The sequence below is a fragment of the Triticum dicoccoides genome, chromosome 1A (assembly GCF_002162155.2).
Source record: "Triticum dicoccoides isolate Atlit2015 ecotype Zavitan chromosome 1A, WEW_v2.0, whole genome shotgun sequence".
Taxonomy (NCBI): domain Eukaryota; kingdom Viridiplantae; phylum Streptophyta; class Magnoliopsida; order Poales; family Poaceae; genus Triticum; species Triticum dicoccoides.
Window position 1 is genome coordinate 515,760,508 of NC_041380.1, and position 72,089 is coordinate 515,832,596.

Consider the following 72,089-nt stretch of genomic DNA (forward strand, 5'->3'; position numbering starts at 1 on the left):
TACCATGTCACATTCACATCAAGAAGGATGAAGAGGGAAATCTCATATATCTTAAGCATACCACTCGGCAGTGCCGAGTCCTTATACAACAGTTTAGGGAAAAGCAACCAAGTGAGAAGGAAAAAGAGTTTGATAAAGATGAGGACAAAGAAGAGGATGATGATGGTTTCCCAATTTTAATTCCACTTTGGTGATTTTTGCTGATGTTGAAAGCAAAATTAGAATGAAAGTCATCAATAGAGAAGTGAACATGGTTGCTCCGGCAACACCGACGCATCTGAAGTGGTCAAAGACCCCCATTACATTCGACCAGTTAGATCACCTGCCGCACATTGCCACCCCTGGGAGGCAAGCGTTGGTGGTCGACCCGGTCATTGGAGGCACCCGATTGACCAAAGTTTTGATGGGTGATGGCAGCGGATTGAACATCTTGTATGCTGAGACCCTCCGTGGAATGGGCATTGCGATGTCCAAGCTTAGTGAGAGCAATATGTGGTTTCATGGAGTTATACCAGGAAAGAAGGCAGATTCACTCGGCCAGATCACCCTTGATGCATCTTTTGGTGATTCAAAGAATTACCAGAAGGAAAGGTTGACGTTTGAAGTCATGGATTTTCACAGTGCCTATCATGCTATCTTGGGTAGGACTTCGTATGCCCGTTTCATGGCTCGACCATGTTATGTGTATCTCAAGCTCAAGATGCCTGGCCCTAGAGGCGTGATTACAGTCGCTAGTAATCGGCAGCGAGCAGAAGAGTGCTTCCAGAAGGGCTCAAAGATTGCCGATGAACAGATGGCAGCAAGTGAAATGGAGGAATACAAGAAGAAAGCAGATCCGAGTGATTTGTTGAGAGCTAAGAAGCTTGCTTCCGAGTTTGCATTTAAGTTGACTGGTGAAACAAAGTCAGTTCATATTCACCCGACTGACCCCAATGCTGCTCCGACTCATATATCAATAACACTCGACCGCAAATAGGAAGAAGCGCTCATCTAGTTCCTCCGTGAGAACTGGGACATCTTTGCATGGAAACCTTCTAACATGCCAGGTGTACCCAGGGATCTGGCTGAGCACCGTTTGCGAGTCAACCCAAAAGTTAAACCTGTGAAAGAGTATCTCCGAGGGTCCGCCGTGGAAAAGCGAAAGGCGATTGGTGATAACCCACAAGTATAGGGGATCACAACAGTTTTCGAGGGTAGAGTATTCAACCCAAATTTATTGATTCGACACAAGGGGAGCTAAAGAATATTCTCAAGTATTAGCAGTCGAGTTGTCAATTCAACTACACCTGGAAACTTAGTATCTGCAGCAAAGTGTTTAGTAGCAAAGTAATATGATAGTAGTGGTAATGATAGCAAAAGTAACGGTAGCAAAAGTAATATTTTTGGGTTTTGTAGTGATTGTAACAGTAGCAAAGGAAAAGTAAATAAGAGAAGAACAATATATGGAAAGCTCGTAGGCATTGGATCAGTAATGGAGAATTATGCCGGATGCGATCGATCATGTAACAGTCATAACATAGGGTGACACAGAACTAGCTCCAGTTCATCAATGTAATGTAGGCATGTATTCCGAATATAGTCATACGTGCATAGGGTTAATGGATCATAACACAGAATAGGTGACTATAGACTTGCAAGATAGGATCAAGAACTCTCATATATTGATGAAAACATAATAGGTTTAGATCTGAAATCATGGCACTCGGGCCCTAGTGACAAGCATTAAGCATAGCAAAGTCATAGCAACATCAATCTTGGAACATAGTGGATACTAGGGATCAAACCCTAACAAAACTAACTCGATTACATGATAAATCTCATCCAACCCATCACTGTCCAGCAAGCCTACGATGAAATTACTCACGCACGGCGGTGAGCATCATGAAATTGGTGATGGAGGAAGGTTGATGATGACGATGGCGACGGGTTCCCCTCTCCGGAGCCCTGAACGGACTCCAGATCAGCCCTCCCGAGAGAGTGTAGGGCTTGGCGGCAGCTCCGTATCGTAAAATGCGATGAATCCTTCTCCCTGATTTTTTCTCCCCGAAAGTGAATATATGGAGTCAAGGTTGAGGTCGATGGAGCGTCAGGGGGCCCACGAGGCAGGGGGACGTGCCCCGGGGGGTAGGGTGCGCCCCCACCCTCGTGGATAGGGTGTGGTCCCCCCGACGTGGATCTTTTCGCAAATATTTTTTTATATATTCCAGAAATAATCTCCGTTAATTTTCAGGTCATTCTGAGAACTTTTATTTCTGCACAAAAATAACACCCTGGCAATTCTGCTGAAAACAGCGTCAGTCCGGGTTAGTTCCATTCAAATCATGCAAGTTAGAGTCCAAAACAAGGGCAAAAGTGTTTGGAAAAGTAGATACGACGGAGACGTATCAACTCCCCCAAGCTTAAACCTTTGCTTGTCCTCAAGCAATTCAGTTGATAAACTGAAAGTGATAAAGAAGAACTTTTACAAACTCTGCTTGCTCTTGTTGTTGTAAATATGTAAAGCCAACATTCAAGTTTTCAGCAAAGATTATGAACTGACCATATTCACAATAACATTTAGGTGTCATGTTTACTCATATCAATGGCATAATCAACTAGCGAGCAATAATAACAAATCTCAGATGACAACACTTTCTCAAAACAATCATGATATGATATGACAAGATGGTATCTCGCTAGCCCTTTCTGAGACCGCAAAACATAAATGCAGAGCACCTTTAAAGATCAAGGACTGACTAGACATTGTAATTCATGGTAAAAGAGATCCAGTCACAGTCATACTCAATGTAAACTAACAGTAATGGATGCAAATGACAGAGGTGCTCTCCAATTAGTGCTTTTTAATAAGATATGATGACTCAACATAAAAGTAAATAGATAGGCCCTTCACAGAGGGAAGCAGGGATTTGTAGAGGTGCCAGAGCTCAGTTTTGAAATAGATATGAATAATATTTTGAGCGGTTTACTTTCATTGTCAACATAACAACCGAGAGATCTCGATATCTTCCATGCTACACACATTATAGGCGGTTCCGAAATAGAATGGTAAAGTTTATACTCCCCCTCCACCAACAAGCATCAATCCATGGCTTGCTCGAAACAACGAGTGCCTCCAACTAAGAAGAGTCCCGGGGGAGTTTTGTTTGCAGTTATTTTGATTTGATTTGCATAAAGCATGGGACTGGCATCCTAGTGACCAACCATTTTCTCGTGAGTGAGGAGCGGAGTCCACTCCTCTTGAGAATGACCCGCCTAGCATGGAAGATACAGACAGCCCTAGTTGATACATGAGCTATTCGAGCATACAAAACAGAATGTTTATTTGAAGGTTTAGAGTTTGGCACATACAAATTTACTTGGAACGGCAGGTAGATACCGTATATAGGTAGGTATGGTGGACTCATATGGAATAACTTTGGGGTTTATGGAATTGGATGCACAAACAGTATTCCCACTTAGTACAAGTGAAGGCTAGAAAAAGACTGGGAAGCGACCAGCTAGAGAGCGACAATAGTCATGAACATGCATTAAAATTAATCAACACCGAATGCAAGCATGAGTAGGATATAATGCACCATGAACATAAATATCATAGAGGCTATGTTGATTTTGTTTCAACTACATGCGTGAACATGTGCCAAGTCAAGCCACTCGAATCGTTCAAAGGAGGACACCACCCTATCATACCACATCACAACCATTTTAATAGCATGTTGGCACGCAAGGTAAACCATTATAAGCTCCTAGCTAATTAAGCATGGCATAAGCAACTACAACCTCTAATTGTCATTGCAAATATGTTTCTTTCATAAAAGGCTGAATCAGGAATGATGAACTAATCATATTTACAAAAACAAGAGAGGTCGAGTTCATACCAGCTTTCCTCATCTCAATAAGTTCATCATATAATCATCATTACTGCCTTTCACTTGCATGACCGATAGATGTGGATAATAATAATAGTGCACGTGCATTGGACTAAGCTGGAATCTGCAAGCATTCAATTCAAGAGAGAAGACAAGGTAATATGGGCTCTTTGTTAGATCAACAATAATGCATATCAGAGCCACTCAACAATTTAATCATGGTCTTCTCCTCTCGACCCCCAAAGGAAAGAAAAGAAACAAAACTATTTACACGGGAAAGCTCCTAACAAGCAAAAGAAGAACGAGAAATATTTTTGGGTTTTCTTTTTAATTACTACTACTACAGGCATAGAAAGTAAACTAACTAAAAGCTACAACTATTTTTTTGGGTTTTTCTTAAGGTTTATCAAACACACAAGAAGAAAGCATAAAAGGGAAATAAACTAGCATGGATATTACAATGAAAAAGTATGAGCACAGACAACTAGCATAAGTGTGTGAACATGAATGTAATGTCGGTGAGAAATACGTACTCCCCCAAGCTTAGGATTTTCGCCTAAGTTGGTCTATGGCCACGGCTGGGCTGGCGGATATCCAAAGTAATAGTTGGGTCGTACTGAGATGTAGCGGCAATTGCCTGATGAGCTGCAGCTTGGAGGCGAGCTGTCTCCGCCCTTATTTCGTACTCGGTCGCTGAGGGAGTCCTGGATTAGGGAGTCTCCGGACAGCCGGACTATATCCTTTGGTCGGACTGTTGGACTATGAAGATACAAGATTGAAGACTTCGTCCCGTGTCCGGATGGGACTCTCCTTGGCATGGAAGGAAAGCTTGGTAATATAGATATGTAGATCTCCTCCCTTGTAACCGACTTTGTGTAACCCTAGCCCCCTCCAGTGTCTATATAAACCGGAGGGTTTAGTCCATAGGACAACAGACAATCATACCATAGGCTAGCTTCTAGGGTTTAGCCTTTATGATCTCGTGGTAGATCAACTCTTGTAATACTCATATCATCAAGATCAATCAAGCAGGACGTAGGGTATTACCTCCATCAAGAGGGCCCGAACCTGGGTAAACATCATGTCCCCTACCTCCTGTTACCATCCGCCTTAGACGCACAGTTCAGGACCCCCTACTCGAGATCTGCCGGTTTTGACACCGACATTGGTGCTTTCATTGAGAGTTCCTCTGTGCCGTCACCATAAGGCTGGATGGCTCCTTCGATCATCGGTAATGATGCGGTCCAGGGTGAGGCTTTCCTCCCTAAAAAGATCTTTGTATTTTGTGACTTCGCACTGCGGGCTAACTTGCTTGGCCATCTGGAGCAGATCAAGAGCTACGCCCATGGCCATCAGGTCAGGTTCGGAAACTTAAACTACACTGCCGATATCTGCGGAGACTTGATCTTCGACGTATTCGAGCCCATGTCAGGTGCGCCGCACGATCACGACGAGCATGATTTAGCTCTACTGCCGGACAGTGTTCGAGAGATCGCATCTGCAACTACTCCGGCCCTTAATCCGAAGCAAATTGCACCATCCGAGGATGGGTGGATAGACCCCACCATGGAGGCCGCACTCTCAGTGGCGATAGAGCCGGATTCTGACTTCACCCCTTGCGAGAGCCGTGTTGCCAAACCACTGGATTCGTCCCCGGCCACGGGCTCCGAACCGCCTGCATCTGTGCCCATCGAATCCAATTGGGCACCGATCATGGAGTTTACCTCCGCGGATATCTTTCACCACTCGCCTTTTGACGACGTGCTAAATTCATTAAGGTCCCTCTCTCTGTCAGGAGAACCTTGGCCGAACTATGTCCGGCTAGGATGGGATGCGAACGACGAAGAAATTCGCTCCCCACCCACCACCCACTTAGTAGCCACTGTCGACGATTTAACCGACATGCACTACAAAAAAATACACTTCCGTGATGATACGTGTTTGTCACAGTAGGTCGCATTTTTTGTCATGCATGTACATCCATGACGATTTTATGACAGAATCAAGATAGTCATACCTGTGCTGTCGTAGAAGTGTTCCATGACATTACCAAAATTATCATCACGGAAGTGTCCACTTCCATGACGATAAATTGCGTGTCACAGAAGTGCTTTCGTCAAGGGTGACCGACATGTGGCATCCACCGTAACGGAACGCCGTTAAGCTATCGGTTCGGATTTTGGATCCGATAACCCGTTAACAGCCCTGACCAATGGGAAATTTCCACGTGTAAAATTCTGATTGGCCGAAGGGAACACCTGTCAGCTCGTCAGTGGGCCAGATGTCGCCCGTCCATTGGAGGGGACATGCCTACGATACGTCGACGCGTGGTTGGGCCCAACAGAGGCCCATATAGGTTAAAAAGGCCGACCCAGTCAAAGGCTCGTAGAACTTAATCAGGTACTAGTGGGCCAGCCCAATAACGGCCTGCTTAATAAAGGCCCATTTACGGCCCGAAGCCAGATCTGGCCCGTTAATTGTTTGCCCAATATTTGGGCCCATTTACGGCCCGAAGCCAGATCTGGCCCATTAATTGTTCGCCCAATATTTGGGCCCATTTGCGGCCCGAAACCAGATCTGGCCCGTTAATTGTTCGCCGAATATTTGGGCCCAACTACAGCCCAGTGACTTTCGGCCTGTTAGAGGCCTGATGTAGACATGGGCCCATTTCAGCCCGGTGTGACTTTCGGCCTGGGAATGGCCCGTGCTGCCCATGGGCCATATATGGTCCGACAGGACATCGGGGCCACTAACGGCCCATGCTAAAGGTGGCAACAGTTAAGCCCAACGTGACTTTGGGCCTGTTAAAGGCATGTCGCATAATTCGGCCCGTTGATGCCTGTGCTAAGCTTTCGGCCTCTTAAAGGCCCATGATATCAGTGGGCCAACTAAGGCCCGAGATATGTTTGGGCCTGGAATGGCTCGTGAGCTAACTGGGCCCAAAACGGCCCGGTCTACATTTCGGCCTGCTGAAGGCCCGTCGACGACTAGTGAAAATTAATTGAGGCCCAACATGCATTTTGGCCTGCTAAAGGCCCGTGGTTTCATCTTGGTCGTAATAGGCCAGTACAATATTCAGCCTGTTAATGGCCCAACGCTACCTGGGCCAAACTAAGCGCTGGGTCAACAAAAGGCCCAACTAAAATATAGGCCGGTGTAAGTTTGAGCCTGGTGCAATGTGTGAAGGCCCCAATCATTCGGGCCCAAGAAAGATGCATGCCGGCCCAATTGTGGCCCGCTAAAAACCTGGCCCGTTAGAATGTTTTGGTCTGGTCAACTACATCTGAATTTTTTCAAATAGCGAATGATGGCAGTAACTAGTAGGAATTAAGAACAAACCTACTCTATACAATAAAGAAATTACGTCATAGTAACTAAGAATAAACCTACACTATACAATAAAGGATTTAAGGTATATTACATCCACTGGGCATCGAAGTTCGCCACCAGTGATCATAAAGTGCAACGAAGAAGCAGATTACAAAAAGTGGGCACCATTGCAGCGTAACAAAATAATACTGAACCGAGACCACTTCCAAGACAGTTCAAGAAAGGTTAGCCTTGCGGGGGAACTGCTGCGCAAGCTGCTGAGCAAGGCTGTGAGACTGGCCTAGCATGTCGGTCATAGCTTCCAGGTGTAGCTGTTTAGCGATGAGGTTCTCATTGGTGTTCTCTGCAATCTTTCTTAGAGATAGGACTTCAAGTCGAAGTTGAGTTGCAGAATGCCTTTCTGCTAGAACTTGGGACTGAAGAAGTCGAACTGATTCAGACAACGAATTCTGTGAGCTTGTCTGACTGTTAGTCTCAAGTAACCTGAACACTGCATCAAGACAAGACTTTGGGGTTGTCTCGCTATCTTCAAGATGTTTTGCCTTCTTTGCTGCAATATATGTTGGGTTTGTCTCACAGCCTTCAGCAGACTTGTGCATGCCATCAGGCATATCACCCTGAAACAAAGCAGAGAGATGACATGTTTTGCATGTGTATAAACAAAGATGATAACTGTTCTGTCAATTCTATCCAATTTCAAATTAGAACATAAAGAGTAAGTTCAAAATATCAATAGCATAATTTGGCATTGTTCATAATGCGGGGAGCTTCACCACACTACTAGATTACCATGTCAACATAACAAGCATAGATGAAGGGCAAAGAAAATCATTGTATCTATTTTGGATAATGTGCATGGCATGTTGTTCATATCATCAGCCACATCAGTAAGATAAAACAGGAGATGACAAGGTGCAAACGTGGGCTGCTTCACCACACACTGGATTATAGATCCACAAAAACAAGCATACATATAGGGAGTACTAAGTAATGTGCATGGTATGAATAAGGAATTTGGTTTTAGAAGTAAAACCTAGAACTTACAGTTCTTACGAACATGCATTTTGGTAGAAACAACAAACTAAACAGCAGTAAACGATAGGGAGTATGAGCAAATTAAACAGCAGTTGAGGATAAAGGCTTTAGAAGGACTGACTTACATTAACAATTAACACCGGCTTTATAATGCCCTTCTCCATGTCAAGGGAAGGATAACTCAAGAATTTCAGCACAGAATCTTCTTCATAAGCATTGCCTGTACTCTACATTTTGTAGAGAGTAATTATAGATATGATAATACTGGAAGGGATAGAGGATAATGAAGATAAGATGCAGATTGATGCTACATAATCAACTACCAATCCCTGGAAGTACAAGCGTTACAGGACAAAATGTACTGACAAGAGCAATGGGCTACACTTGTGCACTGGCATTGTCTGTGTATTCTACTTGTTGGTAAGATTAAATATAGATCTGATCTTTTTTAGTAAATGGTGGGCGAGGGAGATAAGATGCAGAATGCTACAAAATCAACCAATCCCTCTTCCCATAATACAAGAGTGTTTTGAACACTGGTGTACTGTACAAAACGTTATTATATTATGGGACGGAGGGAGTAGCTGTTAATGTAAGTACAGTGATAGACCACGTTCAGTCCTTACAAGAGGACTGCAGAGCTAAACCTCTTCAAAAGCATTGGGTTGATTCTAAATTTATGTAAGAGTCCATACGGATCTTATAATGTCCACCAAATGGACGATTACGAGGCTAACATGTGCAGTGATGCTACATAATCAAACAACTAAGAAAGTAAGTATGGTCATACAGGGCAAGAGGTACTCACAAGAGCAATGCAGTGTGCAGTATAGTAGCGAGATTCTATGGTCCCTTGAGAACGAATGTTCTTCTACTAACAGTTTTCGTACAAGTGAGACATTAAGGCAAATGCAGAAATGTAGTTCAAGTTGTGATGTGATATCATAGACAGTACCTTACGCTGCAGCCGAGACCAATGTGTAACAAGATTATTCCAGTCACCGTCGGATAAATGTAGCACCGGAGACTTTACAGAAATTTCATTCAGAGGCTTGCCATCGAAGTGCGCTTGCCTCAGGTAGGAACGATACTTCATCAACGAGTGCTTGAAAAGCGCAACCAACCCTTGCTCGTCATCACAATCTAGTTTGCTCCTCGCCTATTTAAAACAATGAAATCTTGTGTCTTCTGTCAGCAGAAACATATGCAGTAATGACCATGAATAACATTAGTACATTACTTATGCATAAGTTGCGGAGGAAGACTAGAAATTGTTCTGTGTCTGCGGTATAATCTTTCCATGAAGGAAAGATGCGCAGAAAGTTCCTGACAACAACATAAGCTTCATCTTCTAAACTGGGAAGAAATGGAACAGGGGTCCTATTTGCTGCAATTGGGGCTCTCTCTGGTTCGAAAAGGGATTTGGCAACTGGATTTGGTGTACTCTTTGCTGGAATGGGGGTTTTGCGTCGTACAGCTGGTGCTATGTCATCTGGCATAATCATACTGTTTGCTGCAGTTGGGGTCTGCTGAGTTGGGGCATCCGAAATGACCAATGTAGTAGGGCTAGAGTCTGCTAGAGTTGGGGTATTTTGTGGGTCAGGTGATATTGAAACTACACCTAATGGGCTATTTTATTTATCAGGTTCCACTACCTTTTCCAAATACTTTGCTTGTGCTCCTCCATGATCAGCAATCGCCCTCTTCCTTTTGAATGTCTGATACACAAGAACATCATTTGAATGGATAAATATGGTATGATGAAAGATGGAATATGTACTAAAAATGGATAGGCAGGGCGTATTCACATACACGATGTGTAAACTAAGCTAATGGCAGTTCAACAAAGTAGAAGCAATGCAAAGCATCAGTTGCAAGATATGTGCGAGCAATGTAACCTTGGAAAGTTAGAGGAAGTACCTTGATGGGTGAATAAGATAGGGCATCTTCCTCTGACTCCTCCACTAGGGAGCTACATTGACTTAGGTCTCCCTCTAGCTCAGAATCACTGTTAGGATCATATTCTGAGCATGAATCTGTAAGTGGAGAGCGTTTGCATTGCATTGCATCCATACTTGATTTTAGTCCCTTAATGCCAAGTTTGAAAGCCATGGCATTGTTCTGCTTTATTCTTTTCATGCACGCAAGCTCATAATCATTATGATGCTATTCAGAATCTGAGATTCATGAAAACATAAAAAGTAGTCAGATTATCTATGGAATGCATTGCGGATTCAACTTGGAGAGTGTCTCCCTATAAACCCCTGCATATGCAAAGTTCACCTCCCCAACCATGCTGACCAGACCACACACAGAAATACAAACCCCTTATGTCTCTATAACAGGCAGGCACACATTTCAAAACTGAAGTAGGAACATTAGAATCATATGAAATTCGTATTTGAACAAATAAACTAAGCAATTATGAGTGGCGTAATGTTTAGCTTCAAGGGTGGAGTGTTGGTAGTGCGACACAAAGCAAGTAGGCAGATTGTATTCCATGTAAAAGATCGAAACCTATGTAAAAGCTGGAAATGACACTTTCTTTCTATACAATGCAGTGTTCGTTACCCACACATGATGGAAGAGATCACATAGAGAAATACTATTCACTCATGTCTACGGTTCCAGTATTTTGAAACAGGGTGGTGCACCCAAAAAGAATATTGAGAACAAATATGACAAGGCAAGCATAGATGTAGTGAACCAATCATTTACTTGTGAGCTTAGTAGGACAAGTATGCAGAATTGTAGCTGCAGTAAGAGACCGTCCAAAATCTTAATGAAGAAGTTTGTCTAGCACTTATTGTTTGCAACTAATCGACGTGAATAATTGGATATTATATTGAATGAGTAAGAAAGACAAGTAAAATTGTCAACAAACCTGGCTTGCAATAGTAATCTGGGTCAATGTCACTATGATCAAACAATCCAAAATGACTAGTTTTTGTTCCGAGGGCCGGAATTTTGAAAACCCTGTGAACTTTAGAGGTACTAAAGATTACCGAAATACATCTGAACCATTAAGTGTAGGTAGCATTGAGCACACAACAAACCCTAATGACAGTCCTGCCTAATGAGTAATGAATCAATTAGAAAATGGGTGATGAGGAGTGGCCGCTGAGTGTTGAGGACGTATCTCAGGATAAATCGAGTTGGCCTGGTGGGTGTTGCACGCCTGAGCCCTGAACGGACTGGGAAGGTAGGCACGACGGCACTCCCGAGCAGCGGTTACGCTGTTGGGCGAGCGGCTCCTGGCCTCCTGTTAGTCTGGCGTCTCCTCCTAGAGTCATGACGTCCGGGGACGGCAAATCGCCGATGAGGCAGGTGGCAGGGGGCGAGTAGAGATCAGAAGCGCGCAACAGAACAGAGGGGAATCGGGGCCTGGGACGACCCAAAATCCCAGGGTGGGCCGGCCCACCGTGGGCACCCTGTAGAGATACACACCCGAGCGGCGAACATGCATTTTCGAAATTAATTTAGGAACATTTATCTGACCAATTAAACAACTCTGTTTTAATAATATCATATTTGTATTTGAACAACTAAGCTTGTTTAGCTTGATGGGTGGAGCAGTGTTATTATGACACGAAGCACGTATTCTGATCGTATAGTGATCATAAAAGGTGGAAACTCTAAGCATATTTTTTTTAGCAAAAGAGGGTTTCCCCTCCGATTTCTATTAAAGAAACCACCACGGAACCAACATGATCAATTAAACCCTAAGCATGATCAATTAAACCGTATTATGGCTGTGCCATGGCAGATTTGAAGCCGCAAACCGGAGAAATGATATTTAGCATCCATTGTTTGCTTCGAACTAAGAACTAAATTCTAAGAGCTGAAAAGAAAGTAGAGTAACCAAGTTAAGATCTATTTTCTGGTTGAGATCAAAAAGTTGAGGAGATATGAAGTACCACCTCTCTTGCGGCGCCGTGTAGGCATCGGGGGTGCGATGGCTATCGGTGGTGTTGAAGCAGATCTGCGACGGTAGACGGGTGCATCGGGGGATAAGTCCCGTTGCGGTGGAAGAGAAGGTCGTGTGAGCGGCCCCGACAAAGAGGACGACGACACCGATGAAGCGAGAGGACGCGATGCAAGGCTATTGGTCCGTCGCCGTGGATGAGAAACGTCCATCTCTAGCAATGGATGACATGGTCTTGGTAGGCGCTCCGTCATGGTGGAGGATGGTGGTGATGGATGTGGTGGAGGACGGCGATGATGGATGGGGTGGCAGACAGAGGCTGGTGTGGGGATGGGGTGTTCTAGCACGGATGGTGTATGAATGGGAAAATGGAGGGAGAGGTATGGGGAACCATGTTTTTAGGACGGGCCTGTCTGAAATATGGGAAAGTTACAAACTTATCCCCCATTTAAAATTTGGATGTCCCGTCGGTTGGGGATAGGATGGTAATCTCGCATCTCACCAATATTTGCCCAGAGTGATTTCGGGCGAGGAGAGGGTGGTTGGCGCCCATGGTTGGCGCCCACGGTGTATAAACGGGGCTGACAGGTAGGGCGGTTGTGTCACGTTTGAGTGAAGTTACGAACCTGCCCCTATTGAAAATATTTTCCTACATCGATTTCGGCCGAGTCGAGTTTGTTTTGCCGCCCATCGTGTATGAATGGGGAATGGAGGGAGAAACAGAGGTCTTTCAAACGAGCTTGAATCAAATGAGTTTTGCCGCCCATGTTTGACGCCCACCGTGTTGGAATGGGCTCAGAGGCGGTTGTGTCACGTCTAATTGAAGTTACTAACCTACCCCTATTTAGAGCAGTGGAAATCGGGCTGATGGATTGTCCGTGTAATGGGTAGATAGTAATTTCCATCTCCCAAACACTTGGCTTCGGGCAGCCAATGTGGGAGTGGACATTTTGCTGCTTCTTTCGAATTTTGGGACAATAAGCATCCACGTTTACCCTGGCAACTAAATTCGAATCCATTTTGAATTCCTATATGAATCTTTATAAATCATCCTATGTGTTTTTATATATCTTCAAAAGGACGACAAAGATGTATTGCACTGTCATATATGAATATGGTTTACAAATGCCGATACTCAAATTCAGAAACTAGAATCCAGTTTAAGGTGAATTCGAGTGTTCATGTCCAACTCAAATGTCACACGCAGCATAATGTGTACTCCCATTTAGATATGTACACAAGCGATGTATCAAGATTCAAATACTGAGTCAATCAACCAAGAATGTATAGAACTAACAGACATATAAACACTTATAGAGTATATGGATCAATAATATCAACTAACATACATAAGCCAGGCCGCTGTACTTTTTTTTGGCTACAACATCATCCTTTTTTTGGCCATCATCTTGGCCCTTTCCGATGCGTGCCACTTATGGTCCATCTATACTACTACTATTGCTGAATGCACATTCAACCAGATTGGCATATTTGTAGGTCTGGCACAGCAATCCAAATGAAATGTCACCAAGTCTTATCAATTAATACAGACTTGTGCTCAAATAAAATTACAAACCAAAAAACAAAAAACAATTATTACATGATCTCTAAAACAAATGGTTTGATTGATTACATGAACAAACAACACAAAGGTTATTCAACTATGGAAAGAACATTTCACCTATGATTTACCAAGTAGGAATTTAATTTCCTTTTTTTCCTTCAGGACCTTAACAATCTGGTCAGTCTGAGCTTGCTTCGTTTTGAAATCCACCAAATATTTAATGGTTGTCTTGAGTACTGCTTGTGATTGTGCTGTTTGCTTCCTCAACATGTCAACTTCATCTCTAAGTGCAGAAGCAGAATCTCTTTCTACCACTAGTTTAGCCTCTAGAGCATCAGCAGTTGGCAATTCATAATGCACGATTGGGCCGGTGCCACTGCTGTGGGATGATGCAATGTCCATGGGGACCTCGCTCTTTGATCTTGGGCTAACCTGTTTTGCCATTAAAGTTCCGATTGGATTCAGAAAAGTTGAAGTTAGCAAAATATCTCAACTAGGAGTTATAACAGCAAACCAGTTAAACAAACAAGGAATTAAAGAGTTTCAATTGGATGCTGAAAAGTAGTTATTAACATCATTGTAACCCGCTGTTGCAGCAGCAAAGCGGTTAAACAAACAAGTAGATATTTGAGTTAAGGCAAATAGGTAATTCTTAACAGTAAGTATCAAACACATAGATAGGCGCAGTCTACAATATGATTAACATGTTGTGCCATTATGTAATCAGTAGCAAATTAAATTAAGCCAAGCAACATAATTGAACAATATTGCAATAAGTGGCTAACTAAAATTCCGAGAAGCAGGTAACTGAACTTACGCTAGTTCTTTGTACAGGCACACTACAACTTCTTTTTCGCTTACAAGGTTGTACGAAGGTGTCCATGGCATCAATTGCTTGGATACGCAGTCCCAATACTTCTTTCTTCCCACACTGCATGGGTAAGTCGAATGGTTAATCTGGTAAGATGGTGCGTCCTTGATATGTTATATGAGGACGTGTAGTCAGACTAGTTGTAGCCAAACACATCACACTGGCTTTTACTGTATATTTCATGCGATTATTTTTGGCATATCAACATCTAAGCAATCTACAATAGGATGAAAAGACTAGCATCCTTCACATTATTGCCGAACTCAGTTCATAGAAACAAGCAATTCAACCATTCTGTGGGTAAATCAAAAGCGCCACTGGAATATTTTTCACTATCCAATCATACACGCAAAAAGGGGTGACGCCACCATAGGGGCTGGCATGGGCGTCCGCCTCAGGTGGCTGGAAAGCGTGCACCTAGTTTGAGTCGTCCAGGTTGGCCCATGCTAGATTTGTTCGTCCCAACGCACGAGCAGGCAATGTAAAAAATGAAGAAAAATGTTTCAATTTGGATGGGCCAATAACATAAGTGCAAGGCAGGCCCTATAGCAGGCTCACGGCCCAAACAAGCGCCTCCCATATCGATCGACAGTAGGAAAAATCCCAATTCATTCGCTCCAGCCTCCAGTCTGGTTCGCTCCTAACCTAGCCGCCGCTGGACAGACCGACACAGCACTTCCTCGTGCCCTCCTTGGAGGGCGGTCGCCAGGCTTCAAGCGAACGGAAGGACAAGAAGATGAAGATCCAACCCTAGGTGTAGCCTGCGTGGGAGGCAGCGGCGGCAGCACGGGCATGGCATCGAGCTTGCACAAATGGACAGTCGCAGCTTGCAAGAGAAGCATGCGCAACGAGCAGGTACATCACATCCCTGATTATATATAATTCAACTCTTCAATTTCTGGCCAATAGTTAAACCTGACGGTGTTGTAAAACTGCTTGTATGTGGGGAATCTATGAGAAAATGAAACCAATTTCTACTTATTTTATAACTCCCCCAATCAATACTGGACTGACTGAATCTGATGTATTAATCAAGTTTCCGGTGCAAACATACAAGCTCATGTTGTTCTTGAGCCTGAAGTGTCTAATGAACAGACTGCTAATGAAGGATTTGATGCAAACATTTTACATGCTCCTGGTGATGAACATATAGTGTCTAATGAGGGATCTAATGCAAGCATTTTGCAAGCTCATTGAAGGATTTAGTGTCTAATGATGATTTACTATGTTGAGAGAGACAGAGATTTGCAGGCATTGATGACAAGCAAATTATAGTGCATTTTCATAGCTTGAGGAAACGTCGAGGCCATCTACCAGAAAGTCCCCGTATCATGACAACATAGCATAAATACTTTTCTAATCTGTTGTTTGAAACTATTGGCATACTTGTGCAGGATAGATATATTGATATGCAGTTTGCGCACTGGTTATACGTGCAATTACACTTTGATATTTTCAGCCAGAGAGTGAATAATTCAAGCAGGTACAGACCATGTTTGTAGTCCTTATACACCATGTTGCATTTTGTGTTTTTTGGTGCTTGCATCATTTAGTGTTTATAATCTGAACTACTTTGGATCATTAGCTGGTTTTCAAAGTGCATGTAGCTTCACATTTCTCAAGTTATGTTGATTTCCGGAGTGCAAGTGCCTTCATATTTTTTAAGTTAAATGTTCGGCCCTGGTAACTTGAATTCGTGGATCAGCCACTGCACACAAATCATACACGAATGCTAGTACCAATTAAATGAAATGCATGGACTTACGCTAGCTCGTTGTATAGGCTCACTGCAGCTCTGCTTGCGCTTGGGATGTTCCATGTACAAGTCCATGTTACCACTTTCTTGGATGTGCAGGCCTTGTGCTCCTTGCATCCCCCTCTGCTTTTTTGACACGGAGAATGGTTGATCAAACAAGAGGAATCGACCTTGAGTAGCGCCGTCATGCTTCGCAAAAAAATGGATTTGCTTGTTTCAAATGATATCTCCAGAAGAAATAAGAGTTAAAGTCAGAGTTGCATAGGCGTGTAAGCTAAGAGAGTAGTGAAAGGATATCCAAACATCGTCGGAACAGTGCACAAGGGATTGATGTATGGATACCTAGTTCGGGCCGGCGTTTGGGCATGCTCGCCTAGCTAGAGTGCGGGGTAACTTCAGAGCCGTTGAGGGTGATGCGCTGGCGTTGGCTGGCCGTGCACAGATGCAGATCTTGAGTGGCAGCGGAGCGCTACGATGCAGTGGACGAGACCGTTGGTGAAGCCCCAACGGCCTCGGGGGGCGGAGGTGCGATGATGTGCTTGGTGAAGTAGCCCCGGTGAGATGGGAGATGGCGTCGGTGAAGCTCACCTGATGCGGTGGAACTCGGTGTCTGTGAGGCACGTCGGTTGTGGCGGCCGACGTTGTCGGTGGACCACCCGGTGTAGTGGATGAGGGCGTAGATGAGGTAGCTCCGGTGCGGTGGTGAAGCGTGACTGTCATCTTCATCGTCATTGTCCGGCACAGAGGTGGGGAACGGTGGGGAAAGAGACGAGACGAGGGGCGATTTGAGGGTTGGGGCGAATTAGGGATTTGAGCAAAATCTGGGCGCGGAAGGGGACGGTGGAGAAGAGAGATTTTGCAGGGCTGGAATTGGGGCCGCCAGATATTTCAATCCGAAACGTGGAAGCGCGAACTTATATTGTCATCGTCCTTTTTTGGGGGGAGGGGGTGGCTGGGTGGCTGGGTGCTACGCGTCCGTCCGACACGCGCGACCACTCCGACATGACTATGCTTCGGTGCCTTAAGGCACCTACCTTTGTGTCCATGACATGTGGGCCCAACAGGTGGCTGGCCCACATGTCAGTGACCCAAAGGCAGTTGCCTTTAAGGCACCGAAGCAACGTCCACCCCGACACGACCCTGGTCTGCCTGGTGCGTCTACATTTGAGAATGCAAATGAATCTTCTTTCATTTGCAAACGAATCTCTATGTATTACCATGCCCATGTTTTCCTTGCAATAATTAGTCATTCGAAAAGAGATACTCCATCCGTTCACTTCTGTAAGTCGTTTCAGACAACTTAAAATGAACTGTTTTGCACATTGTCTGAAATGTCTTCAATGTCTTATAAAAGTGAACAGAGGGATTACTATAAATTAATTAATGAGTTATTTGAAAAAAATCGAAATGGTACCCATGCTAACGTGGATTAGAGTGTGTGTCACATAATTAGTTATTTGAATTAGAGTGTGTGTCACATAGTTAGTTATTTGAATTAGAGTGTGTGTCACATAGCGATCTCCAATTCTAACGTGGATTTCGCATTTGACTGTATCCACGCTACTTTTTTAATACAAATTCATATGTATATGATGAACACCATGGTAGTGAGAAAGCTTTTGGATGGATTCAAACATATGACCTACAAAATAGCACAACAAACTAAGTCAATGTCAACTTTTTGAAACTTAGTATGGCACGAAATCGAAATAATTACCCGTATGCCTGGTCCTCGGTTCAAATCTTACAATGTACACCGAATTGAAACATCGATATTAAGTCTCGTACTATGTACATTCAAATGTTGTTTTTATCCCCCCCCCCCGCACAAACGCTACATACTTCCTATATCGGTCAATCTTCCTGTCCTAACCACCTTAGGAAGCTATCGGTTTCCAACACATGTTCATTCTTTCTCTCCATGTTTCGATCTCTAAGTCTCTCAACTACAGAACCCCCTTTTCCACTTTGTTACCAAATGTATTTACCTCACACACCCGCCATTGCACCCCATGCCGAGCTCTCTCTCTCTCGCCCCCTCTCCCTCTCACCCTCTCGCGCTAAATACATGCATTGCCTATCTAGCCCCCCAACCTCTCGTGCGCACGCACGCACGTTGTATATCTAGGTCACTCCCTCGAGACTGTCTCACTCTTTCTTCCGCACGGCGGGCCACACTCGCTCAATCTCGCTCTCTTTATCTGAGTCTCGTTTAACCTCGTTTTCTTTCACACACAAATGATATATCTCCCTGTTCGGGCCTCGATCAACACACTCTATACTCTCTCATGCAGATTGTCTATCTAGGTCAGTCCATCCGAGCCACCACCACTCTTTCGACCTCATGGTGGGCCACACTCACTCAATCTCTCTCTCTCTCTCTCTCTCTTTCTCTCCGTATCTCCCGATTGACCTCGCTCTTTCTCGGACAAAAACGATATATCACCATGTTTGAGCCCAATTCGACCTATTCACATTGTATACTCTCTCACGCACATCATCTATCTAGGTCACTCTCTCCAACCCGTCTCACTCTTTTGATCGCACGGCGACCCTATGTGATCGGTTGACCTTGCTTCCTCCCACGCACAAAATATATCTACATGTCTGTGACTGTATCATCTCTCAAGCTCTATCTTACAGCCCTCACCCTTACCAAAAAGCTCAATCGGACAATATCTCTCCATCGCATATATATATATATATGTTCAATGAATGTCGGACCACACTCACTTTGTCTCTCTATCTATATGTCTCTCGATTGACCTCGCTTTCTCACACCGTATCTTCCACGTGTTGAAGCCACTACCTCTCCATCCCTCGCAAAGCCGGAGCTATTTACATTGCGAGGGGCACTCCAACCTTGGATTAATTTGTGTAGGCATTTATTCTGGTCGGTTTAGATTATATTTTCGTAGCATTCGGCCCACAACTACTCCAAACACCGTTGCAACCCATGCAACTCCCCTAGTTGATTTCCCTCTGGCTCGGTCATTGATCTCTCGCAGGTCCTTTCTCGCCTTCAATGTCGCACCATGGTATTATTGGAAAAACATGTTGTTCTCTTTAATTATTATAAATAAGCTACAAAACTACACACCGATAGTCCACTTGGAATGGAACAAATTTCGACCCACAAATTAAAGTGCTACAAACTACACACCGAGGGGCCCACATGTCATGAAACAAATTTGGACCCATATACAAATTAAAAAAATAAAGGACGAGGGTCGAACATGCGACCGGGCCTTCAAGCCGCACGTCCATAGGCAACATACGTAGAATAGCAATGTTTGTTGTACCCCCTTTGTTCACATAATGTTTTTATATTACCACAGCCTAATTAATGGATAACATGTAATATTATTTTTAGTACTATTCGCCTTCACTTACAAGTGGGTTCCATGTGTGCTCTCTCTCTCCTCCCCTTCTACGTTTAGACGCACGGGCAAACAGGAAGAACTCGCGGCCGATGTTGCCGTTGACCATATCTGGACGCGTTCACAAGTCACGGCACCAGTTTCACGTACTAGCAGCACTAGTCAGTGTGCATGTGCAATGCATGTTAATTTGTAAGTATATTAAGTGCATGCGGATATTAACTACTAGGATATTATTTGTGTGTTGTCATGTGATTAGCACTATTTTTGGCATGAAATTAACTGCATGCTAAATGTGTTGACCGCTCGACATTGAAGCATTCTAGGTCGTTGGATGACAAGGAATACATGTGGCTTGATGACGTTTTATATTTAATTTGATACGGCTCTAGTAGAACATTCAATCGATCAAACCATACATTTCGTTCAGTCTGACTCCGACTTTAAATTATACGACGATTGATATAAAATAAATGGAAATGATAAACGTTTGGATTTTAAGCATGGCAATTCGAATATTTTTCATGGAAAATTTAGATTACGCGGCGGCGGCGGCGGCGTCTCGCGGTGGGAAGCGGTTCCTCTACCGTGCTCTGTGTGTCGTCGGACCACTGACCGACGGCGACGGCGGCGTCTTGTGCCGTTGTTGGCATACTCCTGGACGTTGGCCTAGCTTCAAGGAAGGCCAAAATGTTCTGGACTTCGGAGCGAGTCAACTGGCGGGAGGAGGCGACTGGCGTTGTTGCAAGGAAGCGGTCGACAGCGGCCATCCATGCCGCTGAGGGGGGCACTGGCACCCGCGCGGGGACAGGCACTATCAACGGCGCGGCGGAGACATTCATGTGCACGGGCACTAGCACAGGCGCGCACGTCAGTGCATGCGCAGGCGCATGCGCTGGCAGGTGCACGGGCACCGGCATGGGCGTGCGCGTCAGTGCACGCGCAAGCGCATGCGCTGGCAGGTGCACGGGCGTGTGAAAGTCAGCGGGGACCTCGTGGAACCCCGTGGGATCAAGCTCGGCGACAATGTGCGGCTCCCAGCCCATCAATGCCACGGGGATGGGCGCTGGCGCAGTCGGGGCGACGGGAGCCAGAACGGGAGCGGGGACAGGCGTGGCATCTTCCCGCAAGGCCAGTTCAAGCTCGTCCCAAAGCGCCTTATGTTCTTGAGACTCCGGCATGGTGTCTTCCTCAGGAAACTGGAACACTAAGGGCAGACCATCGTGATGCGTCATGGCGTATGTTTAGGTCAGGCTAGTTGGAGGTAGATGATAGGAGAATCGGAGAGGAAGAGAGAGGATTGTAGCGATACCGGGTAGTGCGGGGTTGATTTTAAACTGTGGCGCCGACAACATTAACAGTGGGAGCAGTTGGGACAACGGTGGGCGGCGGAGCCTGGTCAAAGGGCTCGCCTCCCGGTGAGCCTGCACAGCGGTCTGCTCGCACGCCTCCCTGACAGCCGGCGCAGCGGTCTGCCCGCACGCCTCCTGTCGACTCACATGCTTTCTCGGACGGCACCTGCCGATGAGAAGCGGGGACTCGTGGCGGCACGTAAACACACATGGTTTCAATAGTGAAAGCGTTCACCTTAACGTGACATGTCTTTGTTCCAAAATACCTTGGCTCTTCATTTGTGCAACTTGTGATAAGCAGCTTGTCTCAAATTGAAGAAAAAACTTACGAAGTAATATTTGTGACATATCATGTGACCATGCTTAGTTTGAAGAATTTATGCTCACTTTTGGATTTTTTGAAACTTAAGATCCAGGATTCGAAACAATATCATAACCTGCATCATGCAATAAATTTTCAAGCCGTCCATCTGTCCTGTTGTATTTCTTAAGAAAGGATTTGGTCAAACATTTTTCTTAGTTAAACTTCAGACAAGTTATATATGCATAGTAAAAGGATAATCCCTCCATACTAGTGCATTGCCTGATATATTAACTCAAGTACTAGGCATGAACAAACGGGCTCAATTATGTGCTCATCCTGGTGTAGTAGTAGTAGTAGTAGTAGTAGTACTAGGCAATGCAGTTGACGGGTGACCTTGACGAGTGGCGACCGAGGGAATTGAACCATGCTCGGCACGGTAGGTAACATTGTCTAGTTACTAAAGCATCCCTCCGCTGTTCATCGGTAGTCATTATGGACCGGGGACATGAGGGGAATTTCCTAGGGCTGGAATTCTGGCCGCCAGATATTTTGACTTGAAACGCTGAGGCTCGACTAGTTGGGGTTGCCTAATGCGCGTACCACACACGCCACCGAAGGACACGAGCCCGGTTTTTTAGGATCAACACGAGCCAAGGTCTGGCTGGTACGCGTTGGGTCCTACCATTCAATAATACAAAAGGAACCTTTTAAATTGCCGAACGAATCTATGTGTATTACAATACCCGTATTTTCCTTGCAAATACTAATCTCAACGTGGTAATTGATTTATGACGATGTTGAATTAGAGTGAGTTTGTGATATAGTGATCTCAACGTGGATTTCACATTTCATGGTATCCCTAGTAAGTTTTCCATTGCAAATTCAAATTTAAAAGATGAACAATATGGAGGTGAGAAAACTTTGTATGTATCAAGCATATGACCACACACACACACAGAGACACACACGCACGAACACAACAACAATCCAATAAGTATAGTGCATCTATTTTTCCAAACCATGCATGTATGACACGAATTCAAAAATACTCCTTCTATTCCTAAATATTAGTCTTTTAGAGAGTTCAACAAGTGACTACATACGGAGCAAAATGAGTGAATCTGGACTCTAAAATATGTCTATATACATCCGTATGTGCCAGTCCATTTGAAGCCTCTAAAAAGACTAATATTTAGGAACGAAGGGAGTAAAATGTAAGACATCCATGGTCCTCAGTTCAATATTTAAAATGAACATGAAACTGAAACATGAATATTAAGTCTAGTACTACAGTACATGCAAATGTTGTGTTTAGGCGGAGCTATGATTGTCAGGGGTCAACCCCTCGACCTTAGATAAAATTGTGGAGCTCTGTTTAGGGTTATTTAGATTATATTTGTCCCCACCCTCCCAACCACCGGTTGGTTGTGCACCCCACCCCTCCTCCCCGGGAGAATATCATGTGCCCCCATACCTTAGATGCTATATGCCGATACGAGTTGCTTGGAGCTTGTAGATCTGAGATATAGCAGCTCACATGATGTGTCTTAATATTTTTGCAGGAAACCTTGATGAGTTTGAGAATTGCACACAATTTGTACAAAAACTACTTAGATGCCCTTTGATCCCATATCCAACGACCTCGAAGCTCGTATCACCGTAGCATCTAAGATGAAGGAGGACATCATATTCTCCTATATGTAAGAATATCATGTGCTACCACACCTTAGATGCTTTGGTGATACAAGCTCTTCAGAGGCGTTGGATTTGTGACCCAACACCTCCTCGGTGGTTCGAATGGTTTTTTGCAGAAAAGCCCCAAAAGAGTTCGCCCACTGCTTACAAGCACAAAGACTGCTCAGATGCCATTGGATCTCAGATCAAACGACCTCCAAGCTCGGATCACCGTAGCATCCAAGCTGCGATAGCACCTTATGTTTTCTCGCATGGGAGAGTATGAGGTGCTCCCGCACCGTAGATTCTATGGTGATACGAGTTCACTGAGATCTAATAGCCAACAGTAGGAGGTTTGAATGTTTTTGCAATATATGGCTGATAGAGTTTGGGAAATGCACAGAAAGTAAAAGTACTACGCATGTGCCATCTGATCATTGATCATACGACCTAGATGCTCATATCACCGTAGCGGGTAATTAAGCTATGGGGAGCACCTAATACGAGCACCGGGAGCCATTGGATTGAAGATGCAGCGGCACACACGAGGCCTGAATGTTTTATTTGCAAAAAAAACCTTTGGAGAGTTTGGAAATTGCGCATAATTACAAAGACTACTCCCAAGCCATTGGATCTCACTTCCAACGGTGTAAAAACTCGTATCACCACAGTATCTAAGCTGCGGGGTGGATGTGATATTCTATGCCGCTGTCATTTTTGTTCGTAAACTTGCAAAAAACGTGTAACTCGTGCCGTTACTTGTCTAACCGCGCAAAGTGTTTGTTCAAAAAAACCATCCTACACTGAAATATCGGAACAACACACGGGGGTCCCACTTGTCATTAATCAAATTTGGACCTAAAACTAACAAATCTGAAAGACGAGATTCGAACTGGCAACCTGGACTACAAAGCGTAAGTCGATAGCCTGAAAAAACGAATGGTTGTTGGCTTTGTCCCATCACTTGATTTTATACAGTACTTGCGTTGAGTAGAGTAGAGGGAGTGCCTCGTCAACACGTGCATGACAATTGTCTCACTTACTGGTGGGTCCCAGGTCCGCGATCTCAATCTCTCTTCTCTCCATCGTCTAACCTTTGCACGGGCACACATGAAGAGCGGTGCTAGCTTGCCGTGGTGTTATTACAACTAAAAAAAGCTTGGAAAATAGAAGAATCGCCTAGAACAAGAGACGTTGTGGCTGGTTGAGATGGAGCTAACCACATCTATCCTTCGTGCCATGTTTGCATGATAAAGCTGTGTAGCTAGTGGGGTGTTTTCGACCGACTGGCTGGGTCCCGAGGTCGAACCATAGGTACTACGTCTGATACAGTATATTTTTACACGCACATTTTTCCTCCGTGCCGAGACGTGGCACACCCTACCGCGCGGTTTCGGGGTCCTCCCAGGTGGTGCACGCATATATTCTTCCTGACATGGGACGCCCTACCGCCGTTTTCTGGGTCCTCCTCGGTCGTAGCACCGAAGCAAGTAAATGAGTCGTCAAATCACGAAAGACCACCTTTCCCGCCGAGTACATCAGTGAAGCACGGTGGCTAGCTAGTTGGGCTAGTTCGACCGATTAGCTAGGCCGCTGCCACATTCGTTTTTTCACCCCTTTTTTATCTACTTGCCGGCATGTAAATTTAAATATCCACCGCGGCGTTGCTCTGGTGTTTGGGTGCGGCAAGATTTTTAATTTTTTGATTGACGGTAGCAGGCAGGGCAGGATTTTTAATTTTTTGATTGATGGGAGCAGGATCGGCAGCAATTAGTCATGATGACTCCGCCTGTAAAAACCCACTGCTCCCTGATGTGAGAAGTCGTCGGCTGGTGTTTTACCGTGGTGAAAACCAAAAGATTCCCCGCTCCCTCTGCCTTCCCGTAGATTGCATTGCCTTTCAGCCATTTCGCCCCCTTTGCTTCCTCTCCCCATTGCTTCTACCTGGTGCCATGGCGGTGCAACAGATCACGGAGTTCGAGGTGAGGCGCCTGACACTGGCTCCTGTCGACCGGGAGCAGGCTCTGCGGGCGGTTGCACCCTGCATCACCAACGTCATGCGCCCTGAGAAGCAGAGGGACTTCGGTGGTGTTTAGGCGCCCTCTAGATGGGCATGTCCATGTCTCGCCGCAACATGACCGTTGGATCAAACTCAGACGGTGCAGACCAGTCACTGTAGCACAAAGCGTGTGGGTGTGTTTGGTTGCATTCTCATCTCAATATAGTTGTTTCCTCTTCGTGTATTTTTTTCAACCTACTAGTGTGGACTCATGCACCCTTCATGCACTCTGCCAAACACCCAAAAGTGGGCCGAGAAGGGAACTTTTGCTCCCATCATGTGCACCCTTCATACACCCTGCCTAACACTATTCGTGCTTCATATGGTTCATGTTTCATGGAGTACTGTAGCACTGTACTCTCCATGCGCTGTCGACCTAGTTCTGTTAACATTGATCTCACTGTTCATTCTCGACCGGACAATTGAAAAAGCGGTACTATGTTACATATAGGAGTAGTTGACATGCGCACAACATCATTTGTTATCGTCATATCTTACTACACTAACAACAAGATTGTGTAGTACTGACGTATGAACCACTACACATGCCTAGTAGTAGGAGCACTGTGTATGTTCAAGTGGCTGCCGTGTTTCACACTCCGCCATCGTAAGAGTGGAAACGCTTGCTTTAATCATTTTTTTCTTCAGAAAAACAGTGGACACGCTCTACCGTGCGGATCCTCCTCCAGCCATGCACTAAATTACTCACTTTCACCGACATGTGGGACAACCAACACCTGGGTCCACCAGCCATGCACTAAATTACTCCGTAGTAGAGTGAAGGTAGACTACTCTGATCGAACTTCCGCAGTAATGCCCAATGACCCGTGAAATCACAAAACCCCCTCCTTTCTAGCAGTAAGTTGGACGGACGAAGCAACCATCATTTCACTCTTCTCTCTCAGCTTCCTCTCTTGAAGAAAACCCCTACTCGCTTCACTTCTCCCTCATCTTGTTCCTCCTTTCACTCTTCTCTCTTAGCTTCCTCTCTTGGATGCACACCGGAGCACCGGCCGACGTGATGTATATGGCCCTGGCCAAAACCGTCGAGGCTCATGGTACAAGAAGCGCAAGCACCCCGCCGAGACTATCGCAGACAAGCTAAAAGCCATCACCCTGTCCAAGCCCCCCTCTCCGGGATCCCTCATTAAGCAAGTCCAGGTAATGTCTCTTGTTGACGATCTTTTTCTCGATCTTGATCGTGTTTTTTCATCTAACATACAGTACTAGTACTAGTAGTACAACTTTCTGGGTGATCTTGCATGTGATTTTAGTGTGCCAAATGACGGTTCTAAATTCCTCTTTTGACCAAAACATGCGAGAGGTTGACACTGATTTCTTATAGATTACTTTCAACTACTCCCTCTGTCCCAAATTTCTTGTCTTAGATTTGTCTAGATACGAATGTATCTAATAATAAAATGTGACTTGATACAGCCGTATCTAGACAAATCTAAGACAAGAATTTTGGGACGGAGGGAGTACTTTATGAACATCAATGCTACCTTTTAAGAGGGTATATTTGCCTCAGTAACTTGTGTTATGGATATTGCATGTAATCCCTCTGCTCCCATGCCTTTGAAGACATGTTCTAGTGTCTTTGTTCACTCATTTCTGTGCATATATGTAGTCATATATGGAGTATAATATCGAAAATCATATTATATTTCTGAATACAGGTAGTAATAAAATATGGTTTCTGTTTGAATTAGAACCAGGTCCGCGGTGGAGATGAAGTTCTCAAAGTCATGTCGTGTGAACTGGAAGACCTGATGATGAGTTCTACTGCTGAACTATCCAGCTGCTGTGTCCTTGTCGCCACGTGTCCTGAACTAGTGTTTTCCTGTAGCATTGTTGTCAGGCGTGTTCTCGAGGCTGTACTTGACCACAACAATTTCCTGGCTATGCCTTCGATTACGAAGGGTGGGGTTTTTGTAAAGCTTCCCAACAAATCTGATGCGACCTGTCTTCATCATCATGTTTATGAGTGGAAAGACCACTCTGTTAGGTTCTCCAAGGTTGACAAGATGGTGTTGGTGCATGTAGACATCTCACACGAAGTCCATGGCCTAGTCAGTAATACAGGGTTCATCCCGTAGGTCGGTGGCAAGAAATAGTCTGCAGAGTTTAGTTAGTGCAACTTTGCTTGTCTGTAGTAAGTACTATTGTTAGTACTTGATTTGTGTTTGTGAACCCTGTATTGTTTATTAGTACTGCCGCTTTTGGTGTGTGGTCAGTCCTGAGAACGGTCTATGTTAATGTTTGTCCACTCAATTCAGTCTGTATATTTTGAAGTACCCAGATCATATTTTTTTGTGAGCACAGTTTATCAATTATGTTTACACTCCAATATCTGTATGCATTGCAGGGTTTATCGCACCCACCAGGATTTCCAGTCCCGTCGATGTTTGGTCCACACGATTTGTCCCGACCTTTGGACTGTCCTGCTTGTGGGAGTAGGCAGGGCCCCTACATGCCACACGTAGTTGGACGATCAATCTTATGTTTAGTACTTCAACATAGTGATTTCCTGGTAAGGATTCACTCATGTCACATCAAGTAAATCTTATTGATTTACTATCTAAATCTTATTGATTTAATGTCATGTTTTCTTTATTTTCCTGCAATTTTACGATGCAGGTTTTGCCATGTGACATTCATCACAGAATACACCGTTTGGTTTGCTCTATGATGGCTATTTTTGCAGGTTTCACTTCTTATGTCATGTCAGTAACGAAGGCACTGTCCATCACTTATATTACTGGAAAAATTGGATCAGTCTATTGTCTGAGTACAAGCTGACTCCCTACGATGAACTGCAGTTTGGTTTAACAAAAACGCCACAATTAGTCCTTCTCGCGTTTAAAAGAAATGAAGAAAAAAACTGGATCACGGTCACAGATCCTAGTCAAGTTAGAAAGCTGATCATAGCAGACCAGACACGATCGCCGCTATCTCGCACAGATCGAGCACCGGCAGTTGCTCTAGCACTGACAGCGGCAGCAGCTCAGTCTGATCCAACTGAGGGATTGGGCACTAACCGCATCAGTGGATCAGTCTAATCTACCGGAGGATCGGGCATCGACACCGGCACCTGCTCCGACACCGACACCAGCTCTACAAGGAGCACCATCTCCGGCAGCAGCAGCGGCTTCAGCACCTGCACCAACACTTGCACTTGCATCTGCTCCGGCCCATGCAGTTGCATCGGCAACAGACTGGGCTGCAGTTCACACTTCATATACCAAAGTCCTTACAAAAATTGACATGTCCACCTTCTTGGTAAGCATTGGCCGCCCAAGTGCTTCGTTATTTTTTCTTTCCATGTTGTTTCACATGATTCACTGTGTTGATCTAACTGTTTGGGTATGTCTTCTTGTTTGCAAACATAGAATTCCTAGAGCAACGAGGGAGTCGTTCAACAATCCGGGCGACCGCGGCCAAGTTTCTCTTACCATGCGCAGCCTTGGTGTGAATGAACCTGCTCAATATACTGTAAGTACAAATATGGTCGCATGATGATTGATGCTAAAGGATGGTCAAGGTTCAAATCTAAATCATATCTTGCGGTAGGGGATGATGTCAAAATCGAACTTTCTCGGCAAGGAGAGCTGGTCCAAATCAATTTTGAAATTCTTCAGTAGCAGCACGCAACTGCCGAACTGATATATCCTTCGAGAGATTTTGATGTAATAATCTGGCATGGTGAAACAAGTGTCCTGTGTGTATAAGTAGTACGACAATATTATTTATCACATGGTATATCGTTGATAGAATTGCAACTCTGATTGCTGGTTAGGAACTATCGTTCGATTTCATTCCAACAGTTGTCGTGCTTTATTCAATTTTGTGTATTCGCCTTGCGACAACATCTAAAACCAGCGCCGTACCGATCGCTTGCAATATGAAAAGCGCTGAGGTAGAACACATGGGCCCCCAAACATGCAGGGTCGGCCTACGGCCCAAAGTCCAGAACCGTGAGCCTATCTGAGTATTATATTCTCAGCTGAACCCCCATAAAAAAAGCTGAACCCCCATAATGCCCGTGCGTTGCAGATGGAGTATATTTCTTGGCAAGGTGAGCCTGTGATATAAAAGATTTGTATATTTCTTTACAGAGGGAGTATCTCTCTGTCAAAAAATATATTTATGTTTAACTAGTTACTCCTGTCTTTCTACTTCCTTTCGCTGATATGTGGGGCAACCGGCAACGGGGTCCATGTGCCATATGCACAAATTAGAGCGCACAACTTCATGGTAGACACACCCCGGTCGTAGCACCGCAGTAATGCCCAATGAGTCGTCAAATCACAACCCCCCTTTCCAGCTTTAGCAGTAAGCTGGACAGACAAAGCGGCAATATTTCACTAGGCCTGAATCCCCTTCTCCCTCATCTAGTTGTTCAGAGAAAACCCCCTCTTGGCGATTGCATAGGGTTTTCTCATGGAGAACCAGGTATGAATTCTTCATCCATCCCCGATAAATCCAAGTCCCTTGGTCGCAGGTAATGCTAGGATGGCAGCCGCCGCCATTGATGCATTTTTCTTCCTACTAAATCTAGTGTGTTTCATTTGCAGTGCCCAAAGTGCGAGTACCCTACAGGTTTCTGCGCCCTCGGCGAGACGCCACACTTGTTCCTTCTCATCCTAACACAACATTTTGAAACACGCACAGTATGTTCCTAGAATCCTCTTTTCTATCCGGGCGGGTGGGGTTTTTTTGAACATGCTGTGTTCTCATATTATTTTTCCTGCAGTGTATTATTTGCTCTGCCAGAACACATGTACTCAAGATGCTCGGCCTTGCCATAACTGAATACACTAGTTTAATGGTCACTGTGAAGACAAACCATGGACATAAGTTCCGAGTTGGGTTCATGAACCAAGAAGATCGCTGCTTTTTTTATGGCCGGACTTGGATAAACTTTCTCAAGTGTTACGGACTGAACGTTGGCGCACGAATGTTGATGGAAATAGCAGAACCTGGTCTCATCTTCACTGCGATCTTCCACCCCGACGTCGTTCCAATTGTTCATCCATGTTAGTTTTGTATCTGGCTCTTGCTTGTTGCCTCGATTACTTCTTAATCCCCCTATTCTGTCTAACTAATCACAATTTAACTTTAGAAGTAGCAACGAATCTCCCGCGAAGATGCTACTTCTAACTAATATTTTCTTATAATTGGTGGCACGTGTAGGTTTTTTTAGAGTTAAGCAGTCTGCTCGTTTGTTACTCTGTAATAACTCGGATGTTACTAATGGCACTGAAGTTGACTGGATTGACATCCACAAGTTCCTACACTTTATTGATCGTCTTGAGGTCCTTGTGGGGCGTTTCAATGGTGGAAGGCCACGTGGGATATGTGTGCCACTGCTGCACTCATTGAACAGGTCCAACTGTGTCGAGAAACTTATTACGAGCTGTTTTCTGTTATATATGTTGTTCATAAACTATTGCTTATACACAGTTTTACAGCTGTGATCTTCTTGAAACAGGAGCTGCCGAGTTCTATTGTTCCTATACAGATGCCTGGCCATGGTCGGGTCAGACTTGCGCTTGGTCACAACATGACATTTATGTCGACCTACTCAATTCCCCTTGGAGGTGAAAAGATACTTATTCATGGGTGGTCTCAAATAATGAAGGCCCGTCCATCTTGGAGAATAGGACAGAAGATTATGTTCATGCTTTTCCATGGATCTAAAGCGAATATCTAGTTTATTGACCATGTTGCGAGATGAAGCCGCTTTCAGAAGGTTGTGGATGCGCGGGGTGGCGCCTGGGCCTTGTCCTGGGGCTTGGCGGCCTCACCCTTGGTTAACTGTAGGCAAAGTAGCACTGTTCGAGGCGTGCTTTGTACGGTTGAACCTATATAAGTACTCATACTGGTTTTAGCTTTGGTTGTTAAGTGCCCCTGCTGGTTTCAGTTAAGGTTGTTAAGTACTCCTGCTGCTTTTACAGTCTGTCGTGTTTCTTCAGTCCTGTCTTCCTCCAGCCGCCAAAACCAAACCAGCGCCGGCGGGGCAGCCCGCTTCTGCCTCCCACGGCTGGCTGCGCCTCGACGCACGCATCGCCGCCCCACCGTCTCCTAAATCATTAACACCGACGTCCTCCGTGCGCTTTTGGTGTGCTCACCGCGGCGCCAATCTCTCGCGTTGTCAACATGGTCAACAAACAACAGGAATCGGCAGAAGTACGTGGAGAGGATGACAGTAGGGCCCACCACGTCAGTGTATGGAAAAATAAAATGCTTCCTCCTAGTGTTTTCCTGACATCTGGGACCCACGACATTGTGAGCATACATAGTCAATAGACAAGACAACAACACTAGATCGGCTGACACCTGGGACGTAGCTACTCGAGCAGTATTTTTTGTTTGGTATTGTTGAGACGAAGCAGGGTTTGAACTGGGCTGTGGCCCATCTAGCCTAGGCTTATATTTTATGTTCACCATGTGACCAGCCCAGCTTTTTTTTTCTTTGTGAAAATGAGCCCAGTTTATTTTTTCTAAAGAATACCCAATCCAGGCCTACTTATTTTTCTATGCCCTGATGGGCTGCAACTCTTTCAAGACGCTTGCAAATCTTGAAAGTAATATGAAATGGGTTGTAAATATAAAAACAGATGACAAATTGGCAATTACTTTATAATTTCTGATTTTTTTCACATTTTCAGATTCCTATTTCACTGGGCATTAACCTAATTTAAATATATCTTCAAAGTACTTAAAATCTGGCTTGACATTTCGGTATTAAAAATAGTTTGGAACCCACAGAAATATGCAAAATTGGCCCCGGACAACCAAAAAAAGACTGCAATAAATTGCATAAGAAGTTGCCATGAGCTATATATAAATTATTAAATAAAGAGGGAGTGGTCTGACTTGTGGGCCTGTTTAGTTGATGCATATGCAAGATTTTTTTAGTTATTATATACGTCAACAAACGATTCTAGCAGACGTAACCGTTGGATGTCAATCCAACGGCCGTCGTGTTTCTACAATCTCTGATCTTCTTGCTCCAGCCGCCAAAGCAGCACCGGCGGGACCGCCTACTCCCGCCTCCCGTGGCCGGCTGTGCTGCCGCGCAGGCCTCAACGCCCCCTACTACTCCCACCGCTGGCCAGGGCATCCCTCTACTCACCCACACCCCCTGTTATTCTGCGGCAACGTCAGCCTCACACCGCAGCCGAACCGGTGAACCCTCGTACTCCTCTCCACGTGGGCTTCCACTGCCGCGTCTTCCCCGGCTCCGCGTCGTCCCCTTCCTAGGCCTCGCCGTCGTCCACTGCCATGGTGATCTCGGCGTGGCGTGGTCAATGTGGTCAACGACCGACTTCCATCGGAAGAGTACTGTACGTGGAGAGGCTGACAGCTGGGTCCACGGCAGCAGCAAGGAAGTGCCTCCTTATTACGCGGAAAATAATTATTCCTCCACCTGAGAGCAGGGACCCATCGGACGGGCCACCAATATTTCGCAAAAAAAATGTTTCCCCCTGACTGCTGGGACCCACAGGATGGGCCACCGTATTTCGCGAAAAAACATTCCCCCCGCTGTCAGCTCGGACCCACCGGAAGTGCCTCCTTATTACGCACAAAAAATGAATACCCCCTGCTAGCTGGGACCCACCTTGGTGGGAGGCTGACTTGTGGGCCTACTAAGTTGACTGGGACGGAGGCCTTTGTCAACTTTAGTTAATATATGAACGATTCTAGCTCCAGTGACCATACGATGTCCATCCAACGGCCGTAGTGCTTCTTCAACCTCTGGTCTTCTTGCTCTAGCCGCCCAAAGCAGCGCCGGTCGTGCCGCCTGCTCCTGCCGCCCGTGGCCGGCTGTGATGCCGCGGAGGCCTCACCGCCCCCTACAACTCCCACCGCTGGCCAGGCCATCCCTCTACGCACCCACACCCCCTGTTATTCTGCGTCGACGACAGCCTCACACCACAGCCGAACGAGTGAACCCTCATACTTCTCTACGCGTGGGCATCCACTACCGCGTCGTCCCCTTCCTAGGCCTCGCCGTCGTCCACCGCCTTGGTGCTCTCGGCGCGGCGTGGTCAACGTGGTTAAGGAATGGCTTCCATCGGACATGGACTGTATGTGGAGAGGCTGATAGCTGGGTCCATGGCCGCAGCAAGGAAGTGCCTCCTTATTACGCGCAAAATAATTATTGCTCCACCTGACAGCGGGGACCCACCGGACGGGCCACCGTATTTCGCAAAAAAACATTTCCCCCTGACTGCTGGGACCCACCAGCTACATCTTCACACGCAAGGAAGTGCGTCCAAAAAAAACGATTCGCCCCCTGACTGCCGGGACCCACTAGCTACATCTTCGCACGCAAGGAAGTGCGTCTGAAAAAAACGATTCACCCCCCTGACTGCTTGGACCCACCAGCTACATCTTCGCATGCAAGGAAGTGCGTCTGGGTGAAAAAAACGATTCCCCCTGACTGCTGGGACCCAGCAGCTACACCTTCGCACGCAAGGAAGTGCGTCCGGGCAAAAAAAACAATTTGCCCCCCTGACTGCTGGGACCCACGAGCTACATCTTCGCAGGCAAGGAAGTGCCTGACAGTCGGGACCCACCTGGTCGAAGCGTATGTAGCGTTGTCATTCTGGTCGCGAACGTGTACGTACATATATACTGGTCGATGTAGAGGCGCGTACGTGTTGTAGTAGAGGCACGCACGTAACATGTACATGTACGTACAGCGGCCAGGGTACAAGAAAGAAAATACGGTCATGTACGTACATACGGGCAGGGTCTCGAACGCCTACTCCCGCATACATACGGCCAGGGCTCGTGTACATGGCTGGGTCAGAAGGAGAAACATCATCGTCGTCGTGTTCATGGGGAGGCAACAGAATGCATCGTGTTCATGGGGAGGCAATGGAATGCGTCATGTTCATGGGGAGGCAACTGAATGCATCGTGTTCATCGGGAGGCAACGGAACACGTGGGAGCCAACTGGCTGGGTCAGAACGGAATGCGTGGTCGTGTTCATCGGGAGGACCTGGATGGAACAGGCGATGGAAACGATGCCTGGCGTACCGCAAAACGGAGGAAACAGCCTTGTGTTCGACCGGCCACGTTCGAAATGGGATCCTGTTCATCGGGAGGGGTCTGGTGTACCGCAAAACGAAGGAAACGGACCTCCTACGGTCGAAACGGGAGTCCTGTTGATCGAGAGGGGTGTGGCGTACCGTAAAATGGAGGAAACAGACTTGTGTTGGAGCGCTACGGTCAAAACGGGGGTCCTGTTGATCGGGAGGGGTGTGGCGTACCGCAAAACGGGACTCCACGGGATACTGTTCATCTCCACCGTCGACCTCCTCCAGCCTCCACGGGCTCCTGTTCATCCAGCCTCCACCGCGCGCTACTCCACCGGCTACTGTTCAACCACCCCTCCACGGGCACCCCTCCACCGTCTACTGTTCATCCCGCCCTCCACACCACGGGGTCCTGTTCATCCAGAGGCAACGCCACCGCTCACTGTTCATCCAACCCCCCCGCAACACTCACTGTTCATCCCAGAGGCAGCATCGATCGGCTTCAGTTAGCAGCAGTAGCGAAGGAATCGCTCGATCGGGTTCAGTTAACAGCCATCGATCGATCGGGTTCAGTAACGCGTAGCCTGCAGTGCAATCGCTCGGGTTCAGTTAGAGCCCAACGCCTCGCTCGGGTTCAGTTAGAGCCAACACCTCACACACATGCGCGTACGTGTACGAGAGAAACGCGCATCGCTCGGCCCCTGACCTCCCACCGTAACCGGGAACTCCCCGAAATTTTCCTCCCCCTCGCTTCTACCACGGTTTTTTCCGTCATGGACGGCCCAAAGAATGTCATGCAGCTGCTTCTCCGGCCCGCCCAGGATGAAAAACCCATTTTCTGTCATGATTTTTTGGCATAGAAGTAGGAGCCCACCACATCTATGATGATACCGGGTTTTCTCACAATTATCGTCATAGAAGTGTCATATGTATGACAGAATTTTTTTTGTTCGGCCCAAAATGTCATGGATGTGTATTTTTTTGTAGTGATGCTCGACTTCGACTCCGAAGATATCGACGGTATGGACGATGATGCAGGAGACGAACAGGAACCACCGCCCACAGGGCGCTGGACTGCCACCTCATCATATGATATATACATGGTGGATACCCCCAAAGAAAACAATGGTGACGAGACAACGGGGGATGACTCTTCCAAGAAGAAACCCAAGCACCAATGTCAGCGGCGCCGCTCTAAGTCCCGCCATTGAAAAAGTAGTAATACCGACACAAGAGATAATAACACTCCAGATAGTGCCGAAGACGACAACAATCCCCTCCAGCTCGATTTAGAGCGGGAGAGCGAACAAGCTAGCCCTCCAGAGCAGGTAGCAGATGGAGAAACGGAGGAGGACAATTACATGCCTCTCTCCGAAGACGAGGTGAGCCTCGGCGACGACGAATTTATCGTGCCTGAGGATCCCGTCGAGCAGAAGCGCTTCAAGCGCCGACTTATGGCCACAACACATAGCTTGAAGAAAAAGCAATAACAGCTTCAAGCTGATCAAGACTTGCTATCAGACAGATGGACCGAAGTCCTTGCGGCCGAGGAATACGAACTCGAGCGCCCCTCCAAGAGTTACCCAAAGCATAGGTTTCTACCTCACCTCGAGGAGGAAGTATTGAAACCTACATCACCAGTGTACGATGCGGTTGACCGACCACCTCGTGGCCGAGCCAGAGAGGCGTTTCAGCCTGAAGTTTAGCCTGCACCCCGCCGCCACTCAAACAAAAATACCAAGGCCCCGGGCAATACACGGGACCTGCGAGACGTATTGGATAGCAGGGCAAAACATGCAAGGTCGATATACGGGTCACGGGGGCTTGCGCCAACGCGGGACGATGACCGTCACGCCGGATACACTAAAAGTAAATCCGGCCGGGCCGAATACAGCAGACAAGACTCATATGAAATGTGTCGTGATATAGCCCGGCATAGAGGTGCCGCACATCCCCTATGCTTCACTGATGAAGTTATGGACCACGAATTCCCGGAGGGTTTTAAACCCGTAAATATCGAATCATATGATGGTACCACAGATCCCGCTGTATGGATTGAGGATTTTCTCCTCCACATCCACATGGCCCGCGGTGATGATCTGCATGCCATCAAGTACCTCCCACTAAAACTCAAAGGACCAGCTCGGCATTGGCTGAATAGCTTGCCAGCAGACTCCGTCGGCAGTTGGGAGGATCTGGAAGACGCATTCCTTGACAACTTCTATGGCACTTACGTGCGACCACCCGATGCTGATGACTTGAGCCATATAACTTAGCAGCCAGGGGAATCGGCCAGGCAATTCTGGACACGGTTCCTAACTAAGAAAAACAAAATTGTCGACTGTCCGGATGCAGAGGCCTTAGTGGAATTCAAGCATAACATCCGTGATGAGTGGCTCGCCTGGCACCTCAGCCAGGAGAAGCCGAAGTCTATGGTAGCCCTCACGACACTCATGACCCGCTTTTGCGTGGGCGAGGATAGCTAGCTGGCTCGCAGCAACAACACATCAAGGACTCCGAGCACTTTGCTACTTGAGCACTGCGTTGGATTTCCCCGAAGAGGAAGGGATGATGCAGCAAAGTAACATAAGTATTTCCCTCAGTTTTTGAGAACCAAGGTATCAATCCAGTAGATGGTTGCGTGTGCATCCCCTAGTACCTACAAAAAGCAAATAACTCCTCGCAACCAACGCGATAAGGGGTTGTCAATCCCTTCACGGTCACTTACGAGAGTGAGATCTGATAGATATGATAAGATAATATTTTTGGTATTTTTATGATAAAGATGCAAAGTAAAATAAAGGCAAAGTAAAAAAGCAAAGGAAATAACTAAGTATTGGAAGATTAATATGATGAAGATAGACCCGGGGGCCATAGGTTTCACTAGTGGCTTCTCTCAAGAGCATAAGTATTCTACTGTGGGTGAATGAATTACTGTTGAACAATTGACATATTTGAGCATAGTTATGAGAATATCTAGGTATGATCATGTATATAGGCATCACGTCCAAGACAAGTAGACCGACTCCTGCCTGCATCTACTACTATTACTCCACTCATCGACCGCTATCAAGCATGCATCTAGAGTATTAAGTTAATGAAAACAGAGTAACGCCTTAAGCAAGATCACATGATGTAGAGGGATAAATTCATGCAATATGATAAAAACCCCATCTTGTTATCCTCGATGGCAACAATACAATACGTGCCTTGCTACCCCTACTGTCACTCGGAAAGGACACCGCAAGATTGAACCCAAAGCTAAGCACTTCTCCCATTGCAAGAAAGATCAATCTAGTAGGCCAAACCAAACTGATAATTCGAAGAGACTTGCAAAGATAACCAATCATACATAAAGGAATTCAGAGAAGATTCAAATATTGTTCATAGATAGACTTGATCATAAACCCACAATTCATCGGTCTCAACAAACACATCGCAAAAAGAAGATTACATCAAATAGTTCTCCACAAGAGAGGTGGAGCACATTGTATTGAGATCCAAAAAGAGAGAAGAAGCCATCTAGCTAATAACTATGGACCCGAAGTTCTGAGGTAAACTACTCACACTTCATTGGAGAGGCTATGGTGTTGATGTAGAAGCCCTCCGTGATGGATACCCCCTCCGACGAAGCTCCGGAATAGGCCCCAAGATGGGATCTCGTGGATACAGGAATTTACGGTGGTGGAATTAGGGTTTTGGCTCCGTATCTGATCGTTTGGGGGTACGTAGGTATATATATGAGGAAGGAGTACGTCGGTGGAGCAACAGGGGCCCACGAGGGTGGAGGGTGCGCCTAGGGGGAGGGGGGGTAGGCGTGCCCCTACCTCGTGGCCTCCTCCTTTGTTTCTTGACGTAGGGTCCAAGTCTCCTGGATGATGTTCGGTGAGAAAATCACGTTCCCGAAGGTTTCATTCCGTTTGGACTCCGTTTGATATTCCTTTTCTTCGAAACCCTAAAATAGGCAAAAAACAGCAAATCTAGACCGGGCCTCCGATTAATAGGTTAGTCCCAAAAATAATATAAAAGTGGAAAATAAAGCCCAATAATGTCCAAAACAGTAGATAATATAGCATGGAGCAATAAAAAATAATAGATACGTTGGAGGCGTATCACACTTCGGATACCAAAGATGCCAACGACATACCACGTCGTAAGAGACAAAAGCGCCGCAACAACGGCGATAACACCGATGATACAGCAGTCAATGCCGGATTCAGAGGCTCTAGATCCGGTAAGCGGAAAAAGCCATTCAAAAGAAGTACTCCGGGCCCGTCCAGTTTGGATCGCATACTTGATCGCTCGTGTCAAATACACGGCACCCCCGATAAGCCAGCCCATCACACCAACAGAGAATGCTGGGTGTTCAAGCAGGTCGGCAAGTTGAATGCCGAAAACAAGGACAAGGGGTTGCATAGTGATGACGAGGAGGAGCCCCGGCCGCCGAACATGGGAGGATAGAAGAGGTTCCCCCCACAAGTGAAGACAGTGAACATGATATACGCAACCCACATTCCCAAGAGGGAATGGAAGCGTGCACTAAGGGACGTCTATGCGATGGAGCCCGTCGCCCCAAAGTTCAACCCATGGTCCGCATGTCCGATCACCTTCGATTGCAGGGACCACCCCACTAGTATCTATCATGGCGGATCTGCCGCACTAGTCCTAGACCCCATCATTGACATATTTCACCTCACTCGAGTCCTTATGGACGGCGCCAACAGCCTGAACCTGCTCTATCAGGATACAATGCGCAAAATGGGTATAGATCCCTCGAGGATCAAACCCACCAAAACCACCTTTAAGGGCGTCATCCCAGGTGTAGAGGCCCATTGCACGGGCTCAATCACACTGGAAGTGGTCTTCGGATCTCCGGACAACTTCCGAAGCGAGGAGTTAATCTTCGATATCGTCACATTCCGCAGTGGCTATCACGCACTGCTCGGGCGAACCGCATTTGCAAAATTCAATGCGTTACCACATTACGCATACCTCAAGCTCAAGATGCCAGGACCTAGGGGGGTCATAACCGTCAATGGAAACACAGAACGCTCGCTCCGCACGGAAGAGCACACTGCGGCCCTCGTAGGAGAAGCACAAAGCATCCTTTTAAGGCAAACCACCAATTCGGCGATACAGCCCCCGGACACCGTCAAGCGAGTCCGGAATAAACTACAATAGGATCGCCTGGCACGTTCAGGGCTCGCCTAGCAATTTGGCCCCCGTCCCAGTCCCAGTCAAGCGACAAACTCCGTGCCGCGCGTACATAACTACGCACTGAAAATACCATGGGCATAGGCGGGGGCACAATCAGGGCACGTCCCGCAATGCGGCTTAACCGCACTAGGGGCTGCATATCTTTATCATTTTTCTCTTTCATGACCTTACTCTCTGGAATCCCTTTCCGGCAGTATGATTGCCGGACACATTACGGGAAGGAACAACCAAGGATGCAAGAATCTAAGACGTACAAGGCAACCCCCAGGTGGTCTCTAATAACAATCGATATACCCGCTTTTTACTTCCCATACGCAGCTTGCCCTTGGATCGGACATGTCAAATAGTCCTATTTCTTGCTTATTGCACTATTTTTATTAGTACACTTCGACGTATTATTTAAATAACAATGCATAGCATTAGTCTATTATTGCATTATTCATCCTTTTTCTTATATGTTCATTTACAACAACTTGCACCCGTGCATTCTGGTACGGTCGGTACACCAGGGGCTTTCGTTTACCCCATAATACGGCGTGAGAAGTCCAAACACTTTCGACAGTGTGGCACCCCGAACTTATAGCATTATATGCATCAGCTCCGAATCATGTCTTGGGTCAATAGTGGGTTTACCCGGCTCCCATGCTTTGGTATCTTATGTTCCGCTATATCGGGTAATATAAGGTAGCGCTGGGAGAACTACTGGGATTGTGTCCCGGTTCTTCCGGACGAGCACCTCAGTAGAGAAAGCCGAAAATTGACTGTCATGATAAGGCGAGAGATAGTTGCTGTTCGAGAGGTCTCAAATCCTTAAAGACTTTTTCCGCTTCGGGCGAGGAGTCGGCCTTGCCCGACTTAGGCGTATATAGCGCTCCAAATTCGGCCTTCCGAATACTAGGGGCTTCGCCAAAATTTAAAATTGTAGACTTCTATAGCTAAGTGAGAGTGATAGAGCCTTATAGTCTGATTGCCTGGTTCGTTGTGCTGAACACCTCCCTCGAAGGACCCAAAATTGGGATAAAGAGTGCTCAGGTTTATCCCGAACACCCTAGTACTAGTTACATGGGGGCAGAAGCCGACGACTGGCCAACTCTCAGATTTTATAAATGGCCGCACAGAAGGTAATATTTTAAATCCAAAAAAGCGCTGCATAGCGCAAATGAACTCGTTTCATATTACAGGATCACTTGAGCATGTTCATTCAAAAATTACATCCCTGGCACATTCCTCCGCCACAAGGCGGGAACCCTTCAAGACACTTTCATAATACATTTCGGGGCAGCGATGCTCCTTGCCCTCCGGCGGCCCCTCCTTCACCAGCTTCACGGCATCCAGCTTCGCCCAGTGCACCTTCGCCCGGGCAAAAGCCCTGCGCGCACCCTCGATGCAGACGAACCGCTTTATGACTTCAAGCCGTGGGCAGGCATCCACAAGCCGCCTCACCAGACCGAAGTAGCTGCTAGGCAGGGGATCGCCAGGCCACATCCGGACTATAAGGCCCTTCATGGCCTGTTCGGCCGTCTTGTGAAGCTCGACCAGTTGCTTCAGCTGGTCGCTCACGGGCATTGGGTGTTTGGTCCCAGTATACTGAGACCAGAACAACTTTTCCATCGAGCTCCCCTCCTTAGCTCGGTAAAACTCCGCGGCATCCAGTACACTGTGGGGAAGATCTGCGAACACTCCTGGAGAGCTCAGAACTCAGGTAAGTAAAAGGAAACTTTCCTTCGCATGCTTGCTTTGCATAATGAATGCCTTACCCGCTGCTGTCTTCTTCACCGTGTCAATCTCCTGGAGGGCCTTGTGGGCTTTGGCCTTGGCGCTCCGGGCGCTTTCAAGCGCCTTCGCAAGCTCGGACTCTCACGTCTTAGAGTCAAGCTCCGAGGACTCGTGTTTTTTGGCGAGAGCCTCGAGCTCTTGCTGCACCTCGCCTACCCGGGTTTCTTGCTTTTCCCGCTCAATGCGCTCCTTGGCCGCTTTGTCTTTAGCCTCGGACAACGCCTTCTTCAGGGTCGCCACCTCGGTCGTGGCCCCTGACAAATTCATGATGATCCTATTACTTCACAACCAAACTTCTTTTTAATGTATAGACAAGGTATTGCTTACCTTTGCTCTCCTCGAGCTGCCTCTTAGTAAGGCCAAGCTCGTCCTCGGACCGCTCCAGGTCCTGCTTCAGTGCAGAGACTTCCGCAGTATGTGCGGCAGCGGCCAGCAGTGAAGCCTGCATATGCACATAGACATATTCTGATTAGACTCCTGGGTCATTATTTGATCCTCTATTCGGCCTTTCTTCACGAACGCCAAACAGAGCATCAGGGGCTACTGTCTATGCGGTAATATTTTCCTATATTTTGATTGCCTACCTCAAAGCCTGTTAGAAGGCTGGTACAAGCTTCGGTTAGTCCGTTTTTGGCGGACTGGACTTTCTCGATCACCGCACTGATAATAGTGCGGTGCTCTTCGTCGATGGAAGCGCCGCGAAGCGCTTCCAGCAAGGTGTCCGGTGCCTCTGGATGGACAGAGGCCACCGGCACGGGCGGCTTGCCCCCCTTAACGGGGGATCGCCTGCTGGAGTCCGGAACCACCGGAGGTTCCGGGGAAGTGTTCGGCTGGGGGCCGAACTTGGAGCCCGCGGGAGTCTTGCTCCCTTTGCGCCTAGGGTCCGGAAGGTCGCCTCGAGGCGCCCCCAGGACTACCTCCCTTGGCTTGGTACCTTTTGAGACAACACCTCGATGTTGTCCGTAGGGCAAGGGGTGGAGGCGGTCGAAGGTGAATCGCTATTCATATCCGACGAGTCCAAAGAACCGTCCAACGAAGATACGACGAGATGGGCTCGGGACGGACTGCATAATCATATTTGGCGTAAGGAGAAGCAGTGCAATAAAACATACCGGGAATTACTATGGCATCCGGATACTTACGACTTCGCCAGGGGCTTGTCCCTGGGTAACCACTCGTCGCCGCCATAGGCGGCCATCGTGGAGCAGTCCGGAAGGAGGGTCCTTCCCTTCTTCGATCCTTCAGCCTCCCCAGTTGGGTCGACCTTCCTCTTCTTGTCTCCCCAGCTAAGGGGGGAACTTTCCTCTTCCTCCTCCTCGTTTTCATGGGAGGAGTGCGCATCGAAGTTATTGGACGATGAATCTGATATAAACTTGCGCTGGAGACCCTATCGGGTCCTCGTGGCCTTCTTCTTGGCCTTCTTCACCGGCACCTCATAAGGCGCCGAAACCAGCATCTCCATTAGGAGACCATCTGTAGGATCTTTAGGCAGGGGGGCCGGGCAATCAATCTGCTCCGCTGTCTCTACCCAGTCCTGATAATGGCATGGGAGCTTAGACCCCGCACATGATTAAACTGGGGCAAATAAATGTCCTGTGAGATATAAAAACTTATCGGATTGGCATGGCGCTTTGCGCTGAGTCCGCGGTCCTCGGTAAGGGGTGGAGGTACCTCGGCGCCCTTGAACAGCACCCTCCAGACGTCCTTGTGCATCGTGTCGAAGAGCTCTCGCAGCATCTGGCGCTTGGCCGGGTCGAACTCCCACAAATTGAATGCCCATCGTTGACACGGGAGAATCCGGCGGAAGAGCATGACCTGGACCATGTTGATGAGATTGATTTTCTTGCTCATCATGTTCCTGATGCAGGTCTGGAGTCCGGTCAGCTCTACTGGAGAACCCCAAGACAGGCCCTTCTCTTTCCAGGAGGTGAGCCGCGTGGGGATTCCAGATCGAAATTTGGGGGCCGCCACCTAGTTGGTGTCGCGTAGTTCGGTGATGTAGAACCACCCCGATTGCCACCCCTTTATGGTCTCCACATAGGAGCCTTCGAGCCAGGAGACGTTAGGCATTTTGCCCACCATGGTGCCTCCGCACTCTGCTTGCTGGCCGACCACCACCTTCGGTTTAACATTGAAGGTCTTCAGCCACAGGCCGAAGTGGCGCCTGATGCGGAGGAAGGCCTCGCACATGATGATAAACGCCGAGATGTTGAGGATGAAATTGGGGGCCAGATCATGAAAATCCAGACCGTAGTAGAACATGAGCCCGCAGACAAATGGGTAGAGGGGAAATCCCAGTCTGCGGATGAAATGGGTAAGAAAAACTACCCTCTCATGGGGTTCAGGCGTAGGGATGATCTGCCCCACATCTGGCAGCCGGTACACGATATCCACGGCCAGATATCCGGCTTCCCGTAACTTTGTGATGTTCTCCTTCGTGATGGAGGAGACCATCAACTTGCCTCCCGCTTCGGACATGCTTGGAGTGGTTTGAGGAGAAAGATGCAAACTTGGGCGCTGGAGCTTGAGTGTGCGAGAATGGATGAGCAAGGAGGAAGAAGGCGTGGGTAAAAAGGGTGAATCTTTGTCCCTTTATAAGGGCGGAAGAGGCGATGCGCCTCCCCACTTGCCTGGTAAAATCACTTATTCCCCAAGCGCCGTAATTGATGGCGTGGTTGGGTTACCCATGTCCGTGTTGATGAGAATCCCATAATAAGGGGGACACAATCTCTACTTTGACAAGACGTGTCAAGAAAACCGCCTCACGGTATGTGCGGTGCTGGTTGAGAAAAATGGTTCGAATAATGACCGGGCAATGGCGTGATGTCATGCTATCAAACATGCCAGCAGATTAGATTTTTGGAAATAATATTCTCTCTACGGTGGTATGTGTAACTTGTTTTGCAGAGCTGGACACCATCCTTGTGTTCAAAATCTTTTATGGAGTATTCGGAGGAGGAACCCGCCTTGCAATGCCGAAGACAAATCTGCGTGCCGGACTCATCATCATTGAAGCCTGGTTCAGGTGCTACTGAGGGAGTCCTGGATTAGGGGGTCTCCGGACAGCCAGACTATATCCTTTGGCCGGACTGTTGGACTATGAAGATACAAGATTGAAGACTTCGTCCCATGTCCGGGTGGGACTCTCCTTGGCGTGGAAGGCAAGCTTGGTAATACGGATATGTAGATCTCCTCCCTTGTAACCGACTTTGTGTAACCCTAGCCCCCTCCGATGTCTATATAAACCGGAGGGATTAGTTCATAGGACAACAGACAATCATACCATAGGCTAGCTTCTAGGGTTTAGCCTTTACGATCTCGTGGTAGATCAACTCTTGTAATACTCATATCATCAAGATCAATCAAGAAGGACGTAGGGTATTACCTCCATCAAGAGGGCCCGAACCTGGGTAAACATCGTGTCTCCTGCCTCTTATTACCATCCGCCTTAGACGCATAGTTCAGGACCCCCTACCCGAGATCTGCCGGTTTTGACACCGACAGTCGCCTCCTCTTTGGTTATAAAATATCTCCCATTTGCCTGAAAGTCAAGGAAAGTGGGAGCAGGGAGAATGACGTGATAGGTGCGTCGTTTGTCAAAGATTAGTTGGTACTGGAGGGACTGGTCGTTCCTCTCAACAAACTGATGACGAACCATAGCATCATAATCTAAATAAACAGGAGGCAACTCAATATCATATCAACGTATGGGTATCTCAAGAAAGTTAGCTATACGAGTTGCATAAATTCCACCAAAGAAATCTCCATGAATACGATTATTATGCAACCTACGTGCAACAATGGACCCCAAGTTGTATTGTCTATCTCCTAATACAGCACTCTTGAGAACACTAAGATCTGGCACACACATGTGACATGCTTCATCCTTACCATTAATGCATCTACCTATGAAGAGAGCAAAATAATGCATAGTAGGAAAATGAATGCTCCCTATGGTAGCTTGCATAATTTCCCTAGATTCCCCCTCCGTTATACTAGCAAAAAAGTCTCTGTATTCAGATTTTCGAGGTTCACTAACATTACCCCACTGTGGAAGTTTACAAGAAGTGTTAAAATCTTCTAAGTCCATGGTATAAGATTTATCATAAAGATCAAATAGGACAGTGTGAGAATTACGTGAAGATGAAAATTTGAACCTTCTCACAAAGGAATCAGTTAGGTGATAGTATTGAGGGCACTTATCTAGCACGAAGCCCTCGAGTTCAGCATTACGCACATATGCATCAAATTCCTCCTTAATTCCTGCTCAGATCATGAAATCCTCTGACGGCCATTCACAAGGCCGCACTTGAGCTTCTCTTGGTGGTTCCTCGTCCGCATCGCGTATTACGGGTTTGGGTCCTTGCTTCCTTGAAGAACCACCTTGGTACATTTTTCTAAACATATTTCTTCCTATGAAAAATTTCTGAAATTTTTAGTAACTCAAAATAAAAGTGAACGAAACTCAACAATATTGATAGCAACTACTCCTACAAGTGCCTAGAGGCAATATCATGCATTAAAACTACTTTTGACCATATAAATTTGACATGCAAGCTCAAGAACAGGGTCACCTAAGCAGCAAAAATTTACAATGAATAAAGAACTAGAACAAAAACTAATTGGACCATTGGAGGAGTCACATACCAAAGAACAATCCCCCAAAGCAGTTTGTGAATGGAGCTTTGAGCTAGGAGATCGAAAATGGCAGCAAGATGAGCTAGAACTCGTGCTTGAGATGGTTGGTGATTTTTTTGGGAGGAAGGAGTGTGTGGTAGCTAGAATAAGTGGAGGGGAGCCACCATGGGCCCACGAGGTAGGGGGGCGTGCCCAGGGGGGTGGGCGCGCCCTGGACCCTCATGGCCAGGTGCTTGCTCCCCCTGCTGTGTTCTCAGTGCCAAATATTCTCAAATATTCTAGAAAAAAATCATATTTCATTTTCAGGGCATTTGGAGAACTTTTATTTTTGGGGTATTTTTTTGCATGGATAATTCAGGAAACAGACAGAAAAATACTATTTTTGCTTTATTTAATATGAATAACAGAAAGTAAAAAGAGGGTACAGAGAGTTGTGTTTTCTAAATTCATCCATTTCATGCTCATCAAAAGGAATCCACTAACAAGGTTGATCAACTCTTGTTAACAAACTCATTCCGAATTGCATGAAACCGGAGAATTTTCAAATAACACTAGGTTACCTCAACGGGGATATGCACATCCCCAACAATAAGAATATCATATTTCTTCTTGACAGTAGGAAGAGGAAATTCAAAACCTCCAATAGTGATTGTTGAAATTTTTCCAATAGAATTGATACTGTGGACTTGAGGTTGTTTCCTCAGAAAGTGTACCGTATGCTCATTACCACTAACATGAAAAGTGACATTGCCTTTGGTGCAATCAATAACAGCCCCTGCAGTATTCAAAAAGGGTCTTCCAAGAATAATAGACATACTATCATCCTCGGGAATATCAAGAATAACAAAGTCCGTTAAAATAGTAACATTTGCAACCACAACAGGCACATCCTCACAAATACTGACATGTATAGCAGTTGATTTATTAGCCATTTGCAAAGATATTTCAGTAGGTGTCAACTTATTCAAATCAAGTCTACGATATAAAGAGAGAGGCATAACACTAACACCGGCTCCAAGATCACATAAAGCAGTTTTAACATAGTTTCTTTTAATGGAGCATGGTATAGTTGTTACTCCTAGATCTCCAAGTTTCTTTGGTATTCCACCCTTAAAAGTATAATTAGCAAGCATGGTGGAAATTTTAGCTTCCGGTATCTTTCTTTTATTAGTAACAATTTCTTTCATGTATTTAGCAGAAGGATCCATTTTGAGCATATCAATTAATCACATTCGCAAAAATATAGGTCTAATCATTTCAGCAAAGCGCTCAAAATCCTCATCATCCTTTTTCTTAGATGGTTTAGGAGGAAAAAGCATGGGTTTCTGAACCCATGGTTCTCTTTCTTTACCGTGCTTCCTAGCAACGAAGTCTCTCTTATCATAACGTTGATTCTTTTATTGTGGGTTATCAAGATCAACAACAGGTTCAATTTCTACATCATTATTATTGCTAGGTTGAGCATCAACATGAACATCATCATTAACATTATCACTAGGTTCATGTTCATTACCAGATTGTGTTTCAGCATCAGAAATAGAAATATCATTGGGATTATCAGGTGTGTCAACAATAGGTTCACTAGAAGCATGCAAAGTCCTATCATTTTTCTTTTTCTTCCTTTTAGAAGGACTAGGTGCATCAACATTATTTCTCTGAGAATCCTGCTCAATTCTCTTAGGGTGGCCCTCAGGATACAAAGGTTCCTGAGTCACTTTACATCCTCTAGTTGCAACTCTAACAACAAAGTCATTATTTTTACTATTCAATTCACTGAGCAAATCATTCTGAGCTTTAAGTACTTGTTCTACTTGAGTGGTAACCATAGAAGCATGTTTACTAATAAGTTTAAGTTCACCTTTAAGACTAGCCATATAATCACTCAAGTGTTCAATCATATAAGCATTATGTTTCAATTGTCTACCAACATAAGCATTGAAGTTTTCTTGTTTAACAATAAAATTATCAAACTCATCTAAGCACTGGCTAGCAGACTTATTACGAAGAATATCACCTTCATCAAATCTATAGAGAGAATTTACCTTTACTACCTTTGTCGGGTTATCAAGACCATGTATTTCTTCAATAGGTGATGAATTAAGCCCATGTATTTCTTCAACAGGAGGTAAATTCTTAACATCTTAAACTTTTATACCTTTTTCTTTCATTGATTTCTTTGCCTCTTGCATATCTTCAGGACTGAGAAATAGAATACCCCTTTTCTTCGAAGTTGGCTTAGGAGTTGGTTCAGCAAGTGTCCAATTATTTTCATTAGTCAACATATTATTCAATAGCAATTCAGCTTGATCAACAGTTCTTTCCCTGAAAACACAACCAACACAACTATCCAGGTAATCTCTGGAAGCATCGGTTAGTCCATTATAAAAGACATCCAATATTTCATTTTTCTTGAGAGGATGATCAGGCAAAGCATTAAGTAATTGGAGAAGCCTCCCCAAGCTTGTGGGAGACTCTCTTCCTCAATTTGCACAAAATTATATATTTCCCTTAAAGCAGCTTGTTTCTTATGAGCGGGGAAATATTTAGTAGAGAAGTAGTAAATCATATCCTGGGGACTACGCACACAACCAGGATCAAGAGAATTAAACCATATCTTAGCATCACCCTTTAATGAGAACGAAAATAATTTAAGGATATAATAGTAGCGAGTTTTCTCATCATTAATGAACAGGGTAGCTATATCATTTAATTTAGTAAGATGTGCCACAACAGTTTCAGATTCATAGCCATAAAAAGGATCAGATTCAACCAGAGTAATTAACTCAGGATCGACAATGAAGTCATAATCCTTATCAGTAATAAAGATAGGTGAAGTAGCATAAGCAGGATCATATTTCATTCTAGCATTCAGAGATTTTTGTTTAAGCTTAGCTAATAATTTCTTAAGATCACTTCTATCATTGCAGGCAAGAAAGTCTCTAGTAGTTTCTTCATCCATAACATAACACTCAGGAACAACAGGCAATTCATATCTAGGGGGAGAATCTTCATCATCACTTTCATCAATATTATCAGTTTCAATAATTTCATTCTCTCTAGCCCTAGAAAGTTGTTCATCAAGAAATTCACCAACTGGTACAGTAGTATCAAGCATATAAGTAGTTTCATCATAAATATCATGCAAAGCAGAAGTGGCATCATCAATAACATGCGACCTATCAGAATCAATAGCATGTGTAGGTGTCGCAAGTTTACTCATAACAGAAGGTGAATCAAGTGCAGAGCTAGATGGCAGTTCCTTACCTCCCCTCGTAGTTGAGGGATAAATCTTGGTTCTTTGATCTTTCAAGTTCTTCATAATGATAAGCAGATATAAATCCCAAGTGACTCAAAGAATAGAGCTATGCTCCCCGGCAACGGCGCCAGAAAATGTTCTTGATAACCCACAAGTATAGGGGATCGCAACAGTTTTCGAGGGTAGAGTATTCAACCCAAATTTATTGATTTGACACAAGGGGAGCTAAAGAATATTCTCAAGTATTAGCAGCTGAGTTTTCAATTCAACCACACCTAGATACTTAGTATCTGCAACAAAGTGTTTAGTAGCAAAGTAATATGATAGTAGTGGTAACTATAGCAAAAGTAACGGTAACAAAAGTAATATTTTTGGGTTTTGAAGTGATTGTAACATTAGCAAAGGAAAAGTAAATAAGCAAAGAATAATATATGGAAAGCTCGTAGGCATTGGATCAGTGATGGAGAATTATGCCGGATGCGATCGATCGTGTAACAGTCATAACATAGGGTGAGACAGAGCTAGCTCCAGTTCATCAATGTAATGTAGGCATGTATTCCGAATATAGTCATACGTGCTTATGGAAAAGAACTTGCATGACATCTTTTGTCCTACCCTCCCATGGCAGCGGGGTCCTATTGGAAACTAAGGGATATTCAGGCCTCCTTTTAATAGAGTACCAGACCAAAGCATTAACACATAGTGAATACATGAACTCCTCAAAAAAAAAACTACGGTCATCACCGGCAAGTATCCCAATTATTGTCACTTCGGGGTTAACGGATCATAACACATAATAGGTGACTATAGACTTGCAAGATAGGATCAAGAACTCTCATATATTGATGAAAACATAATAGGTTCAGATCTGCAATCATGGCACTCGGGCCCTAGTGACAAGCATTAAGCATAGCAAAGTCATAGCAACATCAATCTCAGAACATAGTGGATACTAGGGATCAAACCCTAACAAAACTAGCTCGATTACATGATAAATCTCATCCAACCCATCACCGTCCAGCAAGTCTACGACGGAATTACTAATGCACGGGGGTGAACATCATGAAATTGGTGATGGAGGAAGGTTGATGATGACAATGGCGACGGATTCCCCTCTCCGGAGCCCCGAACGGACTCCAGATCAGCCCTCCTGAGAGAGTTTAGGGCTTGGCGGCGGCTCCATATCGTAAAACGCGATGAATCCTTCTCCCTGATTTTTCCCCGAAAGTGAATATATGGAGTCAAGGTTGAGGTTGGTGGAGCGTCAGGGGGCCCACGAGGCAGGGGGCGTGCCCAGGGGGGTAGGGCGCGCCCCCACCCTCGTGGACAGGGTGTGGGCCCCCTGACGTGGAACTTTTCACTAATATTTTTTATATATTTCGGAAATAATCTCCGTTAATTTTTAGGTCATTCCGAGAACTTTTATTTCTGCACAAAAATAACACCATGGCAATTGTGCTGAAAACAGCGTCAGTCCGGGTTAGTTCCATTCAAATCATGCAAGTTAGAGTCCAAAACAAGGGCAAAATTGTTTGGAAAAGTAGATACGACGGAGACGTATCAATTGGCGAAGGAGTGGCTTGGCTTCTGGCAGCCGAGTTCATCCGAGAGATTTACCACTCCGAGTGGCTCGCCAATGTCGTCATGGTTCCCGAGAAAGATGATTCACTCCGTATGTGCATTGACTTCAGGCACATCAATCAGGCCTGCCCGAAGGATCATTTTCCTCTACCCCGCATCGATCAAATAGTCGACTCGACTGCGGGATGTGAGCATTTGTCCTTTCTGAACACATATTCCGGGTATCATCAGATCCGACTGTATGGGCCCGACGAAATAAAGAAATCCTTTATCACCCCATTCAGGTGCTTTTGCTATGTTACCATGCCCTTTGGTCTCAAGAATGCTGGTGCCACATTCATGCGCATGATACAGAAGTGCCTACTCACTCAAATCAGTCGAAATGTGGAGGCGTACATGGATGACATCGTGGTTAAGTCACGTAAAGGTTCCGACCTACTGACTGACCTCGCGAAAAGCTTTGCCAATCTGAGAAGATATGATATCAAGCTTAACCCGTCAGAGTGTACATTTGGAGTTCCAGGTGGCAAGTTACTTGGTTTCCTTGTTTCCGAACGAGGAATCAACGCAAACCCAGAGAAAGTCGGCGCAATACTCCGAATGAAGCGCCCCGTGCGCATACACGACGTTCAGAAGCTTACTGGCTGTTTGGCTGCCTTGAGTCGGTTCATCTCTCGTCTCGGTGAAAATGCATTACCTCTTTACCGATTGATGAAGAAATCTGATAAGTTCGAGTGGACTCCTGAAGCTGACACAGCGTTTGCAGAGCTCAAAACCCTGCTTTCCACCCAGCCGGTGCTCGCTGCTCCAGTTAGCAAGGAGCCTTTGTTGCTTTATATTGCAGCCACTGGAAAAGTTGTCAGTAGAGTACTCACGGTCGAGTTGGAAGAAGAAGATAAATCCATAAAGTTCAGCGCCCAGTGTACTATATTTCTGAAGTCTTAACTCCATCCAAGCAGAGGTATCCGCATTACCAAAAGTTGGTCTATGGAATTTACTTGACTGCGAAGAAGGTGGCACATTATTTCCCAGATCACTCCATCACAGTCGTTAGCGATGCTCCATTGTCATAAATTCTGAACAACAGAGATGCAACTGGTCGAGTGGCAAAGTGGGCGATTGAACTCCTTCCGTTGGATATCAAGTTTGAGGCAAAGAAAGCAATCAAATCCAAAGCAATAGCAGATTTCCTCGTCGAGTGGATTGAACAGCAACAACCGACTCAAGTCCAGTCGGAACATTGGACTATGATCTTTGATGGGTCCAAAATGTTGAGCGGTTCTGGTGCTGGAGTTGTTCTGGTATCCCCGCGAGGTGAAAAACTTAGCTATGTCCTTCAGATTCACTTGATTAACCACCAAATCCGAGCCATTCGGGGCTTTAGCTGCGAACCTAATTCGCCTAAGTCCAAAAAATCCTACCGAGTGGTGAGCAACCCTCCCACTCGGAGGCTTAGCTGCAGTCTAGTACTCGCCTAAGTTTAAAAAATCCTACCGAGTGGTGAGCAACCCTCCCACTCGGGGGCTTAGCTGCAGTCCAGTACTCGCCTAAGTTTAAAAACACGCTCCATCCTTATCCGCAAGGACGATGAGGTGCAGGTCTACCACGATCTGTCTCAGAGCTTCGACACAAATACGACGTCCGCTCCATCCTTATCCGCAAGGACGGCAAGGTGCAGGTCGACTACGATATGTCCACGGAGCTTCGACACAAATACAACGTCCGCTCCATCCTTATCCGCAAGGACAGCGAGGTGCAGGTCGACCTCGATCTTTACTCAGAGCTTCGATACAAATACAACGTCCGCTCCATCCTTATCCGCAAGGACGGCGAGGTGCAGGTTGACCGCGATCTGTCCTTGGAGCTTCGACACAAATACGACATCTGCTCCATCCCAATCCGCAGGGACGACGAGGTGTAGGCCATGGGCAACACCAAGTATCTTTGCCCATGATACACTCGACTGAGCTGCCTCACAAAGGTAGTAGCAACTGAAACTGAAGAAACAAGTTCTACTCAAAGAGTCAAAAGATCCAAAAGCAACCAAGTTCAGGTAAATCCTACAAGGTTCCAGATTGCAGTTCAAGGTACTCGAGCATCAGGCCTGAAGAAGTTTAAACGGTTACAAAAACCACTCGGCATACCGAGGCAAATTTAATCGGATCATAAAAAGTTTGTTCACTCCGCAGGAGGACTGGCAGGCTCGACGAATTCGTCCAAGTCGATTCCATCTGCAATCTGAGTGGCAGCGGCAATAAATGTTTCCATGAAGGACTGGAAGTCGTGTTTTCTGGTATTGGCAACCTTGATCGCTGCTAGCTTCTCCTCCTTGGCTTCCTTGCAGTGGACTCGAACTAGCGATAGAGCTACGTCACCACCGCAGTGAGCAGATGACTTTTTCCACTCCTGCACTCAGCCAGGGATCTCGTTGAGTCGAGTCATCAAAGACTCGAGGTCATTCTGGGGCGTCTCCCTTGGCCAAAGTGTTGAGTCAATCCGTGACACCGCAACCTTCAGGCGAGCAAGGTAGGCCGTAACACTAGCAAAACGGGATTCCAGTCAGAGCACGTTCATGGAAGCTTCATCACCGACAGGGGAAAGGACGGGGTCCAGGCCTGTCTCGATCCGTCCGGTTTCTTCTTCAAAGTTTTGGCAGAATTATACAAACGTAAAGAAATAATGATTCGACGGCTGCATGGTGAATCGACGATAGCTAAACAGTCAGACAAGGAAGAATACCTTCAAGCACAAGGAATAGCTTCTTGGCGAGTGCCCCCAGATAAGCTTCCAGATCATTTCTCCTACAAGAAATGCCTTCAATCTTCTCGTTCAAAGCCACCTTGTCTTTCTTCAAACGAGTCACTTCTTGGTTGGACTCATTAAGGGATGTCTTCAACTTGGTTCTTTCTTCCTCTAGCGCACCCACTGAGGCCAGTTTCTTGTCAGCAAGTGCAGTCTTCTCCTGAGCCTCCTTTTGCGCAGCAGCAAGATCGAGGTCCTTTTTCGCTAGAGCCTGCTTCATTTTCTCTGAAAGATATGTACTCGGGTCAGACAAAAGAACGATGAGATGACTTGTGAGTCGGCCAAGATAAACAATCGACCAGTTGTTACCTTCCATACCGGCTGTCTCATCTTTGGCCTTCTGCAAGTTCTGCTTAGCCAGCTCCAAGTCAAGATTGAGTTGTCTCTGCTTCTCCTCGAATTCGGAAAATTTGGAGATGGGCTCACATGATTTCTGAAGTCAATAAATGTTACATCAGTGAACAGAATCAAAAGTTATTCACTCTCGAGTGAAAAGAATTCTCAGACTACTGCCGAATCAAACATTCAACAGTAGTCTCGGGGACTACACCTAGTGGGTGCACTTAGCGTGCCCCCACTGGTTCAAGTTACACTCGACATGATCCGTTCAGACCGATTGAGAAAGTTATGATTCTCATACCATAGCCGACTGCCCGCAGTCAGCTACGGTCTCGGGGACTACACCAAGTGGGTGCACTCAGGGTGCCCCCACTGGTTCAAAGACTAAATCGACACAATCTAGTCGACTCACGAAGCAAAGACTATTCAGCAGTACTACTCAATAATGAATTAAACACCTAGTGGGTGTACAAATGCAAAAGGCAGACTGACGAAAAGATGTGTAAGGAAAATTTTCGGGTAGCATATCCTAACAGAACAAGCGACAAGCTAAGAGTTCAGTCGGTAATCAACCAACCTGGACGTTGCTCCAGAGAGCTGAGCTGGCATCATAAGAAGCTTGACTGGCCCCTCGAACCACCTTCATCTGCTCCATCATGATGCCTGCCTGGTGTATGGCCTCCTTGCCAGCACCTACTTGGTCCTCCAGGACGCGATACGTAGTGAATATTGGAAATGGTGTATCGGCTGGGATCTCAGCAGTGGACGCCAAAGGCTGAGCATTCGACAATGGTACGGCAAAAGTCACAGAAGTTCGGTTGGCATCTCCAGTCTCCTGGATCACCGGCTCCGTCACTAGCGTCGACTGGGGCACCTTGCCAGTTGATGCCTTCTTACTCCTCCTGGGCCTCAGTGGCACATCCTTGTTGTCATCTGGAAGATCAATGACATTGGGAGGAGCTGCAAAAAAGAATTAATCGTCAGAATTCAGTCGATCAACAAAATGGCTGAGAAAGCAAAGACAAGTTTGCAAAAGTCATACCCGGGTTAGAAGTGACCGTGTCTTCCTCATCCTTGCCATCATCCCTGTAAGCAGAAGTCCCAGAAGTAGCAGCTCTGCAAGTGTCAAGATTCACTCGGACAAATGAGGAAGAGAGTCGACAACACAATTCCTTGATTGAAAAGTGGGGACAAAACACTTACGCAGAAGCGACGGGGACGTTGATCTTGATCTTGGGCAGGGTCTTCTGAGGCTTTGGTTCTACAACTTTTGGCTGCTTTGGAGCCTTCTCAGTCGGCACAGGGGAAGAGGTCCGAGTGCACTTGGAAGTATGTCCGGTCGGCTTAGCTACTTCGCCGTGGATACTTGCTGGGTCGTGCTTATGTTTGGAACGCTTTTTGTTGCGAGGTGGTGACTCGACTTCTTCACCACTGCTCGAGTCCTCGCTTTCCTCCTCCTCTTCTCCTCCATCAGACTGCCAATCCATGCTTTTGCCTCCGCTTTCTTCTCCTTCCTGGTACTGCTCTTGCTCCCCGTTCGGCATTGAGTACGTCTCCGTATAAACCTGCGAAGCAAAAGAGGTGACCGAAAGATGGTCGACTCAGTAAACAACTGCAAGTCAGAATGAAAAAAACTCAGAGATAAGGGACAAACCTTGTCTGGTTGGTTGTTGGTGTCGAATGGTAAAACTCTTCGGGACCCCCTGGGTTATCCTTGTTCCCTGTCATGCTTTACACCCACTGTGCCACCGTCTTCTCATCAACGTCCTCCCGGTGGACCCGAGTGGAATCTTCAATCCCCGAGTACATCCACATGGAGTGATCACGAGCCTGGAGGGGTTGAATATGTCGACTCAGGAATATCTCGAGAAGATCCATACCAGTCACACCCTCATGGATCAGCTGAACTACTCGCTCCATCAACATGGACACCTCCACCTTCTCTGATGGAGTCTCTCTCAAGGAAGTAGGCTTCTGGACTCGCGCCAAGGAAAAGGGGGAGACCAGTCGAATGACCAGGGGTCGACTTGTCTTTGCAATAAAACCAAGTCGACTGCCACCCTCTAACCGAGTCAGGGAGAGTCATCACAGGAAAAGCACTCTTCCCCCTCATCTGGATACCTAAGCCCCCACACATCTGGATCACCTGGGTTTTCTCGTCACTCGGGTTGGCCTTTTTCATAGTCTGCGAGCGGCATGTGAAGATGTGCTTAAACAGACCCCAGTGCGGTCGGCAGCCCAGAAAATTCTCACACAAGGAGACATACGCCGCAAGGTACGTGATTGTGTTGGGAAAGAAATGGTGGAGTTGGGCTCCAAAGAAGTTCAGGAATGCAAGGAAAAAGGGATGTGGGGGCAAAGAAAAACTGCGGTCGACGTGAGTGGCGAGTAAGACCCACTCACACTCCTGAGGCTGCGGCTCAGTTTCATCCCCCGGGAGCCTCCAGGAATCATGCTCAATCAGCTCGCTCTCGGCCAGGTCTTGCAAGTCATCTAGCACGATTGTGGATCGGATCCAGTCGCCCTGAACCCAACCCCGTGGCAAACCAGATCTCGACGATGACCCGCTCCTTCCAGTCTTCTTGCCCTTCCTCTTCACCACTCCCTTCTTTGCGCGCTCCAGCGCCGCCATCTTGTCCTTCGCCATCACAGCAAGGGGCGCACGGGCGGGAGGCGGCGTCGAGGGCGGAAGCGGTAATGATGGAGAAGCGGAGGAGGAATAAGGAGAAATTTAGGCGCACTGTGCAAAATTCCCCAACCCAACGTCTTATATGGAGTCATTTCTAAGTGACTAACGACTGGGCCCGGGCAATCAGGTCAAATCCCGCAACTGTCGCTCACTCGGTACATGGAGAAAAAGGTGGCACGGTGATCGAGGCGCCCTTGCCTAATCCATCCCGATTACTGCGGCCTTCTTCGTCCCGCGCGCTTCCCAAAATTTTGAATCCCGCAAGATTCGGGAACTGCAGAGCAACCTGTCAGACTGAAGACTTCTTTCATATCAACACTCGAAGCTTATCAACAAAAGTTCACTTGACTACTTTAGAATGGATCAAGGCAACTGAAAATGAAGTCAAAGTTGTCGCATAACTCATCAACCTAAGGAAAATACTTCCGCAGCATGTAACAGAGTCAGGATCAACTTCCACTCCCTTTTCCACTCGAACCCTGAACCATTCGGGAGCTAATGATGAAGACATGCACCTAGGGTAGGGTCATAGGCCTGACCTAGACACCCTCCCCAAGGACATTGGCCTAAAGTCGTAAGCATTCGAGGGATACCATCATTCACTCGACCATAAACACTCCACTCGGAAGATTCAAGTTCACTCGACCAAGGAGTACTCACTCGACCGCGACAAGAATCGCTCGACAGCTAGAAGATCTAAGATCACTCTATATGGAAACGGTCCGGCGTTGCCTTATAGACTTAATAGTCATTCATGTATCTTTATTGCTGGCGTTATAGTAACGCCCATCTTTATGTACCTTCAACCCTGTGTAATTGAGGACTGGAGGGCTCTAGCGAACTCTATGTAAGCCACCCCCTCCTCTGGCACAAGGGTTCGCACCCCCTGTAATTCACGCATATTCCAATCGACCGAGCCTCCGGGCACCGAGATGTAGGGTGATGTCTACTACACAACCTTCTTCTTGTAGACGTTGTTGGGCCTCCAAGTGGAGAGGTTTGTAGGATAGTAGCAAATTTCCCTCAAGTGGATGACCAAAGGTTTATCAATCCGTGGGAGGCATAGGATGAATATGGTCTCTCTCAAGCAACCCTGCAACCAAATAACAAAGAGTCTCTTGTGTCCCCTACACACCCAATACAATGGTAAATTGTATAGGTGCACTAGTTCGGCGAAGAGATGGTGATACAAGTGCAATATGGATTGTCGAAATATGTTTTTGTAATCTGAAAATATAAAAAGCAAGGTAACTAATGATAAAAGTGAGCACAAACGGTATTGCAATGCATTGAAACCAGTCCTAGGGTTCATACTTCCACTAGTGCAAGTTCTCTCAACAATAATAACCTAATTGGATCATATAACTATCCCTCAACATGCAACAAAGAGTCACTCCAAAGTCACTAATAGCGGAGAACAAACGAAGAGATTATGGTAGGGTACGAAACCACCTCAAAGTTATCCTTTCTGATCGATCTATTCAAGAGTCCATAGTAAAATAACATGAAGCTATTCTTTCCGTTCAATCTATCATAGAGTTCGTACTAGAATAACACCTTAAGACACAAATCAACCAAAACCCTAATGTCACCTAGATACTCCAATGTCACCTCAAGTATCCGTGGGTATGATTATACGATATGCATCACACAATCTCAGATTCATCTATCCAACCAACACAAAGAACTTCAAAGAGTGCCCCAAAGATTCTACTGGAGAGTCAATACGAAAACGTGTGCCAACCCCTATGCATAAGTTCACGAGGTCACAGAACTCGCAAGTTGATCACCAAAACATACATCAACTGGATCACGTGATATCCCATTGTCACCACATATAAGCACATGCAAGACATACATCAAGTGTTCTCAAATCCTTAAAGACTCAATCCGATAAGATAACTTCAAAGGGAAAACTCAATCCATTACAAGAGAGTAGAGGGGGAGAAACATCATAAGATCCAACTATAACAGAAAAGCTTGCGATATATCAAGATCGTACCACCTCAAGAACATGAGAGAGAGATCAAACACATAGCTACTAGTACATATCCTCAGCCCCGAGGGTGAACTACTCCCTCCTCGTCATGGAGAGCACCGGGATGATGAAAATGGCCACCGGAGAGGGATTCCCCCTCCAACAGGGTGCCGGAATGGGTCTAGATTGGTTTTCGGTGGCTACGGAGGCTTCTGGCGGCGGAACTCCTGATCTATTGTCGTCTTTGATGTTTCTAGGGTATATGGATATATAGGCGAAAGAAGTCGGTCAGGGGGACCACGAGTCGGCCATGAGGCAGGGGGCGTGCTCAGGGGGGTAGGCAGCGCCCCCTCCCTCGTGGTGGCCTCGGGACTCTTCTAGCCCACCTCCGGTACTCCGTGGGCTTCTTCTGGTCCAAAAATGATCTCCGTGAAGTTTCAGGTCAATTGGACTCCGTTTGATTTTCCTTTTCTGTGATACTCTAAAACAAGGAAAAAAACAAAACCTGGCACTAGGCTCTAGGTTTATATGTTAGTCCCAAAAATAATATAAAAGTGCATAATAAAGCCCATAAACATCCAAAACAGATAATATAATAGCATGGAACAATAAGAAACTATAGATACATTGGAGACGTATCAGCATCCCCGAGCTTAATTCCTGCTCGTTCTTGAGTAGGTAAATGATAAAAACAGAATTTTGGATGTGGAATGCTACCTAACATATTTATCCAAGTAATTCTCTTTATTGTGGCATGGATGTTCAGATCCATAAGATTCAAGACAAAAGTTTAATATTGACATACAAATAATAATACTTCAAGCATACTAACAAAGCAATCATGTCTTCTCAAAATAACATGGCCAAAGAAAGCTATCCCTACAAAATCATATAGTCTGGCTATGCTCTATCTTCACCACACAAAATATTTAAATCCTGCACAACCCCGATGACAAGCCAAGCAATTGTTTCATACTTTTGATATTCTCAAACCTTTTCAATCTTCACGCAATATATGAGCGTGAGCCATGGACATAGCACTATAGGTGGAATAGAATTGTGGTTGTGGAGAAGACAAAAAGGAGAAGATAGTCTCACATCAACTAGGCGTATCAACGGGCTATGGAGATGCCCATTAATAGATATCAATGTGAGTCAATAGGGATTGCCATGCAACGGATGCACTAGAGCTATAAGTTTATGAAATCTCAAAAAGAAACTAAGTGGGTGTGCATCCAACTTGCTTGCTCACGAAGACCTAGGGCATTTTGAGGAAGCCCGTCATTGGAATATAAAAGCCAATTTTTGTAATGAAAGTTTCCCACTAGTATATGAAAGTGACAACATAGGAGACTCTCTATCATGAAGATCATGGTGCCACTTTGAAGCATAAGTGTGGTAAAAGGATAGTAGCATTGCCCCTTCTCTCATTTTTTATTTTTTTGTTTTTTGGGCCTTCTCTCTTTTTTTGGCCTTTCTTTTTTTTCTTTTTTCATCCAGAGTCTCATCCCGACTTGTGGGGGAATCATAGTATCCATCATCCTTTCCTCACTGGGACAATGCTCTAATAATGATGATCATCACACTTTTATTTACTTACAACTCAAGAATCACAACTCAATACTTAGAACAAGATATGACTCTATATGAATGCCTCTGGCGGTGTACCGGGATGTGCAATGACTCATGAGTGACATGTATGAAAGAATTGTGAACGGTGGCTTTGCCACAAATACAATGTCAACTACATGATCATGCATAGAAATATGACAATGATGAAGCGTGTCATAATAACTGAATGGTGGAAAGTTGCATGGCAATATATCTCGGAATGTCTATGGAATTGCCGTAATAGGTAGGTATGGTGGCTGTTTTGAGGAAGGTATATGGTGGGTTTATGGTACCGGCGAAAGTTGCGCGGTACTAGAGAGGCTAGCAATGGTGGAAGGGTGAGAGTGCTTGTAATCCATGGACTCAACATTAGTCATAAAGAACTCACATACTTATTGCAAAAATCTATTAGTTATCGAAACAAAGTACTATGCGCATGATCCTAGGGGGATAGATTGGTAGGAAAAGACCATCGCTCGTCCCCGACCGCCACTCATAAGGAAGACAATCAATAAATAAATCATGCTCCGACTTCATCACATGACGGTTCAACATACATGCATGCTACGGAATCACAAACTTTAACACAAGTATTTCTCAATTCACAACTACTCACTAGCATGACTCTAATATTACTATCCTCATATCTCAAAACAACCATCAAGTATCAAACCTCTCATAGTATTCAATGCACTTTATATGAAAGTTTTTATTATATCCCTCTTGGATGTCCATCATATTAGGACTAAATTCATAACCAAAGCAAATTACCATGCTGTTTAGGACTCTCAAAATAATATAAGAGAAGCATGAGAGTTCATCTATTTCTATAAAATAAAACCACCACCGTGCTCTAAAAAGATATAAGTGAAGCACTAGAGCAACAACAAACTACTTCGAAAGATATAAGTGAAGATCAATGAGTAGTCGAATAATTATGCAACTATATGAAGACTCTCTAACATTTAAGAATTTAGTATATTGGTATTTTATTCAAACAGCAAGCAAAACAAAAGAAAATAAAATGACACTCCAAGCAAAACACATATCATGTGGTGAATAAAAATATAGCTCCAAGTAAAGTTACCAATGAACGAAGACGAAAGAGGGGATGCCTTCCGAGGCATCCCCAAGCTTAGGCTCTTGGTTGTCCTTGAATATTACCTTGGGGTGCCTTGGGCATCCCCAAGCTTAGGCTCTTGCCACTCCTTATTCCATAGTCCATCGAATCTTTACCCAAAACTTGAAAACTTCACAACACAAAACTCAACAGAAAACTCGTAAGCTCCGTTAGTATAAGAAAATGAAACCACCACTTAGGTACTGTTGTGAACTCATTATAAATTAATATTGGTGTAATATATACTGTATCCAAACTTCTCTATGGTTCATACCCTCCGATACTACTCATAGATTCATCAAAATAAGCAAACAACACATAGAAAACAGAATCTTTCAAAAACAGAACAGTCTGTAGTAATCTGTAGGTTTCGAATACTTCTGTAACTCCAAAAATCCTTAGAAATTAGGAAGTCCTAGGAAATTTGTTTATTAATCTACTTCAAGTGGAATTGGTATTTTATGCTCTCTGGTAAAAAATTGAAAATTATTCTCGTGAGCGCATACTTTCTGTTTTTTACAGCAAGATCAAATAACAATCACCCAAAAAGATCCTAAAGGTTTTACTTGGCACAAACACTAATTAAAACATAAAAAAACACAATCATAACAGAGGATAGATGATTAATTTATTACTAAACAGGAGCAAAAAGCAAGGAACAAAAATTGGGTTGCCTCCCAACAAGCGCTATCGTTTAACGCCCCTAGCTAGGCATGATGATTTCAATGATGCTCGCATAAAAGATAATAATTGAAACATAAAGAGAGCATCATGAAGAATATGACTAACACATTTAAGTCTAACACACTTCCTATGCATAGGGATTTTGTGAGCAAACAACTTATGGGAACAACAATCAACTAGCATAGGAAGGCAAAACAAGCATAACTTCAGAACTTTAAGCACATAGAAAGGAAACTTGATATTATTGCAATATTTAAAAGCATATGTTCCTATCTCATAATAATTTTCAGTATCATCATGAATGAATTCAAAAATATAACCATCACATAAATTATTGTTTTCATTATCTACAAGCATAGAATTTTTATTACTCTCCACATAAGCAAATTTATTCTCATGAATAGTAGTGGGAGCAAACTCAGCGAAATAGCTATCATGTGAGGCATAATCCAATTGAAAACTAAAATAATGATGACAAGTTTCATGGCTATCATTATTCTTAATAGCATACAAGTCATCACAATAACCATCATAGGTAGCAACTTTGTTCTCATAATCAATTGGAACCTCTTCCGAAATAGTGGAATCATTACTAAATAAGTCATGACCTCTCTAAATCCACTTTTATAATTATCACAATGAGATTCAACATCCTCCAAAATAGTGGGATCATTACTTCCTAAAGTTGACACTCTTCCAAACCCACTTTCATCAATATAATCATCATAAATAGGAGGCATGCTATCATAATAATAAATTTGCTCATCAAAACTACGGGGGCAAAAAATATCATCTTCATCAAACATAGCATCCCCAAGCTTGTGGCTTTGCATATCATTAGCATCATGGATATTCAAGGAATTCATACTAACAACATTGCAATCATGCTCATCATACAAAGATTTAGTGCCAAACATTCTAATGCATTCTTCTTCTAACAATTTGGCACAATTATCAGAATCCTTATTTTCATGAAAGATATTAAAAAGATGAAGCATATGAGGTACCCGTAATTCCATTTTTGTAGTTTTCTTTTATAGACTAAACTAGTGATAAAACAATAAACAAAAAGATTCAATTGCAAGATATAAAGATATACCTTCAAGCGCTAACCTCACCGGAAACGGCGCCAGAAAAGAGCTTGATGTCTACTACACAACCTTCTTCTTGTAGACGTTGTTGGGCCTCCAAGTGCAGAGGTTTGTAGGACAGTAGCAAATTTCCCTCAAGTGGATGACCTAAGGTTTATCAATCCGTGGGAGGCATAGGATGAAGATGGTCCCTCTCAAGCAATCCTGCAACCAAATAACAAAGAGTCTCTTGTGTCCCCAACACACCCAATACAATGGTAAATTGTATAGGTGCACTAGTTCGGCGAAGAGATGGTGATACAAGTGCAATATGGATAGTAGAAATATGTTTTTGTAATCTGAAAATATAAAAACATCAAGGTAACTAATGATAAAAGTGAGCTTTGCAATGCGTTGAAACAAGGCCTAGGGTTCATACTTTCACTAGTGCAAGTTCTCTCAACAATAATAACATAATTGGATCATATAACTACCCCTCAACATGCAACAAAGAGTCACTCCAAAGTCACTAATAACCGAGAACAAACGAAGAGATTATGGTAGGGTACAAACCACCTCAAAGTTATCCTTTATGATCGATCTATTCAAGAGTCCGTAGTAAAATAACATGAAGCTATTCTTTCCTTTCAGTCTATCATAGAGTTCGTACTAGAATAACTCCTTAAGACACAAATCAACCAAAACCCTAATGTCACCTAGATACTCCAATGTCACCTTAAGTATCCGTGGGTATGATTATACGATATGCATCACACAATCTCAGATTCATCTATTCAACCAACACAAAGAACTTCGAAGAGTGCCCCAAAGATTCTACTGGAGAGTCAAGATGAAAATGTGTGCCAACCCCTATGCATAAGTTCACGAGGTCACGGAACTGGCAAGTTGATCACCAAAACATACATCAAATGGATCACGTGATATCCCATTGTCACCACAGATAAGCACATGCAAGACATACATCAAGTGTTCTCAAATCCTTAAAGACTCAATCCGATAAGATAACTTCAAAGGGAAAACTCAATCCATTACAAGAGAGTAGAGAGGGAGAAACATCATAAGATCCAACTATAATAGCAAAGCTCACGATACATCAAGATCGTACCACCTCAAGAACACGAGAGAGAGAGAGAGAGAGATCAAACACATAGCTACTGGAACATACCCTCAGCCCCGAGGGTGAACTACTCCCTCCTCGTCATGGAGAGCACCGGGATGATGAAGATGGCCACCGGAGAGGGATTCCCCCTCCGGCAGGGTGCCGGGACGGGTCTAGATTGGTTTTTGGTTGCTACGGAGGCTTCTAGCGGCGGAACTCCCGATCTATTGTCGTTTCTGATGTTTCTAGGGTATATGGAGATATATATATATATATAGGCGAAAGAAGTCGGTCAGGGGGGCCATGAGGCAGGGGCACGCCTAGGGGGGGTAGGGGGCGCCCTCACCCTTGTGGTGGCCTCGGGGCTCTTCTAGTCCACCTTCGGTACTCCGTGGGCTTCTTCTGGTCCAAAAATGACCTCCGTGAAGTTTCAGGTCAATTGGATTTCGCTAGATTTTCCTTTGCTGCAATACTCTAAAACAAGGAAAAAACAGAAACTGGCACTAGGCTCTAGGTTAATAGGTTAGTCCCAAAAATAATATAAAAGTGCATAATAAAGCCCATAAACATCCAAAACAGATAATATAATAGCATGGAACAATAAAAAATTATAGATATGTTGGAGACGTATCATAGGGCTGTTACTTCCTCCGCGAAGAGCCTGAACTCGTACATCCTGCGTGCACAACCTCACCGTAGCTAGGATCTTGCCTCTACATACCTACCCCCCTACTTTACTGTCAGACTTAGAACCACGACAATTGGATCACGAGAACGCGAGATAAAATAAATAAGAATAAATTGCAGCAAGGTATTTTTGTATTTTTGGTTTAATAGATCTGGAAATAAAAGCAAAGAAAAATAGATCACAAAGGTAAATAATATGAGAAAGAGACCCAGGGGCCGTAGGTTTCACTAGTGGCTTCTCTCGAGAAAAATAGCAAACGCTGGGTAAACAAATTACTGTTGGGCAATTGATAGAACTTGAAATAATCATAACGATATCCAGGCAATGATCATTATATAGGCATCATGTCCAAGATTAGTAGACCGACTCCTGCCTGCATCTACTACTATTACTCCACACATCGACCGCTATCCAGCATGCATCTAGTGTATTAAGTTCATGGAGAAACATAGTAATGCAATAAGAACGATGACATGATGTAGACAATATCTATTTATGTAGAAATAGACCCCATCGTTTATCCTTAGTAGCAACGATACATACGTGTCGGTTCCCCTTCTGTCACTGGGATCAAGCACCGTAAGATCGAACCCACTACAAAGCACCTCTTCCCATTGCAAGATAAATAGATCAAGTTGGCCAAACAAAACCCAAATATCGGGGAAGAAATACGAGGCTATAAGCAATCATGCATATAAGAGATCAAAGAAACTCAAATAACTTTCATGGATAAAAAGATCGATCTGATCATAAACTCAAAGTTCATCCGATCCCAACAAACACACCGCAAAATGAGTTACATCATATGGATCTCCAAGAGACAATTGTATTGAGAATCAAACGAGAGAGAGAGGAAGCCATCTAGCTACTAAATACGGACCCGAATATCTACAAGGAACTACTCACGCATCATCGGAGAGGCACAAAAACGGTATTGCAATGCTTGAAAATGAGGCCTAGGGTCCATACTTTCACTATTGCAATATCTCAACAGTGCTAATATAATTGGATCATATAACCGTCTCTCAACGTGCAATGAAGAATCACTCCAAAGTTCCTATCTAGCGGAGAACATAAGATGGAATTATTTGTAGGGTACGAAACCACCTCAAAGCTATTCTTTCCGATCAATCTATCCTAGAGTTCGTACTAAAATAACACGAAGCTATTCTTTCTGATCAATCTAACCAAGAGTTCGTACTAAAATAACACCAAAGCAAATTCAGATTCATAATATTCAATCCAACACAAAGAATTTCAAAGAGTGCCCCAAGATTTCTACCGGAGAAACAAAGACAAGAATGTGCATCAACCCCTATGCATAGATTACCCCAATGTCACCTCGGGAATCCGCGAGTTGAGTGCCAAAACATATATCAAGTGAATCAATACGATACCCCATTATCACCCCAAGTATTCAATTGCAAGAGATATATCAAGTGTCCTCAAATCCATAAAAGTATTCAATCCGATAACAACGAAATCTCAAAGGGAAAAACACAATTCATCACAACAAGATAGAGAGGGGAAAACACCATATGATCCGACTATATTAACAAAGCCTGCGATACATGAAGATCATAAAATCTCAAGAACATGATTGAGAGAGAGAGAGAGATTAAACACATAGCTACTGGTACAAACCCTCATCCCCGAGGGTGGACTACTCCCTCCTCATCATGGTGGCCACTGGGATGATCGAAGTTGGCCACCGGTGATGATCTCCCCCTCCTCAGAGTGCCAGAACATGGTCTAGATTGGTTTTCGGTGGCTACAGAGCCTTGTGGCGGCGGAACTTCTGATCTAGGTTAACCCTGAGGATTTATGGAATTTATGGGAATTTATAGGGTAAACAGGGGGTGCAGGAGGATACCGAGGTGGGAACAACCCACCTGGGCGCACCTCTCCCCCCAGGTATGCCCTGGTGGGTTGTGCCCCCCTCGAGGAACCCCCTAGGTGCTGCTTTGGCCCATTGGTGGTCTTCTGGTCCATAAAAACTCCACACAAAGTTTCACGCTGTTTGGACTCCGTTTGATATTGATTTCCTGTGATGTAAAAAATATGCAAAAAACAGCAACTGGCACTTTGCACTATGTCAATAGGTTAGTCCCAAAAAATGATATAAAATGACTATAAAATGATTATAAAACATCCAAGAATGTTAATATAACAGGATGGAACAATAAAAAATTATAGATATGTTGGAGATGTATCAGCATCCCCAAGCGTAATTCCTGCTCGTCCTCGAGTAGGTAAATGATAAACACAGAAATTTTTATGTGGAATGCTGCCTAACATGTCATCTCATATTCTTTTCTTTATATCATGGACATTTGGAATTTTATATGGTTCAAAGCAATAGTCTAGTTTTGACATGAGACTTAAATACTCAAGCATATCAACAAGCAACCATGTCTTTCAAAATATCAATGCTAAAATAAGTTACCCCTAGCCATCATGCTCAATCATTGATCCATTCATGAAACACACTCGCATATTAGCTACACCCAATGCTCAGGTACGATCATAGTGCCTCCTAGTTGGTGCTTTATAAGAGAAGATGGAGACTCAAATAAAAATAAAAATTACATAAAGTAAAAGAAAGACCCTTCTCAAAGGGAAGTAGGGAATTGTAGAGGTGTCAGATCTCAAAGCAAAAATTGAGAGATAATTTTTTTTGAGAGGCATACTTTTCCCACCAACGAAAACGACTTAGAGCTCCCAGCACTTTCCATGCTAGATATATCATAGGCGGTTCCCAAACAGAAAATAAAGTTTATTCCTTTTTCCACCATACTTTCACTTTCCATGGCTAACCGTATCCACGGATGCCCTCCATACCAACTCTTTCCAAGGAATTTATTATTAACAACATAAAGTAAATTCATTTTTCATTTCGGGACTGGGCATCCCTAATACCTTTGCCTTACTCTCATGCAATGACAAGTGAATAAACACTCATCATGAGAATAACACATCTAGCATGGAAAATATTGGCCACCCCTCACCGCCTCGCAAGCGGTACGAGCACACAAAAGAGAAATTTATTTTTAAAATTAGAGATGGCACATACAAATTTGCTTATAACAGCAAAAGAATACCGCATATAGGTAGGTATAGTGGACTCATGTGGCAAAACTGGTTTAAAGGATTTTGGATGCACAAGTAGTGATCATACTTAGTGCAAAATGAAGGCTAGCAAAAGATTGGGAAGCGACCGACCAAGAAATGAATAATATCATAAGCGGACATTAAGCAGAGTTAACACCTAATATTGCACCACAAGTAGGATGTAATTTCATTGCATAACTATTGACTTTTGTGCTTGCATAGGGAATCAAAAACCTTAACCCCAATATTCTTACTAAAGCATAATTACTCATCAAGATAACTCACATACACATCATGATATCTCAAAAACATTACAAGGAATCAAGTTTATTTTGTCCAATGATCTTCATGAAAGTTTTTATTATATCCTTCTTGGATATCTATCACTTTGGGACTAATTTTCATGTGTTGCTTTTGATAAGCTCAAACAAATATAAGTGAAGATCATGAGCATAATATTTATTTCTCTCAAATTAATTTAAGTGAAGCAAAAGAGAATTTTTTAAAAATTACTAAAGCACACCATGCTCAAAAAGATATAAGTGAAGCACTAGAGCAATTCCATAGAAAAGAGCTTCGTTGACGGGATGTGAGTGCCGCTAACTTAGCCTCCCTGGCAACTATTTGAGAACTTTATTTTATTTAAAAACTTTCAGACCTAAGTATTTTATTAAAACATCAAGCAAAACAAAACAAAATGGCATTCCAATAATATCACACATCATGTGAAGAAGCAAAACTTAGGCTTAACCGATACTAACCGATAGTTGTTGAAGAAGAAAGGTGGGATGCCTATCGGGGCATCCCCAAGCTTAGATGCTTGAGACTTCTTGAAATATTATCTTGGGGTTCCTTGGGCATCCCCAAGCTTGATCTTTTGTGTCTCCTTAACTCTTCTCATATCACGGTTTTCCTAAATCTCGAAAGCTTCATCCACACAAAACTCAATAAGAACTCGTGAGGTAAGTTAGTATAAACCAATGCAAAAACCTTATGATTATCTACTGTAGAAAATGACTAAAATAATTATTCAACATTGCATACTAAATTCCTCTACATATTTAATATTCATATCCTCAAATAGAATCATTAAACAAGCAAACATATGCAAACAATGCAAACATAACAGCAATCTCCCAAACCGGTACAGTCTGTAAAGAATGCAAGAGTATTAATACTTATTAAACTAGAAAAATTATGAAACAAATTACAGACTGTAGAAAATTTATCAGAGCTTATTTTTCAAAAAAATCAACATTTTATCATATTCTGAATTTTCTAGGGAATTTTTGCAACATCGATAAACTTTCTGTTCTGCAACAGCAACATGGAGACTTGCAAAATAAGCATGACAAAGGATATACTTGATATTTTTATTGAAAATAAATATGCAAAAGATTATTATAAATAACATAAAGAAAATCCTAACAAAATAAAATGATGCTCCAAGAAAAACACATATCATGTGACGAATGAAAACATAGCTCTGAGTGAGGTTACCGATAATGTTGAAGACGAAAGAGGGGATGCCTTCGAGGGCATCCCCAAGCTTAGTTGCTTAGATCTTCCTTGAATATTACCTTGGGTTGCCTTGGTTATCCCAAAGCTTAGGGTCTTATCACTCTTTATTCTCCTCATATCAACATCTCACCCAAAACATGAAAACTTCAATCACACAAAACTTAACGGAACTTTGTGAGATATGTTAGTATGATAAAGAGCAAACCATTTCACTTTTGGTACTGTCAAAGACAAGGTTCATAATTTTTCTCACACAATGACTACCGTAGAATATCATTTCCACAATTTATATTGAGCAATATAAGCCATGGAAACTAGAAAACAAGCAAACTATGCATTGAAAACAGAATCTGTCAAAAACAGAACAGTCTGTAGTAATATGTACTCCAACCATACTTATGCTACTCCAAATATTCTAAAAAATTAGGAAAACCTGGGAAATTTGTTTTTTAATCTTCTGCAAAAATAATCAGCATTTTATCACGCTTCTGTTAGAAATGAGAATTGTTTTCCTGAGCGCAAAAGTTTCTGATTTTCAGACAGATCAAATCAACTATCATCGTAAGCCATCCCAAAGGTCTTACTTGGCACTTTATTGAAATAAAAGCAATAAAACATGATTACTACAGTATCTTAATCATGTGAAAACACAAAAACAGTAGGGGAAAGTGCTGGGTTGTCTCCCAACAAGCGCTTTTCTTTAATGCCTTTTAACTAGCCATGATGATTTCAATGATCCTCGCATAAACGATAAGAATTGAAACATAAAGAGAGCATCATGAAGCATATGACTAGAACATTTAAGCCTCACCCACTTCCTATGCATAGGGATTTCGTGAGCAAACAACTTATGGGAACAAGAATCAACTAGCATAAGAAGGAAAAACAGACATAACTTCAAGATGTTCAACACATAGAGAGGAAACTTGATATAATTGCAATACCTACAAGCATATGTTCCTCCCTCATAATAATTTTCAGTAGCATCATGAATGAATTCAACAATATAACCATCACATAAAGCATTCTTTTCATGACACAAAAGCATAGAAAACTTATTACTCTCCACATAAGCAAATTTCTTCTCATCAATACTAGTGGGAGCAAACTCAACAAAATAACTATCATGAGAGTGAAAATTAAAATCATGATGACAAGTTTTGTTGGGGATATTACTACTGGACATAAACCGGCCAGGAGTAGCCGGATTAACTTTATGAATATTGGAAGCCCATGAAGACGTAAGAATGATGGCGCTTTATGAAGGCCCAAGGCCCAGAGGCGAATTAAGGCATGTAGATGTAAACTGACCTTATTATGTAACTTGCATTGTAAGATAGGAAGAATAGAGACCGAATCGGACACGTTTATGATCCGGCTTCTGGACTCTGTAAATCGGCGGGCGTCGACCTATGTATATAAAGGGACGACCCGACAGCGGTTTAGAGGGACAGACAACAAGTCGAGAGCCAGTCAAAGTGGATTCGCTCCCTGGCCTTTGAAACCCTAGCAATACCAATCACAACTAGACGTAGGCTTTTACCTTCACCGAAGGGGCCATACTAGTATAAACCCCCCATGTCCCCTTGTCCGGTTTAACCCCTTTAAGCTAACCCGTTGCGATGGCTCCACGACTAAGTCCTTTCACAAGGACATCTGCCGTGACAAACCCACGATAGTTGGCGCCCACCATGGGGCTATCGCACGATGGTTTTGAGTTCTTAAAGGGCAGCTTTGATGGACTCAAGGGATACGATGTGGGCCGGATGACGAAGAGTCATCGCGGAAAGCTCTACATCGACAACGCAGGATGGGGCCCCGAGGCTGATTCAATCGAATACGGGTACCGGGTCCCCTTTGGTGGGATTCACGTCTTCATTGGCAAGATCGGCGAACCGGGCCCTGAGCCGGACACCTGCACCGACATCATCGAGACGGCTCAGTGTGCAAGCCCTTCCCCATTTCATCCCATGGCAAAGTGTGTTTTCGTAGGTGTCATCCATGGAGCAGAATATGAGGACGGACCGGCATACGATGGAGAAACCGTTGTCTGCTCCGACGATGAGTCTTCTAGAGAGACCGAATCTCTCTATCAGTTGTAGGATGGCCGGATTAGCGGTGGCTCCGAGGGTAACAATATTCTGGACTCTCCTGATCTGCTAAACCGGGCCGCTATCTTCATGGCTGGTACACAATCAGCGCCCCACTCATCGACCGCCGCAGCAATGCTCTCCGGTTCAGCAACAGCCACGCCGGCGGGGGCAGGGGGCTCTGCGCCACCTCCGGCTCAAGTTCTATCTGACTTGTTCAATGCTTTGGCAACATTGATGGCCGCAGAGGTGGATGCAGCAGCCCGAGATCAGCACAACGCGGAGGTCGCAAAGGTAAAGGATCAGATAACTCAGGCTAAAGCAGACCTAGCAGCAGAGAACGCTAGGATGGCTACAGAACGGGCCGAGTTGGAAGCACAGGCCTACCGGCTTAGGCTGGATCAGAATGCTTCAGAAGAAGTCATGAGAAGAAGATACCGATCACATCTCCCGCCGAGTTATGAGACAAGAAATCTCTTCAATATGCCAGGGGCAGGAACGAGTAACCAGCCAATAGTAAACCGGACGGAGGCGCCAGGAACAGGAGCGCCGGTTTAGCCGCGCACGGTAGACCCGCCTCGTCAGAATAACATTGTGCCACAGTATGTTCCAACACCCCCTAGACATTA